The sequence below is a fragment of the Phascolarctos cinereus genome, unplaced genomic scaffold (assembly GCF_003287225.1).
Source record: "Phascolarctos cinereus isolate Bilbo 61053 unplaced genomic scaffold, phaCin_HiC Scaffold_726;HRSCAF=1367, whole genome shotgun sequence".
NCBI lineage: Eukaryota > Metazoa > Chordata > Mammalia > Diprotodontia > Phascolarctidae > Phascolarctos > Phascolarctos cinereus.
In genome coordinates, this window is record NW_027556098.1 from 306,908,470 (window position 1) to 306,961,934 (window position 53,465).

General features: G+C 39.6%; 1 protein-coding gene across 1 annotated transcript; it reads right to left on the reverse strand.

Annotated features, from left to right (window-relative positions):
* Window positions 1-9,067: 9,067 nt before the first annotated feature.
* ZW10 (zw10 kinetochore protein) lies at window positions 9,068-50,383 on the reverse strand. The gene is given in 18 exon segments (XM_020989743.2): window positions 9,068-9,668; window positions 11,458-11,590; window positions 11,593-11,659; window positions 12,282-12,413; window positions 13,080-13,210; window positions 14,066-14,235; window positions 18,950-19,021; window positions 20,980-21,218; window positions 22,934-23,116; window positions 23,657-23,820; window positions 31,423-31,614; window positions 32,523-32,672; window positions 35,543-35,702; window positions 35,824-35,846; window positions 35,849-35,900; window positions 36,059-36,160; window positions 43,127-43,261; window positions 50,174-50,383. Coding segments are annotated over 18 exon segments (2,331 nt in total). The 5' UTR covers window positions 50,279-50,383; the 3' UTR covers window positions 9,068-9,547.
* Between the last annotated feature and the right edge of the window lie 3,082 nt (window positions 50,384-53,465).

Here is a 53,465-nt window from a genome sequence, read left to right on the forward strand (position 1 = left end):
GATAATGAGTTTAGTTTTGGACATGTTGAGTTAAGATGCCTACTGGACATCCAGTTTGAGGCATATGAAAGGTAACTGGAGATATGAGACTGGAGGTCCATAGAGAGTTTGGGGCAGGATAGGAATATTTAAGAATCATTAGCACAAAGATATTAATTAAATTCATGGGAGCTCATGAGATCACTGAATGGAGTAGTATAGAGAGAGAAGAGGACCCAGGACAGAACTCTGAGGGACACCCACAGTTAGAGGGAATGACCCAGAGGAGGATCCAGCAAAGGAGACAGAGAAGGAAGGAACAGTCAGATAGGTAGGAGGAAAACAAGGAGAGACTGGTGTTCTGAAAACCTAGAGAGAATATCAAGGAGGTGAGAATGATCAATAGCGTCAAAGGCTGAAGAGAGGTCAAGGAGAATGAGGATTGAGAAAAGACCATTGGATTTGGCAATTAAGAGATCATTAGTCATTTTAAAGAGGGTAGTTTAAAATGAACAATAAGGTCAGAAGCTGGATTATTGGTGGTTAAGAAGAGATTGGGAGAAGAAAAACTAGAGGCATCTATTGTAGATGGCCTTTTCAAGTTTAGCTACAAAGGGCAGAAGAGATATAGGGTTATAATTACAGGGATGGGAGGATCAAGTGAGGGTTTTGAAGAAAAAGGAGACATGGACATGTGTATAGGCAGTAGGAAATGAGTCAGTGAGAGGAAGAGATTGAAAATAAGTGACAAAGTAGGAATAACAGAGGGGGCAATCTGTTGAAGGAGACAGGATGGAATAGGATTGCTTGAACAAGCAGAGAGCATTAGCCTTGGTAAGCAGTAAGACCACTTCACATGAAACAAGGGTGAAGGAGGTAAGAGGGTCAGAAGGCGCCTGAGTGATAGAAGATGAGAAGAAGGGGAGAAGAGAGAGTTCATGGCAAATTACCTCAATTTTTTTTTTTTAATATGAGGCAAGGTTGTCAGCTGAGGGTGGAGTGAGAGGGAGCCAGGGGATGTTTGAGGAGGGATGAAAAGGAAGGAATTCTATGGAGAGTGAGTTGATGAGGGAGGTATAGTAAGATTGCCTAGCCCAGTTGAAGTTATATAACATAAATGTGTAGTGGACTCAGTCAGAAAGGTTGTGTCATTTCCCCCCATGTTTGTTCAGTAGCACATATGTAGGAAGGGAGGCAGCAAATGGTGCGAGTGGTACGAGACTGAGGCTTGGCTGAAACTGGAGATGTGAGAAAGAACAGTTTTCACTGGCTACAAGCCACAGAATGAAATTAAAGTATCTCCAAATTAGAACTGGAATATTCAATATTACTCTATTGCCAATTCAAGCCCTCTAGGAAGACACATTTTAGTGAAAATCAGAAGAGATGCTATTGTTTTGTTTCAACAAAGAACAACATGATCCCTTTCCAAGAGGCTATGGCCATCTGCATTAAAAAAAAGCTGTCAAAATGGTTTGCTGTGGGGCATCTATGCTACATTCTTTTTAAAAATCTGCTTTACTAGCAGAAAATAAAAACTAAAATTTCCTTATCAAATTCTCAATGACCCAAAATTGAATGCTTAAAAATAGGAGTGGGGGAGGGAGGGAGGGAGAGAAACAGAGAAACATTGTGGTACGGTAGAAAGAGCTTGGACCCAAAGTCAGAGAAATTCTGGTTTTGATTCCTAGTTGGATGACCTTACAAAGTCAGGTAATCTCTCAGTTTCTATGAAGATCAAATTAAATCATGTGTGTGTATATAGATATAGATATAGATATAGATATAGATATAGATATAGATATAGATATAGATATAGATATAGATATAGATATAGATATAGATATAGATATAGATATAGAGATAGATATAGATATAGAGATATATACATATATATCAAGTATCATATAAATGTTATCTATTACTATCATAAAAAGAGACACAAAAGTGATATTGTTGGGTAAAAATACTAGAGACAACCAGGCCAGAAGGAGGATATGGACAGTATCTTCTGAAACAGATTATAAAACTGGCACACTAGCAAGACACAGCAAAGAAATAATCTTGAGATTATCTGTTGGAAATTTCATTCCAAAAAAATTTAGAAACCCTGATAATTTTTTTTTCACTTGCCCTACTGACAATTTCAAACCTCAGGTTAAAAAAAACACAATAGCAGCAACAGGCACTTCAGACAGTTCTGACCCAAAAGGAAGAATTATTTGGTATATGGAAGTAACAGCAACCTTGACTGGAAGGAACCATGTTATTTTAAAGCTTCTAATAACCAAAGAAATGAAAAATTGAGTACAGACAGATATATACCCTAGACCTCAGGAAAAAAGATTTCAAAACATTCAGGGGCTAACAAGTGGATGATCCTATGGCCTAGACTCTTAAAGGGCCAGTCATAATTTTTAAAGCCTACCATCCTTGGCTTTCTGAGAATAGAATGGCAAATGATCAAATCAAAATCAACCAATCAAAATCGATAAGCATTTATTAAGTGACTACTCTATGTCAACCGCTGGGCTAAGCCTTGGGAATACAGACAAAAATGGAGCCATGGTGGCAGAGCAGTACAATGGAAAGAAGGCTGAATTTGGAATCGATCTTTAATCCATCATCCTTGCTCTATTTCCTGCATGTCACTTAACTGTTTTGGCCTCAGTTTCCTCACCTAGAAAATGAGGGGGTGGATTTGATGACCATGAAAGACCTTTCCATCTTTAAATCTTTGATCCTATGATCAAAAGATGCTAATTTATCTGCACAGAAAACCCTGATGAGATTATTTATTTTAAAGGGCTGGTGCAGAGGATAAGAGGGTTCCTAACAAAGGGTGAGTATGAAAGAGTAGAACAGATGTGTAACAATAATAGAGGCGCTAAAGCCCAGCACAAATAAAAACAAAGAAGGGACAGCTCTGCTATGTGAAACGCTCCTGGCATAAGATTAACCAACCACAAAGAACCATTAGACTTGAGTTTGGCTTCCTACCTCTCTACCTAAGGGAATGATATTCAAATTATGAAGGTTAGGGAAACAGGTGAAGAGGAAACCAAACCTGAAGGTGAGTGAGGAAATAGTAAGAGACTAAGCCCCAGCTCCATTGCATGAGTTTAAGTCTCCAAACTGAAATGAATCACATTCCCGTGTTCCTGAAGAACGTGCAGGCGTGACTGCTGAGCCACTGACAGTGATTTTTGAGAAACTGTAGAAAAGAGGAGAGGTAAGAAAAGTTTGGGGAAGATTGGAGACAAGGAAATGTCCTGATCTTCACAAAGGAGAAAAAGGTACATATGTGGAAATGACAGACCAACAAGCTTGATGTCAATCCCCAGCAAAATTCTAGAAAAGGATTAATAAACAGATGGCTTCTGAACAGTGTTCACTCTCATTTTCAAAAATTGTAAATAAACCCTGTAGCATGGAAACAAAAATCATAAGACGTGTGGTATAGTAGGGAAAGTACTAGATGTGTTGTTACAGGATATGAGTTCAAATTCCTTTGCTTATGACCCATGTGTGACCTTGGCAAAGTCACTTAGTGTCCCTGGGGATGTTTCCTTACGTGTAAAATCAGAGTATTGGCCTCAGTAGACTCCAACATCCCTTCCTGATCTAGATCTATGATCCTAGGTTAGTACCAGAATCTCTATCCCAAGGCCACTGGGCCTGCTCTTTAGCCAATGGTCTCAGATGCTCAAAGAAGTAAGACAAATATTCACCTAGCTCCTTTTCCTAAACATTTACCAAGATAGCCAGGCTTCAGATTCCTATAAATGAGTCAAAAGCTCACATCCAACTAATCAACTGACAAGCACTGAGTAAGCATCTACTATGTTCTAGGTACTGTGCTAGGTTGATGGGGGTGCAAAGTCAAAAAGGAAGAGTCTCTGTCCCCAAAGAAACTTACATTCTGCCGGGTAAACATGTCAGTCATTCATGATTTCTATTCCAGTCTGTCTTTGCACATGCTTTCCTCTCATACTTTGAATGTGCTTCCTCTTCATCTTCACTTCATAAAATCTCTGGTTCCCTTCAAAGCTCAGTTCAGGTTCCACTTCCTACATGAGGCATTTCCTGATACCCCCCCACCTTCCTAGTACCCCCCCATTCCCTAAACAACTTTGTATTTACTTGGTATATTCCTGATGTTTACTTTAGATGTATGTGGTCATTTGCATGTTGTCTCCCCCATTAGGCTGTGAGCACCTGAGGGCAGGCCCTTTTACCTCTCTTTGGGTCCTCAGCACTTAGCACAGTGCCTTTGACAGAAATAAGTAAGTTAGGAACAGGAATGGTTGTTTTTGTTGTTGTTTTGGGAGGTGGGGAGATAATGAGTTTGTTTGGGATATATTGTGTTTGAGATACCTAGAACACATGCATCTGGAAATGTGGTACATGATTGTATGTGTACACATATAGGCATACACACATATATTTAAAAAATGTGTCTATGTATGAGGGTGTTCTAATATATATTTGGGAGTCATCTGCATAGAGATGATAACTGAATCCATGATAGCTATTAACCTATGACAGGATACAAAGAGGATATACAGAGCAAAGAGAACTTAGGATAGACACTTGAGGCACTCCTACTTAGGGGGTGGGACGTGAATGACGATCCAAAAAAGAGTGAGGAGCTTCCAGGCAGAGAAGAGCAGTGCAGGAAAACACAAAGAGGAGAATATCTAGGAGTGATGGCCAGCAGTGCCAAACGCTGCAGATAGATTGAGAAGGATGGGAACTGTGGGAAAAGGCCATTAGAAGTGGCAAGTAAGAGAACACTGGCAAATTTGGAGAGAGCAGAGAGTGCTGGGGTCTGAAGTCAAGAGGCTGAAAAGCGAGAGGAGAGGAAAGAGAGTCAAAAGCGTTGACACTCTAGGATGTTTTTATCTAGTTTGGCTGTAAAGGGGAGGAGAGATTTAGGGCACAATCATTTCTTTTTCCTGACATCTTATAGAATAAGTCTCTTTGCAATACTCAGGAGCCAACGGATGTCATAAAATTCTCACTGCCCCACCCCGGAAAAAAACCATTCCGCCTCAGATTAATTTTACCTAAATAAAGTAGCTAAAGCTAGGCTTCTGCCAAACAACCGCTTTAGAAAAGAATTTTGATAAGGAATGTTTTAGAAGGTATCAAAAAGTAATTTTTGAGAAACTAATTCTATAAGGAGAACCTGAGCTTTAAAATCCAATTTAGAAAACGACTTTATGCCTTGACACTTCCAACAGGCTTCTTCCTACATTTCTTAATCCTAACTAGGGATAGTTAGCAGTCATGTAGTTACCTGTGATGTGTCTGCTAACTCTTCGCACTTTAGGTAAGTAATTCTCATAGCCACTTTTTTTCTTATTCGTGCCACTAACTTTACTTCTGTGACTTTGGGAAAGTCACTTACCCAATCTGGGCCTGTTTTCTCATCTATAAAATGAGTCTGGATCAATGGTCTCTAAGGGCCTTCCAGTTCTAACCATGGCATTACACATAGCACTTAGATAAGCAGGGAGTCAGTAAACCAAAATCCTTCCATTAGGACAAAGGACCACTTCTGCCCTAAGGCCCACCAGCCTCACCATCCGCCCTGCCTCAATGCCTCATAGATCCCCAGGACTGTCATGTGCCCAACGGATGCACTCTAAGGACCTTTGGGCCTTTTCATCTACCCTTTTGTTGGACCCTTAAACCTATCATTGTGCTCTGCAACTGAACCTTCCTATATGTGTTGTTTCTCCCAATTAGAATGAGTTCCTTGAGAATACGGTCTCACTTTTCTATTTGCATCTCTAGCACTTAACATAGTGATGGCACACATAGCAAGTGCTTAATATAAACACTTTTTATTCTGTTCACATGTTTCAAAAGCTGTGATTTCATAGGGGTATACAATCTCTCCACTGATGTAGACTGTAAACCTTCAATGCCTCGGCAAAGTTTCATGAGTTGCTATAACCAAAATTCACCTTCGGAGAGCCACACATCAGCTGACAGGCCTCTTAACTAGGTCAGTCTTTTGACAATAAAGACATCTTGTCACCAGGCCTACATACAAACTGGCCTTATAGACTGGTTTTCTGGCTTCTAGACTGTCAGAACCTTCAAGGACCCAGTCACAGTTGTACCACAGTGATACAACTGAATTGGACGTCAGTAGAGGCTAATTAGACAGATACAAATCTACACATACACAACACAACATACGTTCACATATGTCAATCAGATGGGCTAACAATGTTATCAATATGAAAATTATTCCACAAAGGAGCTGGGAGAACTATCTAAGTAAGTTTCCAAAAACAACTGAACAGCATTCAGTTAGCCAAGCAGCCTCTTCTTGGGGCTGCTTCCAAAGTCTGTGTGTACAGGGAAAATACATTCGAGTTGGGGGTAAAAGAAAGCTTGGGGTCCAGCTCCACGACCCAGAGCCAGGCCTGATGTATCCATAGACCTGGAGGTGGGGAGGCGGGGTGTTTGCAGAGGGCTTAGAGATCTGAGGAAACAGTGCCACCTGGAGGCTGCCACTTGGGCACCCAAACTCTCCTCAATTTCTGAGTGGTGTCTCCTAGAAATCTAGGAGTATTCAGATTTGACTGGGCCTTGCTACTCTGCAATGACAGTGTACCTCCAACCCAGGGGGTGCATTCAGAGCTCAAGAGCGACACTGATAAGATCTTTCTTCAAAAGTTATTTTATTGATTTGTATTACAGGCCTGTCACGTTGTTAAATCAAAGCATAAGTGCCTCATTTCTGGGGATCCCAGTCTCAAAATTAAGAGCTAGAAAGAACCCCAAAATGCCATCTCATCCAATCTCTTCATTTTACAGATGAACGAACCAAGATACAGAGAAGTCAAATGAATAGGTTTGTTCAACGTAACACAGTAAGCTAAAAGTAGGCCTGGAAGCCAGGTCTGATTCCCAACTCCATATTAATTTTACTATAATCCTTTTCAATTTTTCCTTCTTTCCTTGTATACCCTTTCTCAAACTCTCCAATCAAGTTCACTCTCTGCATAGAGTCTGACTTCTTCTCAAAGCACTGCTTAACTCAAACCTGTTTTCAAGATTTTTTTCCCTTTAGTAATCCTGTTAACAGATCTGGGTTCCAATCCTTTCCTCAATGAGGTTCCTAATCACAAGAGTCCCTCAGGGTGGGTCCCTCTTCTGGCTGCTAGTAGAATAAAACTTCTATTTGTTCTATCAAGCAATTCACAGGCTACCTCATCAAGATTAATAGACATCTTACCAGCTGTCAAATCACTACCTTAGCCAAGAAAACAGAGGAGACAGAGTGTAAGCCTTTCCTATCCTATGCACCATAAGATACAAAAATATTCACTGGGGAATAACAGACTGAAGGGGCCAAGTCCTGTTGAGAACAAGAAACACGATCTTGTCAGTTCCTGCGTTAATGGAGGTAGAGTGTGCTTTTCAGCTTTAAGGGATTCCTCCTCCAAAGCACTGTACCTGTCAGATAACAGAAATGACTTCTGAACAAAATAAATCACTGTGCAATAGTCCTGAGAGACATTTATTTTCTGCCCTTGGTAACCCATTCTTTCAGTCTTTTAAAAACAATGCTTCCTGAAATGATGTTTAATTAAAAAAAAAAAGGCATTTTCCCAAAATGTGAAACTGACCTTTTCTTTCTCTTTAAGAAGATAGCTAGAATGCTTGTGACATACTAAGTTAGTTCAGAAAATTTTTTTTCTCTTTGAGTTGCAACAGTCCCACAATAAGTAATCCTTAGTTAATTACAATTGGCTGCTTTTCCAATAGAAACCAGATCATCTCAGGTTCCTCTCTGACCCCTGAGTAAGAAAAGAAAGCAAGGAAAGTAGTCACAATGACTGAGTGAAAAGGGCTGAGCCAGCCCTGTGAATTAGGAGGGCCAACCTAAGAGGGAAGGCTGGCCCCACCTAGGACAGTGCAGGAGGAAGAGAAAGGAATACTTCTAAGAACTCAGAGAATAGTTGTGGGACAATGTGAGAAAGAGGTGATTACAGCAATAAATACCCAAGTAGCAGCAAATAGAAGAAATCAAACCCACAAGCATTTATTAAGCTTCTACCATGTGCTGGGCACCATGTACTAAGTAAACACTAAGTGGAAGAAAGAAAATTTTAAATTTTCTGTATATCTCAGTTTCAAGATGAGAAATGAAAGCCAATTTTACTTCTGACACTACATCAGAGGAGAGAGGGAGCAAAATTACAACGTAGAGAAGTTTGTTAATATCTCTTACTAACAAATTCTTGGTCATGAAATAAACAAAAACTTCTGGACTACAAAGGTTCAACTTTGACACTGATGAAGCAATCACAGAATTTCAGAGTTGGAAAGTATCTTAAAGGTCACCTAATCGTATGTCCCACCCAGGGAAGGAATCTCTACATCTCCAGAAGTGGTCACCCAGCCCCTACTTGAACACCTCACTGCCTCACAAGGCAGGCCATTCCAAGCCCAGTAGGCTTTAACAATTGTTACAATTTTCCTTTTGGAGTCTTGCTGTGTTTAATCCTTCTTTCACATGAAAACTCTTCAGATATATGAAGACAGTTACTGTGTCCTCACTAAGACCTTTCTGACAGTGTTAAAGTTCCCTAGTTCTTTCAGCTGATTCTCCTAAGTCCTTCATCCCCTCAACATTCTGGCTGTCTTCTGGATAGATGCCAATGCCCTCCCTAAAACATGACACAGGATAAAATGAGATGAAATAGGAACATGGGTCAAGTCCTAAAGTCCAACTTTCTTAGGCTCCCACTGTATAAACATTCAGAACTCAACCAAAATTCCTAGGACAGGATGAAATGCTTCTAAAAATGCAGTGGCTAATGATGCTTAAGAGGGGAAAAAACAAAATAAAGAAACGCATAATTCTCAACGTGCACTGTTGGAGAGCTTAAAGGACAACAGGATCCCCAATCAGCATAAGTAAAGAGAAGGTAACAGATCACCAAGTACCCTAATGTGGCTCCTCTACTTTAATGAAGGATTTCCTTTGCATAGTGCCTCAGAAAGCCTGTTGGCCCTTCTCCTCACAGGCTCCCTTGCAACAAACACAACAGTCCCATGATTCTGAAAAGTGTCATTTATTGGAAAGGTGATATACAGGAAGTCCACCTAATAACTGTTAGGCCAACCAAGGTGCTGTGAACGCCCTTCAAAAAACAGCCTTCCCACAGGGAAGTGGATGCCAGTTCCCCACTAAGTCAGTGTCCCTGATTTCTTGGTCTGGCATCAGGGGCCACTTCCTTCCAGGACACAGCTCCCAAAGGGCCCTGGAAGCAGAAGAAAATAATATTTTCCCACAGATAACAGAAAGTCCCCTGAGGCGCCCTGCTCCACTCCTCTCTTGTCCTGCTGATGTGGCACATTTTCTGCCAAATCTCATTCAGGCCACAGAGGTAAGACAGTCTTTATATAAAGTCAAACTCCATGATATTCTGGCAGGAAGTTCATCAAAATTAATAGGCGTTTCCAGAGAATGGCATAAGTAACGATGCCAGAAGAAGATTCCTTACAAGGATGGTGTGGCTTCCACGGGAAGACAGGGCTATTTAATTTTAGCAAGGGCAGCTGCTCTTCTTTCTGTGTTCTGGAACAAGGCCCGGATTAAAGCCTTCACCTCACCAGAGGAGAAGGCAGTTGCCAAGGGACCCTTCCCATCAGCCCACCTGGAAAAAACAAAAGATACAACAGATGATTTCCCACTGGATGCGCAAGATAGGAATAATTGGAAAGGGTTTCTTCATTTTGCTTTGAGCATGTTTTAACCAGAAACAAAGGCATTTATTGATCTTCCTAATCATTTCTAAGGAGGGTCAAAAGCAAAGAGGGATAAAGCAAATAAGGTTGTCACTAGAGAAAGAGAACAGAGGCTGACAAATAACATAGCCGAGGCAGTCTGTTTTCCTTCACTCTGAAATCACTCAGTCTGTCTGAACTTGTTTATGACGACTCAACTCTCGTGGCTAGGAGTCTACTATTTTTCAAAAGCAAACCAGCAACAGGTAAAAACCCAGAAGCAAATGAATGCAGTAATTCAGTGTTTAATAAGTTCAAGAAGAGACTGCTCAGAGAAGGACTATTTGACAAGAATTACTGAAAGTGTAAAACAGTATGGCAGAAAGTAGACTTAGACCAGCAGTATATACCATATACCACAATAAATTCTAAATGGATAATCACCTACAAGTAAAAGGTCACATCAGAAAAAAAATTAAAAGAATAGGAGGAGATAAACTTTTAATAACTATGGTCAGAAGAAGAATGCATAACTAAAGGACAGAGGAGACTGCAAAAACAAAACAATTTTGATTATATGATAAAAATTTTGCACAAACAAAACAAATATAGTAAGAATAAGGAGAAATGCTGTCAAGAGGAGAAGTGTTTAATCAGAAGTACTTTAACACAGTGTAGGAATATCATTTACATGTTTCTATGACGGGGAATCTAAGGAAATCAGTTCCGATACAACTAACCTCACTGGTTTACCACAGCCATATCAAAGGAGATGAGTCAAGGGGGCAGCTAGGTGGCGCAGTGGATGAGCACCGGCCCTGAAGTCAGGAGTACCTGAGTTCAAATCCGACCTCAGACTAAACACCTGACACTTACTTAACCCCAACTGCCTAAAAAAGTTAAAAAAAAAAAGATGAGTCACCAAGGTGGTTACAAAGAGAGAAGAATCTAAGACCAACTCAAATCACAAGCCACATCCCACTAAACCAACAGAGAAGTCGACTCTGAAGATCATCAAAATGATGTCTAGTAGTAGAGGTATGTAACACACATACACATCTAGAGAGAGACTGCCAAGAGGACAGCAAAGGCATTTGCAGTTATGTAATTGAACCATAACTACTGTATAACACCACACGCTACAATCTATGCGCTCAGCGGACATAACCAAGACTAAACGACGGTGGTGAAAAGGAAACAGCAGAGGAAGTTGTCTTTTGCTAATGCCTTCCTCAGTATTAAATAAACAGTGAATCCTCTTCTAGAAGGGTATCTATATAGTGCTTAAATTTTGAAAGCTACTGAACCTCATGCAGAAAAACTGTCCAGCAGCTATTGGAGGCAGCATGCACACTGCACACACATTAACTCATATTCATTATAGTGAGAAGTCCTTGTAATTAATTCAAAGTTGTCATCATGTTCATTCAAGTTTCAGAAGACTAGTCAATATCTTGCTCATTGCCTACACCTGTCAGATCCCCAAATATTTAGCAGAGACCAAAAAAATATTAAAGAGGGGTTTGCATGTTACCTAATCTAAAAATGTGGCTACAACGGTAAGGAGCTATCAGACACAACTTATCAAAGGAAAGAACTCAACTATTATTTAAAAAGAAAAGCTTTCAAGTTTTGATAAAGTCAAGCAGCAAAGCAAAGCACTCTGGCTTAATGGTTAATACAAAGGGGTGCGTGCCTCCAGAAAAAAGTTACACGTACCGATCTCCAATTTCTTGCAAGCTTGCCTGTAGCAGCAGCATCAACTCTTTGAATGACATCCATTTTGGCACATAGACAGGAACCTCTTCTTGAAATTTCTTGTTTTCACTTTCTTCAGGTAACGGTGTAAACACTGGGGTCCTTCTTCCACTATTGTTCTGCACAAAGAGTATAATCTGTCGCCATCTTGGGTAGAGATGTCCTGGCATTGAACAAAAAGGGAATAGAAAGGGAAAGGAAAGAAGTGGGTCATGTTGAAGGTGGAGAAAAAGGTTTAATGAATCTTTGCTGCGCGCTATCTCAAATGTTAGCTGAAACAATACATCATTCCCAACCAATTTTAGCACACCACGTCACACACTAGGTTTCATCAGCTTCCTGACACCATTCCTAAGTTAGAATGACATGTAAATACTTTTCAACAGATTGTCAGCAATTTATTTTGCCTGCCTGAAAAAACCTATTTCTTCAGTAGAACGTGGCGCAGCTTGCTGCAGAGCAGGGAACATTATTACAAATAAGGGTTTGGGCAATTGATGCTTCAGTGGCATCAGCCGGCAGAGCCAAAGCAATTTTCCTGTAGACACACACACATGATTCAAACTGGTACATGGTATGGAATGGGCATCTTTGGGGGGCTGAGGGTCAAATCTAAAACTAAAACAAAGGAAAAGATCACCTATGTGGGCAGATACAAGACATGCAGTCGTTTTTACTGACTGAGTGATGCAACCTGGAAATGTTGCTCATTATCCTTGGCAAAATGAGTGGGAGAAAGAGCTCACTTCAGCTAGATGCCTGGCGAGCCACAGCATGGCACTTACCTCCAGGGCAGTGATTCTGCCGATGATCTCAGCAATGGCCGTGTTAAGTAAGGTCCCCATAGCTTTGCAGTATATATTTACTGGAAGCACATCTTGCCACACAACTCCAAGTCTTTTTAACTGATGTAGTACCTGGTAGCAGGACACATTTATTTACTCTGGAGTTCAGTTTTGCTTTTTTTCAGATCCAAATTTAAAATACTTTCTAAGGCCATACTTTCACATAGCTAGAGGAAGAAGTAATCAAGGACACATGTTTCTTAAATACTTAACCTTCATGCACTTCTGCCCCATATCACAGATGGGAAAACTACAAAAGAAACCTTAAGTCCCTGGAGTAGGGTAGTGGGTAGAAAAGGATGGATCAGGGGGCAGCTAGGTGGTGCAGTGGATAGAGCACCGGCCCTGGATTCAGGAGGACCTGAGTTCAAATCCGGACTCAGACACATAACACTTACTAGCTGTGTGACCCTGGGCAAGTCACTTAACCCCACTGCCTAGACCAAAAAAAAAAAAAGATGGATCAGAATTGGAAGCTATTGACTCTGGTTTCCCCAAACCTTGATCCAACCTTCAATTACTCACAGTTTCCAACTTATACATATTAATCACCCTCCTGGATAAAATGAAATTATCCCATCCCATTGGCCCTTTGGAACAAGAAGATAAAGGGAGAGGCCTTAAACATGGTCACAAAGGACATGAAGATTCACCAACGAACCTGGTTTTCCTATCTTCTCTGTTACATAAAAAAGGCCCTCTGAGGGCAAGAAAGCAGCTAGCTACAGAGTCTCCCACCTGCCGAACTGCTCTGCTTGCTGCAGAATAATTCTCTTCGTCATCCACATTTGAAAAGTTCCTTGCACTTGACAGTCGTTCCAGAAGCTCTCCCTTTTGTGCCCTCATCTGGGCCAGAAAACATTCTGTCCCTGTGACAAGAAAGAAGACACAAAGGAGGACAGTGGCAGCTGCTTAATGGCACGTTGCAAAACAAAGGGGGAGGGAAGAAAAGCTAAGGACCTGTCCTGTGTATCTGGAGACAAACGCTAGACAGCATCATAAATCTACCAAGAAGTTCACCAAAAATTAACTTCTAATACATTAGCTACTTTCTCCCAGTACGATAAAGAATCCATCTGCAGTGGTTTGCCCAGAGACAGAATCAGCAAAGAAAAATCACTACTCAAGTCCCCCCTTCTACAGCAGGGGAGGCTATGTATTATTCTGATATCTCTACACCACCTAAGGGAAAAGTCAGGAATTGAAAGACTAAGTGATCTGTATCGATTTTCTGCTTTTGTCAGGCTATCATTACAGCAAATATATTAGTTTATGCCACATTTCATTTCCTTTGATTTTTAATAATCTCAAGAACAGCTTAGGGGGTGGAGGGAAAGCTCTCCTGGGTTTTGCAGTAGAACAAGCTCTGACATTAGAGTGCCATTACCAACAATGCTAACGGAATTGTCACAATACAAATCTCATTACATGTCATTCTGCTGACATAACTCTGATGTGGTATATTCACTGCACGCCTGCAACGCAGTTGGGAACTCTAATGTACCATGAAATCATGTCATGAAAAGTACGCTGATACAAAGGCTGCCTTCACTTTGTAAAATTAAATAACCACTCACACTTGCAAATTAAATCACCATACACTCTCTAATCTAGCTCAGGACCACCACCCCATTTCCAACCCTCTCATTCATAATTTACAAAGATGGTGAGCTGAGGTTCTATGCCATCAATCATGCCTTCATGATATTAAAGGCTTAAATTACCAAGTCTCCTAAAGCCTGGTACGAGATCCACAAAAGTAGTGGTGCCATCACAAAGAACAGGGGCAAGGCGTAACTTGAATTGATGCCCAAGGGTCAATAAGTGATGAGCAATGTACATGCAGTTGTTGTGATGAATGGCAGCCAGCTGGGGAAGTTTTTGAAGGTTCTCCCTGAGCGAAAGGAAATGGAGAGAGGGAAGAAACCAACCATTAGTCACATAAGGGTAAATGATCAGGAGAACAAATCCCTTGACTGCTCTGCATAAAGAGTGCAGTGAGTTTTCAACTGACAAATGGTCAAAGGACACGAACAGGACGTTTAAATGCTCTAAATCACTAATAATTAGAGAAATGCAAATTAAAGCAACTCTGAAATTCGATCTCACACCCATCAGACTGGCAGTTGATTGAAAAAAATGGAAAAATGATAAATGCTAGAGGATCTGGGGGGAAACAGGTACTTTAAGCAATTTGGAACCAAGTCCCAAAATACTAAGCTGTGCATACCCTTTGAGATCAAAGAAAGGACCCATATGTAAAATATTTATTTATTCATTCACTTATCTGCAGCAGCCCTTTGTGTAGTGGCAAAGAACTGGAAACTAAGGGGATCCGTCCATCAACTGGGGAATGGCTGGACAAGTTGTGGTATATGAACGTAATGGAATACCACTGTGCTGTAAAAAATGATGAATGGATCAGAGAAACCTAGGAAGATCTGTAGGCACTGAGATAAAATGGGCAGAACCAGGAGAACAGAGTTATTTATATAATAACAATACCATAAAAGTAAACAACTTTGAAAGACTTAACAACTCTGATCAATACAATTATCAACCACAATTTCAGAGGAATCCTAATATGCTACCCACCTCCTGAAAGAGAAGGGATGGACTCAAGATATACACTGAGACATAAATTTTTTGGACACAGACAATATAGGAATATTTTATTGCTTATATTTGCTATTTCTATTTGCTACAAGATTTTATTTTTCTTTTTTTTTCAACGGGGAAGGGAAAGATAGGAAGGAAAAGCAGATCTGTGTTCATCGAAAAAAGTAAAATTTAAATTAAAATGAATGCAGTGAAGTTGTACATGATGGCCTTTACAATTTAATAGTGTGAATGCAGTTCTCAACATAAGCTGACTTCTCTCTTCTCTAAACTCTTTTTCAATTATAGTCAATTTAACAGGGCTTAACACTTAATTGGTCAATAATTGTTTCTTGTCTCTTCAATTAAATTTTTGGCTTCCTGAGGGCAGGAACTGATATTAAACTTTTACTGCATTTCCCACAATAGCAAATACTCAATGAATTTATTCTCAGTTGACTATAAGTCTAGAGTACAAAAAAGCTTAAGAGTCAATAGTCAACCATCTAGGAAATATTCCCAATATCATAAAGCCAGAAGAGAGAGAGAGAGAGAGAGAGGGAAATTTGATGCATCTAAAGAGTGAAGAATATTCCTGGCCACAGAAATACCACCAAGATCAAAAGTCTGGATAAAATCACCTGGAGATGTGATTTTTAGCTCAGCCAAGGGCTTTCTTATCTTTTCATTCAAATGATTAAGTGGCTAACACAACACGAACTTCAAACTCAAGCCAACAAGTGTGTCAAAAATTAAAAGTAATCAGACTTCTCCTCTGCAGTAAGATGACAACAGGTATGCCTGCTTTTTAGAACAATCCCTTTTAGTGAAATATAAGCTTACAAATCCTTTATATTACAAAATGATTCTTCTTTCTAAGGAGCAATTAATTTTATCCACATGTCATTAAAAACATATAGCTGACAAATCTTTAGAATCTTTGAGACTTAAGTGTGTAGTGATTTTTAAATCACAAATCATTAAATCTGGAAGACTGAAAGCTAGAACATTTTCGGTTTGTCTGTTTTTTTAATTTATGCTGACAGAAACTTTACTAAAGGGTCAATCTTTAAACAGATAAACAGAATGGTTTGTTTACACAAACAGTTAAATACATACTGAGACAACTGTGAAGAGTGGAGGCCAAATCTGGCAAGTTTCCAAGAAAGGTCTTAAAATAGTGAATCTGCAAGACAGTGGGAAAAAAAATCCTCAAAGGGAAAATGCAATGCATTTACTGGGCAGCATTCAACCCAATGAGCAGTTTTTAAGCACCTACTTACAAGACACAGCAATGTGATGGGTGTCTTACTGGGGGCACAAAGACAATAAAAGGCCCTGTCCTCAGGGAGCTTACATTCTCCTGGAAGGATACAACATGTACACAAGTGGATAAACTCAACACGTATAGATATGGTCTTCCTGCCCCCTGTCAAACTGCAGCAAGTTCCTCCCCACAGGTTCTGAGATTAAAGCACCAGCTCCCTGCTCCTCCAGCAACTTGGCCAAGATTAAAGCTGAGACCTGAGGCTGTCCCCCATGGCTGAATAAAGGATGAAAGGAATCACTATTTATATAGTCAGACAACTGGAGACTCAAACCCACTGCTGATTACTTCCTGTAAACCTTGGACAAGTCTCTTAACTTATGGGGCCTCAGTTTCATCTGTAAATTGGGAGGACGTTGTTCTAAATGGCCTCCACAGTCCCTTCCAGCTCTACATCTCTTTGTGTGTATAAATGTAAAGTAACTCAGGGAGGAGGGAATACTAACAATTGGGAACAAGAGCAGAGACTTGATGTAAGAAGTGGCACCTGAGCTGAGCCTTGAAGGCAGCTAAGGATCACAAGAGGTGGATACTGAGAGATAGAAACTGAGGCATGGGAGGCAGGTGTGTGCACAGAGAGAAGATGGAATGGCATCAAGCAACATTAAGTATGCCAGGACAGGAGGAACAGTCAGATCGGTCTGAAAAGGTGAAGCCTGACTGTGAAGGGCTTTAAACGCCAAACAGAGGAATTTGTATTTATGAAGCTATTTAATTGGGGAAAGTGACGCAATCAGGCCTGTGTGGAAAGCTGAAAGCTACGTGGAAGACAGACTGGAGAAGGGGAAGACGGGAGGTGGGGATCACAAGAGGGGACAAGAGGCAACAAGGACCTGAATTATGGGGACAGCTGTGTAACTGGAATGAAAGGCATCAATGGGAGAGGCCCTGTGGAGGAAGAGTCGACAAGATCTGGCACGTGATTAGAGATAGAGGGCTGAAGGAGGAAGAGAAGGTAAAGAAGTAAGAAGGTAAAGAGGTAAGGAGGAATCTAAGATTGGGAATATTTGAACTGGAAAGAAAGTGGTGCCCTCTACAGACTGAGAGAAGAAAAAATGAAGGATGCAATGAGAGTAATAAGACATCAAAAAACCCTCCAAATTATTATTACTGTTGACAATAACAAGAGTCCCCACTTATACCAGAGCTTGGAGGTTTACAAAGTGCCTTACCTACAACAAATCTGTTAGCTAGGTCATGCCAGCAATTCCATTTTACAGATGAGGAAACTGAGGCTCAGTAAAGTTAAATGCTTTCCCTGCAGCTTCAAAGTGAAGAAGTGTCAGAATTGGGGCTGAATCCCAGTTTCCCGGCTCCACAGCTAGTGTTCTTTTCCCTTTTCCCCCTACCATCCAGACATCCTAACTTGTGTTTACTGAGAAACTTCAAGCCAACAAGTGCTTTCATAGACATTATCCTTTGGCCTCTTCAAGCTGCTTCACCCCAATGGACTAAAAAGATTTTAGAACTGTACTATCTTATTTTTTATTGAATCACAAAATTTTTTTTTAAAGGCAATCGGGGTTAAGTGACTTGCCCAGGGTCACACAGCTAGTAGGTGTCAAGTGTTTGGTCTGAGGCCGAATTTGAACTCAGGTCCTCCTGACTTCAGGGCCAGTGCTCTATCCACTGTGCCACTTAGCTGCCTCAGAACCAGAGAATTTTAAAAGACATTAAAGGATTTCACAGGTCATCTAGTTCACCTTGTACCAAAATCATGAATCTAGCTAACAACATTCCTAAAAAGTGGTTACCCAGCCTCACTCAACTGGTACATCTCCCATACACAGATTTAGAACTAGAAAGGACCTTGAAAACCATTTAGTCCAACCCCCACATTTTACAGATAAGGAAACTGAAGCTCAGAGTAAAACTTAATTGGCAGGATATAACCTGCCAGTGTTCCTCAAAGTCTGAATACATTCTGAAATATTACTTCTTATTCATAGCAATAAATGAGAATGAGTATTTATATAATGTTCCTCTCTCCAAGTAGTTAGCACTTTCTCAGGCGCAAACAGAAAATACTTTGAACTTCATAGAAAATGACACTAGAGGAATACAAAGAGCTATATGTGAGGATGATCTCCCTCTTCCCAAAAGACAAGGCTGGGCTCATCCAAGAGGACCCTCAGAAGTGAAACAGCATCATGGCCAAAGGAGACTGCTGCTATACATCAGAAACAAAAGTTTCAGCAGGACCAAATGACTAACTAAGAATTCTTCCTCTATTCCTCTCAATCACATGCCCAAGTCCATTGCCAAAGGTGCAAAACAAGCAGTATTTGAGACCTGTGTTTTCCCTTTTCTCCCTACATCCACCCATTGATGGAAGTGCATGCAGTAGGAGCCAAGAAACGGCCGTGAAGTGAGCACAGCACAAATGGAAGAAGAGGTACGGAGCCTGATTTAGGATGCCTGAAACTATCAGGCATGTACTGGGGTTGAGCACTTTTCCTTTAAGTGTGTGCTTTCAAAGGTTTGCTGAATTCTTAAGTGTGATTTTTTTTAAATAAAGCCTTAGAACCAAAATCTTGTCTGTGAGAACACAGACCTGAAATGATGTGTATCAAGGAGAAGAGAGAAAACATGACCTGCCAAAAAGTGATTTACAGCAAACTTTCCAGATGTACACTTGGGGTGCAGCATGAGGCTTATCCTCCTCTTCCTGTTCAGTACTTACTTGTGATATGTTGGCACGACGTCGTGAAACAAATGAAAGATATTCCTCACTGAGTAGAAAAGCTGAACAGCACTGGAGAGAGAAAAGACTGATTTAAATGAAAGGTAGCTTTTCCAAATGCAATCATTTCAGGGAAAATGGAATCTGTTCATTGCTAATGATGTGTTGGAAATAACAGTCATCAGCCCTGGGGAAACTCTGATTGCAAAGAACCGTTGACTCAATACTGCTGGGAAGCACAGCTAACCTAGCTGGATATAAATTGCCAGCCATAATTTGCTAACTAACCTCAACTGGCTAACAACTGCAATGGATGCATTAAAGATCCAAAGCTTCCTTTCTCTCCATCATTCTGTGTCCTCCAGCACCCAGGGTATCTCTTCAGTAAGAAATGGAGCTAAGCCTCAAGCAAATGTCACCTTCCCACTGATGCTAACCGGAAAGGGCAAGGCATCAATAAAGGCATTCATTTGGCTCTTTCAGTAACAGTCTGACTTTCAGCATCCATCTTCCCCCTCTTCCCACAATGCAAAAGAATGAACTAATATTTCCAATATGGGATCTGAATCATCCTCTCTCTTTCAATTTCAAGCTACTATTAAAATTCATAAAAAGAGCAATGTTCAGCTTTGTGTATGTTACCAGATCAGAACACAAACTTCCACACCTCCCTCCTTTCCAACGAGCCAGATACCTTGGATTCTAGAGACGTCTAAGGATATCACAGCCATGATTAAGCTAAAGAAATGTTAATAAATATGCTTTGATGTGTAGACAGAACAGCCGTCCCTTCCCTACCTACCAAACTGGAGCAGAACAGACAGAGTGCATTAACAAATAATTGCCTACACCTTGGTGTGAGTGTGCATTCTCGAGAAGTACAAGATGAAGAATGCCAATGTACAAAGGAATCTGATATAGAAGCCCAGGCACAGCAACAAACTGATAAAGCCAAACCCTAATCAAAACTGAGCCTTAATCAAAATAGATTTTTACTATTTGTATAGAAAACAACAATAACTAGGACACATGGATTAAAGCTTTTGCAAACTTGACCTATAATTCAATCTGGTCTAAGGGGCACCATTTCTTTTCCTTAGCTAGGAGTGTTGAAAAGAACTAAGAAATTCTGTGGTAAATGTGGAACACACTTTGGGATGCTTTGAATAGAGAATAATGGGCCCTAGACAACAAAGTTTATGTCTCTCCTGCTCTTTAACCTGATCACTCAATATTTACTGCTTTTAAAAATATACTTTTAAAAGTGAACAAATAGAAATAACTATAGTTGCATTTATGTGCCAAAACAACCTTGTGTCTCCAGAGTTAGGATATAAATGGAAATAAATGGACTCATCCCAATTCAATTCAATAAACATTTCTTAAGCATCTATTATGTGCCAGGCACTGCACTGAGAAATTTTACAAATATGTTTCATTTGATCCTCACAAAAACCCTGCAAGTTATGTGCTATTAATATCGCCACTTTACAGTTGAGGATACTGAGGCAAAGAGAGGTTAAGTGACTTGCCCAAAGCCACAAAGCTATTAATAAGTATCTCAGGTCACATTTGAACTCAGGTCTTCCTGATTCTGGGCCCAGCACTATATCCAACTGTGCCATCAATTGCTTGGTAAGTAGCTACACAGAAGTGGACACCCTAGCCAGTGTGGGGTCACTTCCTAGTCATGACTAGGTTGAGGTCACCACCATCTTTCTTCTCTCCTAGACGCTCTGGGATGTAGGGGGCAAAAGAAAAAAGACAGACGGGAGATTGGGAATACTGACAGGCCTTGAGTGGGGGCAAGTAAAACTTTCCCTCAGGGTAGAAATCCTAAGCAATGGCAAAGAGAAGGAAGTTCATGTGGTCACTGGCTGGGGGCCTAGGAAACTAACCTTAAGTAAGGGAGAGACTTCTGTCTGGCCCCAAGAACAAAACTCTGACTGACTTTCTCTTTAATATACTTCTGATTTAGATATCAATTTCGAACAAGTCAAAAACTTCTACAAAAAATTCAGAATTCTTACCACTGATCACTGCTAGTTGTTGCTTCCAGTAAAGTCTGATAGGCCAGCTCCATCAGTTTCTCAACAGATTCACTGATCCGGCATGTTGGCAAAGAGAAAGAATGCTCACCCAGTTTATTTTCAGTGTCTAAGTTCATCATTTCATTGTGCAGACTTCTGGCTGCTTTTTGCATTTTGAGCTTGTTACCTTCATCAGGGGCTGGTAACTCTGGCAGAGCTATCTTAGACTCTGGACTGATCTAAGATTGAAATATAAAATATTCAGTGTCTATAAAGTGATTCAGAAACATGCATATAATGTGGCAGGGTTCCATACAGGTTATCTCTATCAAAAAAGTCATGGTTCCCACACGGTAATTTTCAGATCGAGTAAGTACAGTTGGGCCTTACTGAGTATCAATCATAGGGCAGAAGGTGTCATTAAAAAACAAGCAAACCCACTTACAGTATAGAATACAGACATTCTCATCTGTAATGAGTTAGGAATGTAAAGCTATGAGACTGACCAAGCTTTTACATGAAGGATAGTTTATCCCTACATGAGAAAGAATCTTCAGAAATCATCTTGCTCAATCATTAAAGCTACAGTTGGCCTAACGTTTCATTCATTATTATCTTATAATATCACATTAATTGTCCAAAATATTTACATGCACTATTCCTCAACACTATGCTAGTTCCATCTGAGAAATTACTTATTTGCACTATTCCATCCTCAAATAAAGGTAGTCTGAGAAACTCAAGTACAATCAGAGCTACAGTAAATGAAATACGATTAAGTTGTAAAAATTCTTGTCTGAAAAGAGAAACTAGATTAGAAGACATGCAGCTGAAAAATATGAGTCTGAGGAAGATAGAGGGGGATTCATGAAGGGATTTGAGAATGGAAACTCTAGGAGGTGATGAGCATGTGGCTGAGCCCCAAACAAATTTTTCAGGGAAATTGGAGATAGAAACAGTAAAGCATTTTACAGCAAGGTCGTGAAAGACAGAAACACTGAAGAAGTTTATAGAAAAGGGATGGAGAGTTATTGCAATGGAAGCAACTCTGGGGATCTAAAATTATGGGCTTTGTCCCCAGAGAAAAGACAACCTCGTTCAATGTGAGCAAGATTCAGAGGAGCTCAGAGGACCTTTCCAGGACAGTAGTTTTGACCTAGGATGGAAGGCTAGACCTAAGGTTCAGAAAAGAAAGGATTTTATTTTTTGTGACCAAGTGAATCAACTTTAAAAACCTGACCTACATGAATCCATGTGTCAAACTAAAGTGAATAACACAATTTCATACCTGCAACCTAGCCTGTTCTTCCTATGATTCATGCCCTTCAAACTGTAGTAAAATAATTTTAATAGTTCACTGAATATTTTATGCTAGAGTGGACACAGTGGGACAGTGGTAACAAAAAAGTGGGTAAGAAAAAGTGAAGCACCAGAGACATGTAGAAGACCTCAATCACATGTATAGTGGAAACAAAAACTAACCAAATGGAAACGAATCTAACTAAAGAAACTCCTCTTTATGCTAAGCTGGGTTTTATCTAAACTGACTTCAAGAAGCCTGGGACATAATAGGCATTCAACAGATATCTGATTAAGAAATTAAAACTTAAGGAAAAAAATGTGCAGGATATAAAGGAGCTAAGTGATCTGGAATATAAGTTACATTCTTTAGGACTCTTTCAGGGTCATTTTTAGTACCTTACATACAAGAACCACAAAAATTTCCTTTCAAACAGTCATAAACCTGAGCGCTGACAGAGCTTGTTTATTTCAAAGTGCTGCAATCATGGGACTTCATAACTGTGTGAGGCTTCTGCACATCTGTCACATGTGTATACTGAAATAAATTTCTAAACATCACACCAGCCTGAGCAAAAACTTAAAAACTATAAACTGACTTCTTTCACCAATTAGCTGCTTCCCAAATATGCCATAAAAACTCTAACACTGGCACCTTTACAGTGTTGTGAATCTCTGAAGTCATTAGGTTTCTGGCTGCCACAATCACATCTTGGCACTTCTTGTTAGCAAAATGAGAATTGATATTCCGGGCATATTTCAGCAAGTCAGTAGTATCTCCTTTTAAAAATCTCATGCTCTTAAGAGCATTTTCAAATTCTTCAGTGGACTGTATCACCTAAGAAAAAGAAAGACAAACAGAGACAGGCTGAGAAATTAAAAAGTAAAACAAAGAAAAATTTCATTCAAAACAAAAACAGCAAAAAGGAATGACCAGCATGGTGGAGAGGATGTGTGAACTCATAGGCCTGGTCATTTTAGAGCCTTTTTCCCAGAATTAAACTATTTGTAAACATCCTCGATTAAAATGTCTAAGTAATTTCAAGGTTGCAAAGATCTTTTAAAATGCATGGGTGCATTTTGGCATTCCAGGAAACAATGAAAAAAAAATCAATAGGCATTTCACAACTGGCAGACATTACAAATGATCAGTATTTAAAAGGCTTTGATTAATAACTCTGTAACTAGGAAAATATATGTCCAAAAGGGATAGGAAAAACCAGGGGGAAAAATATCATAAGGAATTTCACTCTGCTCATAATTAATAATTTAATTCATTTGAAGATCCTCTTAATTTACAGCAAATTATAAAGAAAAAAGAAAATACAGCTAGAGCAAATAACAGTCTACTGCAACCTCTTGGCATCTCTGTTCTTACCTCTTCATACTGTTCTAACTTGCTGCTGTTTGTTGGAATGGAATAAACCAAACAATCTTTAATGAGACACTCAGACATATCTTCCCAGATCATATCACCCACAATCTCTGCCAATACAATCTTAGATACTTTCTCATCTTCCAAATCATCACCAAGAGGCAAGTCTAAATTCAAAAGAAAAAGATATATCTTTACAAGCAAACTTCAAGGCAAGAAATTATATCATATTCCTGTGTTGTTGGGGGTTTTTTCCCCCTACATACCCTCTCCTTCAGTCTTCTAGAATTTTCTGAGTTAAGATGGTGGGAGGGCGAATGCAGAAGGAAACAGTTCAGACAATTCTACCACCATCTAGACCAACTGCGACGGACAATGTATTCTCCACAATTACTATTATTACATTTTTGCTGCTCAGAGAAATCTGTTCTTGAAACAGCATAACTAAAAATAAGGCATTAGCCAGCTACATTATAATCATCTACTACTGAACTGTAATTTGGTTCCACAAGTGTATATAAGTGCTGCTATTTAAGCTGACACGCAGGTACTTGATGACATTTGCTCTCCAGTTGCTAAGATGATAAATTTTACTTACCAAAATGTCCCTCAATTTCCACACCCATTTCAGCAACTCTGCCAAAGCTGTTGCTCATCTACCCCTCTAAATAGCTTTTTGGAGTTATCGACAAGCACTGCATTTTTGTTAATTTGTCAAAAGCAAATATTATGTTTATTGAACAGAATCCGTTCACCCATTCTATTTTAACTCTATCCCAATAATTCTTTTAATGGCTATTTTCCAATATTCTTACATGCATTAGTGTTAATCTTTTAATCTACATTTGGGAGCTAAATGGCTCATGTATAACATACAATCTTTATAGCATTACTGGGCTTGGCAGTAACGAGTGTATCCTCAAATTTCATGAGTACCAGGGTACTTTGTAATATCTAAAAGAATTATCAATAAAGTTTTTCAACTCTACACCAAATGTACCTATTTCTTTTCTGTCTTTTTCCTCTACTCTGCTCGTTCCCATATTTTTATTCATCCTGCCAAGAGTCTCCTACATGTCCCTACTCAGAACTTTAAAACAAACAACAACAAAAAAAAAAAACCCTGATTCTACATCTATTGTTTCACTAGATGCCACACATCACCTGTAAAGGTAAATCAAGCTCTCATAGCGTATATTGTGATAATGAATCAACAAGGATTTTAAGAGTAATCTTCTATGTGGTAGGCATTGTGCCAGAGATAGAAATATAAAAATGAGATAATCCCTGCCTTTAAGAGGTTTATATTCTATCAAGGGAGAAAATATATACATATGAAGAAGTACATAGAGAACATATTCAAAATAAATTGAAAACTGTTTGGTGAGAGAGGGCACTAGCAGTTGGGCAGATCAGGAAGGGTACTGTATAAAAGGTAGGGTATATAACCATCGTCTTGAAAGAAACAAGAGATTCTATGAAAGGGAAATGAAAAAGAAGTAGATTAAAGGCACTTGGGGCACTCACAGTAAAGGTACAGAAATGTAACATGGGATGTCACGTACAAGACATGAAGTGGAAGGCTAGCTTGACTGAACATTGGCATGTAGGAAGGGGGCTAACAGTATACTGCAAACTCTTTGGCATCTCTGTTCTTATCACTTCATATCGTTCTATTTGTTGCAATGAAATAAACCAAACAGTCTTTAATGAGATACTCACACATACGTTCCCGGATCATGTCACTTGTGAAGGGGAATAGTAAACAAAGAAGTTGAAAAAGATTGAGGTCAGGTGGTGACGGGCTTTAAAGCCCAGAGAAGCTTCTATTTTATCCTAATGGCAACAGAGGGCTACAGACGTTTACTGAGTAGGGGAGTGATAAATGACTTTAGCAACTACATGGAGGCAGGCTCGAGCAGGAAGAGATTTGAGGCAAGGAGACCAAATAGGTTACTACTGCAATGGTCCAGGTGAGAGCTGACAAGATTTAATCACTCAATTTTAAACTGCTACAACAAACAGGCAAAAAAAAATCCTTATTAGCCATCCATTAGACAATATATTTGGTTAAAATGATGTGATGTGGATGGATACCACATGACCTGTTTGCCAGTCTGAATTTTATTTTTTTGTTCACAAGTACCTTTTCTATTGGATTACACACTACAATATCCCAAGTTTATATGCTACCGCTTATACACTATCCCAAGCTACTATTTTACAACAGCAAAATAAAAGTTTGTTTTTAATGATTAATTTATAAACCTTGCAACCTGATATACTGTAGAAGTAATCCTCTGGGAGTTTGAAAATCCCCAATGAAAATTATTGGTATGCATTTTATCACTTATTCACATAATTTTCTCCAATACTAAGTAAGAGAGAGGGAAAAGGAGAATGTCATTATGTGAGCAACTAGGTCCCAATTTTGTAATATCTTTGTCAATCCTCACTATTCTTTGAGATTCTCACTCTCATTTACTAAAGAATACCAGATCCACATTAATAGGAGAAAAAATAACCTAAATCTCCTAACATTTCTCCCCTCGTACAACAATTCTTCATTTTAGAGCAAAACATTGTTTTATATGAAGTTGTGCATGACAGAAAGAAGGATGGAGCAATGTGGTACAGTGGAAAGTGCTAAATTTGAAATCTGAGGACCTAGGTTCAAATTCCAGCTCTCCCACTTGCTACTTGTGATCGTAGGCAGGTTTATAATAAACATCAGTTTCTTCTGTAAAATGAGAGGGCTATGATCTTATGAATCATTCCATAATCTGTGTATGAGAGCAGGGAGTCAGAGTCAGAAATAACCTTGGAAGTTAAGTCTAACCTCTTATCCAATATCCAATGTTGTCTACAACATCCCTAGCACATAGCTAAGTAGGTTTTGAATGCCTCTAGAGATGGGAAGCAATTAGAAATTTAAGAGAATCCTCAATGAACATTTGTTTAGCACTTACTATACACAGTGCAAAGAGGTATAAGATTTGAACATAAAAAGGGCTGAAATCATACATCAGAATTGGAAGGAGCCTCAGGACTCTAAGCCCTACAAAAAGCATGCAATCTCCTCTACAACATTCATGACAAGCCACCATCCAGTTTGAAGGCATCCAATCACAGGTGGCTCACCCCCTCATAAGGAGGCCAATCCACTTTTTAACAAGATGTTTTTCATTATATTGTACAGAAATCTGTCTCCTGCTAACTTCCATTAACCAGCTAAGCTACCTTCCAGAACCAAACAAATCTAATCCTTCTTCCACATGACAACCTTCCATAACATCTACGCTTGCCCCACCCATCCCACTCCACTTTTCAGCTTTCTTGTGTGCTGGCTTCCCCCACCAGATTATAACCTGAGGGAAGGGACCATCTTTCTTTTTTGTATTTGTATGCCCTGAGCTCAGCACAGTGCCTGGCTCAGTAGGTATTTATGTTTATTGACTACTGACTATGTTTAAGTTGTTCTTTCCTTTAGAATTTATATGTTACAAGAGCAGAATTATCAGAAGATTTGCAGGAGATGTAATAGAGAAGGGCCAAGGTCCTACATTCCTAGCCCTGGTAAGATTCTAACGTGACAAAGATAAACAAGGAGGTGATGAAAAGAATACATACTGAATACCTTTACCATTCTTCTAACCACAGTAGCCTCCTTTCTTTTAATCCTGCCCAGGCAACAACAAAGTTCTTTTTGCTTAAAGGAGCCTACTCTGAAGTAGGAGCTGCTCTTTAGAAGCAGAATAAAAGGTATGTGGTACCAAGAGGGGGTGAGCATACACAGGATATTAATTTTTTTTATTTTCTATTCAAAACTGGGAGGGGGCGGAGGAGGATGTACAAAGAAACCAATTCCCTTTTTATTGCACCTAACAGTACTTGGTCATTAACACTCTGGTGTTACATGCTTTTAGGTTTACATAATTTCATAATAGCAAGAAACTAAAAGCTGGAACTACAAATACATTCCTTGTCTTAATCTTGTTGTAGCTACTTATTTTTTATTATTCCATTCATGCCAAAACTGAGTGGTTTTATAAGCTTTCCTTTAACTTTTGTGTGATTAATCCTTCTTAATCACAGTAAACCTAGATATTTCTGTTCCACCTCCTGCATTACATCTCCAATAATTTTGTCTTTTCTGAGCCTGTACCTATCGATCACACGGACATGTCCTTTCACTAGATGTATTGACCTGCATTTGTTCAGTAATTCTTATGATGATCCTCTAGGCTAAATTTTGGATCTCACCTAGTAACTAGCACAGTGTTCTACATAAGTAGCAATAATAACAAGAACAAATGCAATTTCTATTAATCTCTGAAATGTTTTTGTAGAAAGCACTTAATAAATATTTGCTGAGTGAATTAATCCATTCAGATATCCATTTAAATATCACTCTTAATAGTTCCAGTAATTTTCAACAGCTTATGGAACTGTGTTTTAAATAGTGAAAATTTACAAAGAGCTTCAAAATAACAATGTGGAGCTGATACGGTATTCATCCTCATGTTTCACCACAAGACCATATGCAGTTTTATTTGGTTTTATATTTACTTCAGTTATTTAGAATCAGTCTCAATAATGAGTGAGGATTAAATGATATTCATTGAAATACTAGACCAAAGACACCAAAGAAAGAGGAAAAGGACTTATATGTACAAAAATTTTTATAGCAGCTATTTTTGTGGTGGCAAAGAGTTAGAAATTGAGAGGGTGCCCATCAACTGGAGAATGGCTGAATAAGATATGGTATATGAATGTGACAGTATATTAATGTGCTTTAATTAATTATGTGAAGGACAGTTTCAGAAAAATCTGGAAACACTTTATATAAACTGATGCAGAGTGAGGTGGGTAGAACCAAGAAAACAATTTATACAGTAACAATAAAACTGTAAAGACAATTAAGAGATGTGAGGGGGAGAAGATGGACCTTTGTTTGAAAACAAATTAAAAATTAATTAAAAACAAAAAAACAATAATAATGGCGCCTCATTCTCTGAAACAGATGTGTTGCTGAAGAGCTGTACATAAATACAGCAGTGATGTGATGTAGTGGAAAGAACTCTTATGTACTATCGAGTCCTCCTCTGGAAAGACACTGTAGTGTAATGGAGAGGGAGTTCAAGTCAAGAAGACTTAGGTCTGAATACTGCCTCTGAAGCCTGCTAGCTGCCTGACTAGTCATGTTACTCCAGCTTCTCTGAAGCTCCATTTCCTCATCTGCAAAAATGGAGATAATAGTATTTCTAGTATCTAGCTCACAAGGTTGTGGTGAAAGATGTATGTAAAATGCTATCAAACTTTAAAGGACTCTGTAAATATCTGCTGTTATTATTATTAGGATTGAGCTCAAATTCTAGCTTTACCATTTACTAAGTACACTTACTAGCTGCATAACCACTGAAAAATCACTTAACTTTCCTGAGCCTCAGTTTCCTTACTGGTAAAATGGTGATGATAATATAAATGGGAAAGAGTTCTTGACCAAACAAAATGATTACAAGATAAAATACACAGTTGGGATTACATAAAATTGAAAAATGTTTGTACAAATAAATCAATGTAATTAAAACTAGAAGGGAAACAATTAACTGGGGGGAAAAAATCTTTGCAGCAAATTTCTCTGAAAACGGTCTGAGATCCATGCTATATGGGCAATAGATACAAATACATTAGAAAAAGTTCCATTCCTCAGTAGAAACTAGATCAACAGATATGAATAGGCATTCTCAAAAGGCAAGCTATCAAAAATCACACAGAAAAAAATGCTGGATTTGAGAGTCATCTGCAGCTGAATCCATGGGAACTGATGAGAATGAAGAGAGAGAAGAATGTCTAGGACGTAGCCATGGGACACACTCTCAGTTAGGGAAGGGGATCTGGATGACAGAACAGCAAAGAGACTGAGGTAAAATAGACAAATTGGAGTAAATCCAAGAAACAGCAATGTGACAAAAAATCCAGCAAGGAGAAAATCACATGGGAAGAGAGTGGTCCACATTTTAAAAGACAAAGGCATGCTCTTCTCTTTTTAAGAGTCAACAATGAAGACAAGGAAACCTCACAGAGAGACTGACTTGCAATTTCTCAAAGTCTTGGCCTTTTTTCTTTTCCCTTTAGCACACTTGCAAAACTGTAGGACAGGCTCTTTGTAGACACTGTTTTCACAAGAACTCACAGTTTATGACTTCCAAGAAGGCAAATTCTAAGAACATCACCTGTTTTTTAATTCTTTCCAATCCATAGCTAAAAGTGTTTGATTATTCAACAATACGCACAAAGAAAAGTTAAAAAAAAAAAGACAAAAGCAAGGTAAGAAAGAAGGCAAGATAAGAGCAAGAAAGCAAGACCTCCCAAACAAAGATTATTTTTGGCAGCACAGTGACCAGAACACACAACAAGCTGCAGGAGATGTTTCAAGTGTGCTACTGAATCACACCAGGTGAAATCAGGGTTATAGACATAATTAGAGTGTTAAAGCAATGTTGCTAATGTGAAACACAAGCTTACAAGACTGACTGGCTTTCTGTGCTCTAGGCACACAGCTCTTAGTGGGATAGTGCTTTCCCTCACTGAAACATTCCATTTATTTATCCCATTCTCCATCACCATTATTATTATGGACACTTCATCTCCTGTTTTCCCTGTAGTTAAAACAGGAGTCTCTGACTATGATAAACTACTAAGAGACTTACGGTGTTCAATGTTCCCTAATACCCAAGGATAACAGCAAATATAACAGTATTTTCCACATAACATTACTCCAACCAATGTGGTTTAGAAATAACATCATGAATATATTATAATCAAACCCTGCCATGATAACTAACTAATCTTCAGGAGTTAATAATCAAAGAACAATGCTAGCTCAATAAAGAGGTAAAAAAATTCAAGGCAATTCTACTTGGATGATTTTGGCAGGGCCAAACCCTAAGAACCAGAATGAAGAGTTACCATAGAGAATCTTATTCTCTATTTAGTCCCCTTTTCCTCCCTATTTCAATTATTTTCATACATTTATTATCAGACATACCCACTTCCCCTCCCCTAAACGGCACAATAAACTAAAAATATAACAAATACACATAATGCTGCAAACAAATTCGCACATTTGCACTGACCATTTATAACATCTTTCATACAAAACAATGACTTACTTTGTAATCAGAGTGACTAAAACAGGGTAGGCACTTAATGTCTATTGATTGATAATGCTATTTCACCTAATTTCATGTTTACCTAGAACCAATAAATGTCATTAAGTAGATTATGATTATATCATACAACTAAGACACTGCTAGAGACCTACAATTTTAGGCACTGATAATTCAGGAAGAGAAACAGAGGTTGTACTACTCCAGGGGCACAATTCCCATCCTCCTCTCCACTACCCTTTCACCCCTCCACTTCCCCACACACATTGTTAGTCCCTATGTACATTCAGGCTTTTGGTATGTGTCCAACTTTGGAGATTAGGAATCTTTTAAAAATAATAATAAAAATGATACCTAGCATTTATATAATGCAAAGTGCTATATAATCCTGGGGAGGTAATTTCTGTTATTATCCTCATGTTATAGATGAGAAACTGAGGCAAACAGGTTTAGTGACTTGCCCAGTGTCAGAAAGCCAGTAAGTGTCTGAGGCCAGGTTTAAACTCAGGTCTTCTTGACTCCAGGTCTGGCGCTCGACCCACTGACCCAACACCTCACTGTTCCAAAGAAAAGAAATAATGTTTAAAGGCTACATACCCAGCAGGTGCTTCTGAAGAACTTCCAGCACCAGCCTGATCTTTGTAAAAACCTCAGGTGGAGATGAATGCTCCAAGTCTGTTGCCACAGATTCAAACTGAAAGACAACTGTATCAGGACGGGTGTCAATCAGTGCATGGAGTGATGGATACAATACCAGAGGCCTGATGATGTATCTCAGCAGCAACTGGCCTAAGAGAAACACACACAAAAAAGTTTTAAAAGTCATTTAAAATTTTTAGATTACTGAAAAAGATTTATGAAAATCAGCATTTCACCAAAGGTGGATCTAAAGTTATATTAAGACACATACGCTATAATCCCCTATTATTACAGGGTGCTGCCCAGTGGAGTTTCCTAGGCTATCTACTGATTTTTATTTCGTAATAATAATAGCTAGCATTTATATAGTACTTTAAGGTATGAAAAGCACTGTATATGTTATCTCATTTGTTTCTCACAACCACCCTTTGAGGAAGGTGCCATTTTAGAGATGAAAAAACAGGGGGGGACACCAAAGTCACACAGCTAGTGAGTGTCTGAGGCCATATTTGAACTCAGATCTTCCTGACTCCAGGTCCAATGTTTCATTGTGACCTGGAGGTGACCAGGTTTTCACAAAGGCTATATTAATAAAGCACAAGCTCTGAGAGATCCCATATTCACCTGGCCTCATGATAAACTGTACATCGGCATCTAAGGGGTACCCTAGTTAGGTTCAGAGAAGCTCACCACCAGATAGATACTTGGTGATGAACTGTTTTTGTTCCTACAACTCACTTAACAGTCCACAAAAGCATGGCAGGCTGTATCAGTGGAGGGCTTACCCACACTGATGAAATCACGGACACAAAGTATTAAAGTATAACTCTTTGATATCCAACTAAACCAATCTGCAGGAAAGACAAAAGAACGAGGCTGCCTCAATGAAAGAGATGATCAATACAAGGCCATTCTAAAGGGATGAACCCCAGGGCCAAACCCTATCATCCACATATGGCAGTCCCATCACAGAGAATTTCTTTCAGTTTCTACCATCTTCTTTCTTCTGTTAAGGCTTTCTGAAATTTCATTCACACGGAACAAGGTAGCCCACTTACTGAAGGACTTAAGTTTGGTGTGCAGCTCGCCAACAAGAGCAAATGCCAAGAGTACAGAACTGATAGGTGGAGAAGGGGCCTCATCTTCTTTCTGGGATGGTTCCATACACAAGTGAAGCTCTGTCTGGAGGGCAGATTCCAAGCTGCTAACTTCAAAGAAAAAAGCAAAACATTATCAGCTGTCACACAGATGCAACTACCAAATATTTCCAGTCCACGTTTCGCAGAGGGGAAGAGTAAGACATACCAACGTGGCTCCTTCTTGCCATGTAAATATGAGACTGAGTTGCAGCAGAACTTGTACCACAACAAGGCAGAAAGGAGAACAACATAATGGAAAGAGCACTGGAAAGGGATCAAGGTCCTAGCTTTGCCACTGACTAGCTGTATGACCAAGGCAAGGTATTTAGCTTCGAGGGGCTTCAATATCCTTCTCTATAACAACTGATCATACTGGACTAACTGATCTCCGAGCACCTTTCTAGCAGCAGAATGGCAACAAGATGCTAAGTTACACACTCAGAGAGCCACTAGTGATGCTCACTTTTTCGATCGGTACTGATTTGTCAGGAATAGGGGCCACGAAATAGAGTAAGAAAGACAAGGTTGATCATTCTGTTCTTGTGATGTCAGAATGCCTCAAATTTTTGACATCATTTCAGAGTGAGGTTATGACATTAACTGAGAGCTCAAAGATGAAGCCATGTATACAACAGATACTTTTAAATGTTGTTGAATGTATGAAGAAAATGGAACTCTAAGCCTCAATTTTTCTTTGATATCAACTTCCTGGTGTCCCCTACCATGTATTGAGGGCCTATAAAACAATATTGTACTGGTAAGGTGGGTAACTCCAAAGAACTCAATCCAGCTGTCATCTCATCTTTAGATGAGCTGGGCCTGCTCAGCAAACAAGACCTAAAAACCTACAAGGTACTGTTCCTTCAAAATATCTGATATAAACTAAATGGGAAACATTTTGGAATGAGTAATGTTATGAAAAACAGTGATATTTCCTCTAAAAAATGATGATTTAATTTAATATAAATAACTTAAATGCAAGAAAATGTTGCAGTAGAATGAAATGTCCTTTCATAATGCCTCATTTATGTAAAGGGCTTTTTACATAAAGGCTCAAGTACTATTTAAAAAGCTGTGAACTGAAAATACTTTACCATCTGACTCCATTCCCTACTTACCTTTGACAAACGATAAAGATCTGGCACTGTTATTTACTACCTGATTCTGGGTAAGCCACTGAGAATCTCTGGGACTCAGTTTTCTCTTCTATAAAAGGTGTTGGACAAGATCTTTAAGGCTCCTTCCAACTCTAAATCCTATGACCTGCTATGAACCTAATATCTACTGAATTGCTGTCAGTCTCTTTGTCTCTAGTATTCCTTTCCTTAAATCAAAGGATAATAGACCTCTAGCTGAAGAGAACTCACAGTACATCTAGTCCAAGCCTGTTATTTTACAGAGCAGCAAACTGAGAACCAAGGAAGTTTGGTGACTTGTCCAAGGTCACACCTGTTGTATCAACAGAGGTGACCAACCTCGTGCCTCTTCTACCATACCATGTTATCTCTTCCTCCAGTTTCCTAAAATGTCAATTTCACTGCCATTCTCCAGTTCAAAACCCTTCTCTGCCTGGCATCCTAAATTCCCTATAATTTACCACGATTCTCTCTATCCAACCTATTTCTTACTATTCTGTTCATGATCCCTCTACCACAACCAGGACTGTCTCTAAACACCTCAAGAGACAGCACACTGCAAAGCAAAGTGAGGAAGACTTTATTATTATCACAGGAGTTCAATCCCAGCTCCCCCACTAACTACTCATAAGACCTTGACATCTAAATTCCTTCCAGCTCCAGTCAAATGATCCTATGCTTATCCCTGAGTAAGCATTTGTTTATACTATTACCCCCAGAAGGTTTATCATTCCATCCACTCTGCCCATATGCGCCCCATTCTTCAAAGGCCAGCTCAAGGTCAACCTCCTCCAGGATACATTCCATTAACTACTCCAACCTATAATGATAATAGCAATTGATATCCACATAGTACTTTTAAGGTTTTAAATGCACTTTACATACATGATCTCTCCCTCCTCTGGACTCTTACTGTCCTCACTTTCTGTACTTCCCATTCAGGCTCTTAAACTGTGTATTGGATTATCTCCCAAACTATACAGTAAGCTTCTCACCAGCAGGGATCTTTACTTGCGTCTATTCTGTCTAAACCAATGCCTTGTTCACTAAACACTTGCTGACTAATTTGTTGACTGGGAAGTTAGGTGGCACAGTGGATAGTGTCAGGCCTAGAGTCAAGAAGACCTGAGTTCAAATCTGGCCTCAGACACTTACTAGCTGTCCCAAGTGAATCCCTTAATCCTGTATGGCTCAGTTTCCTCATCTGTAAAATGAGCTGGAGAAGGACATGGCAAACCACTCCAATATCTTTGCCAAGAAAATCCCAAATGACTAAAATGACTGAACAACAACAAAAATTCCTCTGCATTATCACTTAACCCTTTCTTACAGTTTTTCCTGGTCTGCTCAGTTCCACAGTAAGCTTCTTTTGAGGGTGAGGGAGAGGAGTGGATAGAGGACGGAGGGTTACAATTTCTTCCACACAATAACAACTCACATTATAGGGTGCTTTATAGTCCAAAGCTCTTCCACCTATCTTATCTCCTTTGATCCCAAAGATAACCAAGAGGGAGCAGTCTATGCATCCTCTGCAGAGCAGCACCCTGAGGCTCAGAGAGGAGGGATGACTTGCCTGTGGGCACACAGTCAGCAAATGGCAGAGCTGGGACTGTAACCCAAACTGTCCAAATCGAATCCAGAACTCTCTGGCCTCCTCCTCAATATCAGGGGCTAAACAGACTACGCATTCAATCAACACCTTGGATGAGGGAGCAAACAATTCTCTGCCTTTCATATAAAAAACACAGAGCACACTTTCCACGGCAAATGGGAAACAAAGCCAGCTGGGAAGCGGAGCATCACCTTTGGAGGTAGGAAGTTTCCATGAAGCCAGCTTCTGCCACTCTTCCCCAAGGTGGTAGAGTATGTTCTGCTTCTGGATCGTGAGCTCCACACTGAGGGATCTGAAAATCTGTAATTCAAAGCCTTTCCTGGATTTCAACAACTTCAAGCAGTTCTGTGCCTGGTGGCGAAATGGACACTGTGGTCAAACAGAAGTTAAAACATTCTTTCTATGCTGACAAAACAAAGCAAAATTAAAAGAACAACATTACTACCCATTTTAGGGAGCAACCCTTTAGTACCTTTTTCAGGTGCTGAGCAGCGTAACATACTTCTTCTCTGACAAGGCACAATTATATTCCTCAATGGCAGTGGAAAACTGAGAGAAGAAAAGACTTATATGAGTGACTAGGTATTTAGGACCGTGGCTTTGCAGGAAAGGATTCAAAACACTAAAAAGGCTCCCTCAACAATGAGGCTCACTGACTGAATGAAAGCCCTTGCTCTCCCCCAAATTCACAGTACAACTGCACTGACCTCTTGAAGCTGTTTAAGCATGCTCAGGATGACCGTGTCTCTTTCCAGTTGCTGCTTCAGTTGGGTAAATTCCGAAATGGATACGTGAAGGTCCTGCTGTACCTAATTAGCATATCAAAAATATACGTCCTTTTACAGGGAGCCACTGCCAGTGCAACATAACGCACAAGAAACGTTTTGAAGCAGCTTACCTAATCTGTAATGCAAATATTATTAATGCTGATCCTTTTGATAAAGCAGGTATCGGGAAATGCGCTTCAATAACATTACTTGAATTGTCCCAGGATTACAGAAAAGTCTACATTTTATTAAAAATTTATTTTAACTAGTAAATCTAATGCTGATACTTTATGATGGCACAGTGGCAGATGTGAGCTCTTGGAGGTATGCCAGCTGAGCAGGAGCCCCTCAAGGAGCCCAGAGGATTGCATGTCCATAGGCTAGAGGACTTGCCCAGCTATCTCTGGAGCGACTAATCATCAGAAACTCAGCCAACAGCCAGGTCCTATTTTTAGTCACAGCAATTCATGAAACTGTCTATTAAAGAACGGAAAACTGGTAGATCACATTGAAAATATTCACATCAATGAATTCACAGATCTTTTGGAAGCACTGATGAAAGTTTGCTGAATAAGGTATTACGAAGTCAATTTTCTGATTAGCCGAGTTACCAAAATATAGATTTGTTTCCAATATTGCTGAAAATCTTTATAAAATTTATTAGTCCCATTTCCTGCTATGCAAAACATAGAATAATATAACTAATCTCTTAAAGGATTAAATATTCTTTAGTATCTCAAGGTCATAATTTTCATCATCAATGATTTTTACATAATAAATACAGAATTATAGAATATTAGAGCTCGAAAAGGACCTCGGAGGTCATCTAATCCAAGGTCTATTTGAAGCACGAATCCCCTCTACAACAGCCCTGACAAGTGACTAATCTAGCTTCCTCTTAACCATCTTCAGGGATGAGGAAATCCCAGGGGGCAGCCCATTCCATTTTGGGCAACTCTAACTGTCAGGAAGTCCTACCTCATACTGAGCCAAAACTCATTTTTTAGTAATCCCCACCACTGGTCCTAGTTCTTCTCTCTGCTTTCAAATAAAAAAAATTCTCTCTTTTATAATGGTAACTTTTCAAAAACATGAAGATGGCTATCATGCCTCTCCACCCCAACCCCCAATAACTCTCTTCTTCCCCAGGTACTTCAATGAACGCCCTTATAACATCATTTTGAGTCCTATTCCAAGCTGCATGCCCTTGTCTAGCCACCCTCCAACTTACCAACGTACTTTTAAAATGTGCTGTCTCGACAGACAGGTGATAGACTCAAGATGCAAAAAAGCCACACATTTTTAGACAGAATGTGGGATTGTTCTGCTTGACTATCAATATTTGTTTCAAGGGCTTTGGTTTGGTTTTGCCAAAAGAAGTGGGGGTAGGAGGGAAAGGGGAGATAAGGACAGGGTAGCAAAGAAGGAAAAATGATTAAGGCGTGTTTTTTAAAAAACACAGAGAAAAGAACAAAAGGAAAGGCAGAAAGAGGCCCAGACAAGCAGGACAGTTTTGAAAGCTGTAAGATGAATTTATTATACACTTAAAAAGAAAGCAAGCTATACTTAATAGACATATGCAGCTTCCTGCACATTCTTCATTTTCTGTTCTACTATGCAAATGGAAATGCCCATTTTATTTGATGTTTGCTAAGTTCAGAATAAAAACAAAATTTATTTAAATTTTTTTTTACCTAGAACAATACTGGTTGCAGCAGCATCACACTATACAGAGGGACAATATATTGCCTTCCTCACTCTGGATACTATGCTTCTATTAAAGTAGTCTAATATGCCATTAATTTCGATCTAGCCTCATCTCTCCAATCTGATCCTTGTACTACTGTTTTCAGGCAGCTAAAGTGTAGAGTGGCACAATGATAGAATGGTGGGCCTGGAGGCAGGAAGACCAGAGTTCTGACTCCAGCTTCAGGCATTTCCTAGCTGTGTGACCCTGGACAAGTCACTCAAGCTCTGTCTGCCTCATTTTCCTCAAATGAGGATAATAACAACACCTACCTCCCAGAGTTGTTGTGAGGATCTAATGAGATAATAATTGTGAAGCACTTATCATAGTATCTGACACATAGTAAGCACTATGAAATGTGAGCTATTATTTTGACCATTATTATATTTAAGTGTTCCACATAAAGGCCATTGTTATTATTATTAATCCAAAGTAAAGGACTTCATATTGAAGCTATTAAATTTCACCAAATATAAAAGGACTGGAAAAGGATGTGAGTTGAAGAAGAGAGAAGAACTCAAGCAGAAGACCCGTTGCTGTTGTTTTCAATCGTGTCTGACTCTTAGTGACCCCATTTGGGGTTTTCTTGGCAGAGAAAATGGAGTGGTCTCCCATTTCCCTCTCCAGTTCATTTTACAGAGGAGGAAACTGAGGCAAACAAAGTTAAGTGACTTGCCCAGGGTCACACAGCTAGTGAGTGTCTGAGGCTAGATCTGAACTCAGGAAGATAAGCCTTCCTGATTGTAGGCCCAGGACTCTATTCACTTCACCATCTAACTGCCCAGAAGACCTGATGGGCAGCCAAAGAAAAGGATTCATGATAAAAGGAAAAGAAAAGAGGATTCGAGGAGGAAGAATAGAAGGAAACTTAGAGGAGGCTAAAAAAAGACAAGGGAAAGGAAGTTAAGTTTGGCTGTCCAGGTGTCAACAAGGTTAGAATGGAAGAAACAACTTAAGACCTTCACAAGAGATTTGTCACAGATCTTTCAGCAGAGCGACTAGCTAGAACAACAAAGGGCTGAAGACTTTATTTATGGAGAACAAGGATGGAGAAGAGGGAGAATTTTTGAACAACCTGAATAGAGTTTACAGTGTTTGTATGTCTACCACAATCAAATGACTAATCAAAACTCAGAATGCAGCTGGGTCTCCTTCCTAGGAAAACAAGGTAAAGGAGCTCAAGAAACACCTACCATCCACTCTTTGGGTTTTCAAGGAAAATGATATTTTTTAATGAAATGAGGACATCAGTATCAAAATTAAAAAAAAAAGGTATCTGAAGAGGCTAGGCAGGATTCTGACCTGTGTCAGGAGGATGGAGGGTGGGAAAATGTCACACAGAAAAAAAAGAGAAAAATGAGCACTGAACTCTTGCAGCTAAGTAATAGCTCTAAGGACGTTCCTGAAGAGGAAGAAAGCACATCTTTGTCTTCTGAGGAATAATAATACAGATCCATGGATGAGGTCAAGTGAGACGTAATACAGAAAGTGTCAGAAGAAAAACAAATGAGTTCTGGTGGTTGGAGTCTCCCAGCTGAGAGCTATGAAGGCAGCTGCTTGTCAAGCTGTTAAAAAAAAAAAAGGGCCTCTTGTCTTCCCAGGGCATACATCTAAGATGTGACAAAGAATCCCCCAAGACTTGTCAAACTAGATGACTACTTACTACCCACTTCTGGTAATTCACTAGGGGAAAAAATGATATTATATCATAAAGAATCTAGAAAGCACTGCTAAAGATTATAAAGTCTGGGGCAAGAAACTAAAGACCTTAGGGGCACAGATGAGGCTTCTGGTCACTACTGACAACTGAAGGCAAAAGCTACAAATGAGAAAAGCACTGTCCTGTAGGAAAATTGTCAGGAGTGCGAAAGTACAGAAGGAAGGAAGGCTGTCAGAGAATGTTAAAGGTCAAAAAGAGTATAGGGAAGGAATACTGGGAAAAGGGGAGGATCAAAGGAGGGATAGGACTGAGGAAAGGAGGGGAGGATTAAGGGAGGGACAGGACTACAGCTTGGAGAGGAGTGATCACCCAGTAATCATGGATGAGAGTGAAGGCAATGCCACTCAATTCTTTGCTTCTGTTTTTTCTTCCAAAGAAAATGTTTGCATTGGAAATTATAGTTAAACTTTTATGTTCTAAAAGAGAATGGAAAACCCTACTCTCCCCTGACATCAGCACTATCCCTCTGCACAAGTTCTCTCTGCCAGGCCTGGGTTCCTCTCCTTTCTTTCACTTGGAAATCCGGAGCTTCCCTTCAAGAGTCAACTCAGGTACCACTTCCTACACAAGACCTCCCTCGATCTCCTAATCATAAGTGCTCTCTCCCTTCTCAGATCATCTTACACTTCAATGTTTTTGCACTCTGTCTCTCACTTTAGGATATAAGCTCTTGAAGGCAGGGACTATGTTTTCCTTCTATCTCTGTATCCCCAGAGCCAGGCTCAGAGCCTTGCACAACAGAGACACTTAATAAATGTTTGCTAACTGCATAATGATAAAGTACCTAGCTGCTCTTAATAAGTTCAAGTCTCTGGTCCCAGAAAAATCACCTCCTAGGGTACTTTAAAAAAATGGCAAATGTGATTGCTTAGAGGCTAAGCCTTAACCACTGCTAATAGTCTCTGAAAGATGATGAAGAATAGAAGCAGTTCAAATAATGGAAGACTAATGTCCCAATTTTCAAAAAAAGTAGAGAAGAGAAACTGCAAACTATAGGCAAATAAACTTGATTGTGATTCCTGGTTAAAAAAAATAGTAAATAATACTATTAAAAGTATCATTAGTGAACCAAAAAAAAAAAAGAAGTACTTATCATAAGGAGCCACACAGCTCCATCAAGAACAGGTCATGCCAGACTAACCTCATTTCCTTCTTAGAAATTGTTACTTAACTGGTTAAGGGAACACAGAAAATACTGTTCACCTAAATTTCAGCTAACTATTTGACAAAGTGTTTCATGTTATTCCTGTTGACCAAAAAGGTAGCTGTCAGGCAGACAACAGTATAGTTAAGGGGATTCAGAACTGACTGACTGTGCCCCGTAGGTCTTCAGTTTCTTGCCCCAGACTTCACAAGGATCTAACTGAACTGACCTTCGAAGCACCCAAATCTGTATCGTTAGTCAACCTGGAAGGGGGTCTCTGGATAAATATCCCAGGGATCTATGCTTGGCCTTGTCCAGTGCCAATTTAACACTTATCAATTTCTTGGATAAAGACATAAGTGGGTATGTTTATCAAATTTGTACATAACATTAAATTTGGAGGCATAGCAAACATGTTGGATGGGAGAATCAGAATCCCACAAGATCTAGCGAGTTAGGACACTAAGCCAAGTCTGATGAAACGAAATGTAAAAGAACGAACGTAAAATCTTATCCTTAGGTTCCAAAAACAAATAAATTCCACAAATACAAAATGCCCACAGCTACAAAGCAATTTGTCTGCAAAAGACTTGGAGTTTTCATAGACTGTAAGCTCAGTGTGCAATGTGCTATGGCAGCCCAAAAAGCTACTAAGATCTTAGGCTACATTAAAAGAGGAAGAGGGTCCAGGACTTGAGAGGTGACGGTCCTGCTGTATTCTGCCCAGATCAGATGGCAGCTAGGACACACTGCCTGATTGAAAAGCTAAAGAATATCCAGAAGGCAACCAGCATGGTAAAGGACCTAAAGATCATACTATGAGCACTAGCTGGAAGGAAATGAGGTTGGAGAAGATGAGCTTTCGTGGAGAATATAATAGCTGCCTTAAAGTACTAGACTGGATCAGGCTTGTTTTGCTTACCCTAACAGGGCAGAACTAGGAATGAAGCATGAAGGTGTGGAAGGAAAACTTGCTCATCCTCACAACTATCCAAAAGTAAAATGGACTGCCTTAGAAAGTAGTGGGCACCTTCTCGAAAGGGGCCTTCAAGCAAATGCTGCGCACTTATTAGATACGCTACTCTTCAACACTATGTGAGTTTGTCTAAGGTCCCTTCCAATTCAGAGAGCAGTGCTTCCATGAATCTGCACTGACCACAGAAAACATATCAACATCTGAGAGATTCTTTATTTAGTTTCTTGTTTTTTGCCTAATTCTTCTTGAAACCAAGATAATTCACATAAACATGTTTTGAAAAGTAAAAGCACCACATAAGGACAAAATTTTATTATTTATTCCACTTTCAAACTGGTTTTGAGAATACATCAGAAGAGCACTTTTATCCTTAAATTAAGGAAGAAGCATTTAAGCACCTACTATGTGTGCCAGACACTGTGCTGAGGGCTATTATCTAATTTGATCTTCACAACAATCCTGGGAGGTAGGTGCTATTATTATCCCCATTTTAGAGTTCAGGAAACTGAGGCAGACCAAGGAGACTTGCCCAAGGTCATACAGCTCAGAAGTGCCTGAGCTTGATCTGAACTCGTCTTTCCGACTAGAGTAATGGCCTGTGTACAGTACTTTATCCACTGCCACTGCTCTAAGAGAAAGAGATAAAACTAGCCTTTCCTTGGCCCAATGGAACAAGTTTTTTTCTGCATACCACTTGAGGATTTTTAGCAGAGTACCCTGAAAGACAGAAAAGAAGCAACGAGCATCACCACCTTAACAGTTATCTCCCTCCAACTCTGAGCCTTGGGAATAGCAATGCCTCCAGCCTGGTGCCATCAGCCAACATCCTGGGAAGCAGGCCCTTGCAGAAATGCTGCCTGGCCACTGTTCCTACAGGTGCTGCAGTCCCAGCTACTGAAGACCCAGGAAAGAAGGGTCTTGCCACCAAAGTACTCGGTCCCATCAAATGGTTCAACATCGAAAACTGAAGTGATTTTATCAGTGAAAACGATAATTAAAGAAGAGGTGTTATCATCTACTTTGCTGCTGTACCCCAAGGACCATGGGACTTTTCTGTCAGACTTGCAGCTAAAACCTTCCATATGTGTTGCTTCCATTAGAATGCGAGCTCCTTGAGAGCAGGGACTGTCTGACTTTTCTTTTTATGTCTCCTACACTTAGCACATGGTAAGCACTTAATAAGTGCTTTTTTTCATTCATTCACTGATTTTTCACTTTTGACAAGGATTTCACAGAACAGTAAGAGAAGTTTAGAGTTGGAAGGGATCATTTGTTGCAAATCTTTCATGTTACAGATTAAGAAACTGAGGCACAGAGTGCCCACAACTTGGTGAATTATATTGCTACAATAAACCTTAAGTGAGGATAATTTGCCTTTCCCAAATAACCAAGTGTCAGGTTGGTGCACTTACTGTTCTTACCTCACTCTCCACCCTGGATTTCAGCAGATCGATGTCACCACATAGCTCATCCACCTGGGTTACCAGGTCCTGGGCACTCTGCATGCTAGGCAAGAATTCATTGTACTTCTTATTAATCATGCTGCAGACCTCGCCCTGCAATTCAAAATGAGAAGATCATGTGGATTACTGTGGATTTAGGATTTCTATAAGAATTATCTTCTGTCAAGGCCTCTCTTAGCCTGGAGACTTCCAGACAAACAATTATACATTTCTTTTTCAGGCCAAGGTCTTTTAATTCTCTCAAACTTAAAGTCTCCAGGACAAACTAACAGGATAGATGGAACCACTGAACCTCATTACTGCCCAAAAGGGTCCCTGACCCCTAATGTTGCCCAGAAGTTACCTAAATACTTGGAGAAAGGGTAAAATAGAGAACTCATTTTAAATGGCCTCATTTTAAATTAAACAAGCTCAGATTAAAATCAATTTTCAAGTTATGCATGTGTTCAGGTAAAAGGGAACACACAAATAATTTTCTTATGTTTGCCACTTAGAAAGTGTTTGCCTCACAACCCCATGAAATAAATAACACAAGTATTGTTATTCCCATTTCACAGCTTAAGAAACTGAGGTTCAGAAGGGTAAAAGGTATATCTCATTTCAAAGGAAAAGACCAGATAAAAGGGGTAGTAGAGTAGAAGTTCCCAAAGAATTCAATTCACCATTCCCAGTTGTCTATGTCCTAGCATACTGAGAAAACTTATAGATGAAATTGCTAAGCTGTTATCAAGGATCTTTAAAATACTGTGGGGAGGGGCAGCTAGGTGGTGCAGTGGATAGAGCTCCAGCCTTGGGTTCAGGAGGACCTGAGTTCAAATCTGGCCTCAGACACATGACACTAGCTGTGTGACCCTGGGCAAGTCACTTAACCCCAACTGCCTCACCAAAAGGCAAAAAACAAAAACAAAAAAATACTGTGGGGGAAAAAAGAGGGGACACCAGACTGGATAAGAGCAAATGTCTCAACTTAAAAACAAAAAAAGAGAGTAGAATCTGCATACCACATGCTAGTGAGTGTAACTTCAGTTCCATGAAAATTTCTGGAATGCATCACTATAGAAATGGTTTCTGATCATGTAGAAAATGACATGATGCATCAAGATGCATTTATCAAGAACATGTTATATCTGACTAACCTCATTTCCTTTTCTGACAAGGCTACTGGACTGAAAAATGAAAGGAATGCAGTAGACCAAGTATACCCAGATTTCAGCACAGCATTTGACAAAATTTCTTTATATATTTCTGTACAAGATGGAAAGATGTGGACTGGGAGATAGAAAATGGTTAGGTGGATTTAGAGCTGTTTGAAAAACTAGACCCAGAGCGCTGATTGATGGATCAGGGCCAGCTTGAAGTCACAGGGCTCTGTCCCTAGGTCTATTCTGTTCAATACTTTTTATCAACAACTTAGACAAAAGTATAGATGTCGTACTTATCAACTAACTACCCAAATGATGCTAGGTTGGAAGGATAACTAACATGCTGATGATAGATTTGAGATCCAAAAAGATCTCAAAAAGCTAGAACTAGGATAAATCTAATAAAATGACATGCAAAAAGGAAATATGTAAAGTATTATACTAGTTCAAAAATCAACTGCATAAGTAAGAGAGATATGGCTAAACAGTTTTTTTTAAGGTTTTAAAGTTTTCTCTTTGAAACAATGGTATCTTATAGTACACACAAGAAAAATATTCTGAAATGTATAAAGCTTTATTTACGAAACACAAACATACAAGAAGAAATACATAGTTAAAAGGCTTTTTTCTTTTCTTTTTTTAAATGTTCAATTTATGAAATAAAACAAGCTTTCATAACACAGTACAATAAAAAATATGATTGTACATGAAACTGCAAATCTACTACGCACAACTCACTATTCCTTTCAAATATACAACAAAATTATCATGTAAATTTCTTTTTTTTTCTTCCTCTCAGCCCCACCCTAGAGATGACTACCATTAGACAAAAATAGGTATATATGTAAAATTATTCTACATATCCTTCTATTTATCAGCTCTTTCTCTGGATGCAGATAGCATCTTTCTTCGTATGTCCTCTATAGTTAATTTGGGTATTTACAATAGACAAAATGACTTATTCACTCAAAGTCATTCTTAAAACAATATTGCCATTATTGTATACAGTGTTTTCTTGGTTCTGCTCATTTCACTCTTCATTATTTTGTGCAAGTCTTTCCATGTTTTTATAAAATCCTGGAGCTCATTACTTCTTATAGCACAGTAGTAAGGCTTTTAAAAAATTATAAATTGTACATACTTTCATCTAACTTAAAATATTACTCTAAGAAATGCACAGGAAAAAAAGACAATTTATATGGTCTGTTAAACGAACATTACAAAGGCCCTGGGACAATTATTGACCAGTTGTAAAGGTCATTCAAAAATGCCACACTTCAATGTGCCTGATCAATGGGAAAAAAAAAACCTTTTAAGGTGGTTGTATAAGTGATGGTAAAGTACTGTCATGTCCAGTTAACTTCACACCACAAAGACATATATTAATATTATGGTATTAATGTGCATCAACAGTACTATGAGTTCTGTTCCTCCATAAAAGCTCTGCAAAAGCAGGAAGTTTTTAGAGGCATATTTTATTTCTATACAAGGAAAAATTTACTAATAACTAAAGCTATCCCAAATTCAAGCTGCCCAAAAATGGAGTGGTCACAGGACACAATAAGTCCTTATTACTAGAGGTCATCAAAAGGTAGTAAAATTCATAAATCACTCTACCCAGTGCCTGGCACACAGGAAGAGCTACAGAAATAGTTCTCCATTTGATGACTGCTCCTGGTTGACATTCTAAAGAGGAATTCCTAGTCTACTGCAGGTTGGATTAAATGACTTCTGAGTGCCTCTCCAATTCCAAGAGTCTTCCTGACTCTAATTTCAGTTTTCTTCAATTCTAACAAATACTTATTTAGTACCTAACATAAGCAAAGTACTAGGCACTAGGGATAAAAAGACAAAAACACAAACCATTCCTCTAAGTAACTTAAATTTAATCGAAGGAGAAATGATACATACACAAACATGTAAGATACAAGGAAAACCAAGGGTAAGCAGTAAAGATAAGAGTGAGCAGGAAAAGCTTCACAACAGAATACTAAAATACAAAATGAACCATGCCTAAAGATAAATGCTAAAGACGATAAAAAGGGCTTTTTTAGCTATGTTGAAGACGAGAAAAATCAGAGGACAGAAAGTCTGTTCAACCAATGGGATAATAATAACAGACGGAACTATTTAACTCTTGCTTCCTTTATTTGTTTTCTGGATCAAGAATAACCTTCGAGAACAAAAGGTCCAGAATATCAAAGGAATGAATGAAAACATATGTAAGGGAAGGTGGCCTAGCCATTCCAGATCTTAAATTGTATCATAAAGCAGCAATCATCAAAACTGCTTGGTACTGGCTAAGAAACAGAGCGGTGGATCAGTGGAATAGGTTAAATATGCAAGACACAGTAGTCAATGACTATAGTCATCTACTGTTTCATAAACCATTACACACCAGCTTCTGTGATAAGAACTCAATATTTAACAAAAATTCCTGGGAAAACTAGAAAACAGTATGGCAGAAACTAGAGACAGACCAACATCTTACACCATGTACCAAGATAAAGTCAAAATGGGCACATGATTTAGATAGAAAGGCTGATACTATAAGCAAACTAGGAGAGCAAGGAATAGTATACCTGTCAGACTTCTGGAGAACGGAGGAATTTATGACCAAACAAGAGACAGAGAATATTATAAAATGCAAAATGGAGAATTTTGATTACATTAAATTGAAAAGTTTCTACACAAACAAAGCCAATGGCAACCAAGATTAGAAGGGAAACAGAAAGCTGGGAAACAATTTTTACCGCCCAGTGTCTCTGATAAAGGACTTATTTTTCAGAATATATAGAGAACTGAGTCAAATATAAGAATACAAGTCATTCCCCAATTGATAAATGGTCAAAGGATATGAACAGGCAGTTTTCAGATGAAGAAATTAAAGCTATCTATAATCATATGAAAAAATGCTCTACATCACTATTGATTAGAGAAATGCAAATCAAAACAACTCTGAGGTACCACATCACACCTATCAGATTGGCCAACAGGACAAAACAGGAAAATGATAAATGCTGGAGAAGATATGAGAAAATTGGAACACTAATACATTGTTGGTGGAGTTGTAAACTGATCCAACCATTCTGGAGAGCAATTTGGAACTATGCCCAAAGGGCTATAAAACTGTGCATACCCTTTGACCCAGCAATACCATTTCTATGTTTGTATCCTAAAGAGATCATACAAATGGGCAAAGGGCCTACATGTACAAAAATACCTTTTTGTGGTGGCAAAGAATTGGAAATTGAGGGCATCCCCCATCAACTGGGGATTGGCTGAACAAGTTGTGGTATATGAATGTAATGTAATACTACTGTGCTATAAGAAATGATGAGCAGTCAGACTTCAGAAAAACCTGGAAAGACTTCTATGGACTGATGCTGACTGAAGTGAGCAGAACCAGAACACTTTACACAGTAACAGCAACACTGTGCAATGACTAACTTTGATAGACTTAGCTTTTCTCAGTAATGCAAGCATCTCTAAAAGTCTCATGATGGAAAATGCTATCCACATCCTGAGAAAGAACTATGGAGTTTGAATGCAGATTGAAGCATATTATTTGCTCTTTTTTTTCTTGTTTTGTTTTGTTTCTTCTTTCTTGTAGTTCCTCTTATTGGTTCTAATTCTTCTTTACAACATGACTAATGTGAAAATATGTTTAATAGGAATGTATATGTGGAGCCTATATTAGATTGCAAGCAGATTTGGGGAGGAAGGGGGAGAAAATTTAAAACTCAAAAACTGATGGAAGTGATTGTTGAAAACTAAAAATAAATTAATTTTTAAAAAGAAATTATTTCATGTGATTGCTGAGCCTGTCATTGATTTTTCTTTTTTTTTTTTAATATCAGAGCAAACAGTAGAGGTAGCAAAAGACTGGAGATAATTAAATGTCCCATTTTTTTTTAAACACAAGAGAGGGTAGAATCTTCAAAATATAGGCTAGTGAGCTTGTCTTCAATTCCTGACAAAACTCTTGAATATATTATTAAAGGGGTGACTAGTGAGCATTTACAATGGGAAGCAGTGATCATAAAGATGTAGTATGGTTTCATTAAGTACCAGTCATGCTAAATTAACCTCATTTCCTTTTTTGATTGGGTTACTAAGCTGGTAGGTAGATAATAGGTATGGGCACAGCATGTAACAATACCTCACATTCCAACCTTATAGGCAAATGAAGAGATATGTGGTCTAGTCCAGAAGTGGTAAAATAACTGGAATAGTTATTAAAGAGTTAATGTCGACTTGGGCAGAAGTTTCTAGTAGAACTTAAAAGAGATCTGTTTAGTTTGATGTTGTTATGAATGACTCAGACGATGGCATGGGTGGCTCTACGTAAAATTTGCAGATGACACAAAGTTGGGAGGGATAACTGACAGTCAGAATCTAAAAAAAAAAATCTCCAGCATGCTAAAATGATAGGCCAGATCTAATAAAGTTAAAGTTAAGAGAAAGAATGTGCTGGAGTTGATACACAGCTGGCCCCTGAGTGAAGAAGGCATGGGATCAAATCCCACCTCCGCCACATACTGGCTGTGTGACTCTGGGCCAATCACTTAACTTCTCAGTGCTTTGGGCAACTCTCTGACTAGAAGTTGGGGAAAGCTATTTATAATCACTGGTAGAAGTTTCCTATACCAATGAAATCATAAGTCCAGTAAAACAGAGATAAGATAAAGTTCTACACTTTGATTCAAAACACCAGTACAAGATGGGAGCTGCACAGCTGGACACAAGAAGAACATCTGGGTATTTAAGTGGCCATTAGATTCAGTATGAGCCGACACCCAGCGTGACAGCCTCCAAAAGCTGATACAAATTTAGGCTGCATCTTGGGGGGTGGGGGAGGGGGAGAAAGGTGCACTGACAAGAATGAGGAAGAATGACATTCCTGTTATACACTACCCTGATCAAACCAAAACTAGAGCAAAGGTTCAGAGAAAGGAAACTAGAAGGATGAGGAGACTGGATAGAAAGGCCATGCCATACAAAGACCCACTGAAAGAACAGAGAACGTTTAGCCTAAAAAAAAGGAGAAAAGGGGTGGAGGCTGAGATAGCCGTCTCCAAATAACTGAGGGGCTGTAGTGTGAAAGGGGAATGAGGTTTATTCTGATTGGCTCCAGAAGGCAAGATTAGAAGAAGTGAGTAGAAGGTGCAGAGAAGCATGCTTTATCTGACTATAAGGAAAACCTATTTTTAGAAACCTCCAATCAGTCAATAAATATCTGTTTAAAGTGCCTATTAGGGCGGCTGAGTGGCGCAATGGACAGAGTGCCACGCCTAGAGTCGGGAAAACTCATCTCCCTGAGTTCGAATCCAGCCTCAGACACTTACCAGCTGTGTGACCCTGGACAAGTCACTTAACCCCATTTGCCTCAGTTCCCTCATCCATAAAATGAGCTGGAGAAGGAAATGGTAAACCACTACAGTATCTTTGCCAAGAAAACCCCAAATGGGGTCAGGAAGAGTCTGAAAAGACTGCCAAGTCCAACATGTGCCAGGCACTGCGCTAAGTGCTGGGAATACAAGAAGAGGCCAAAAAAGTCCCTGTCGTCCTAGTGACCTAATGGGGAACACACCATGCAAACAGATACATACGAAGCACGCTGTCTACAGGCCAAGGATAGTAAGTGCTTAATAAATGCTTATTAGGTTGACTTGGCATTTGCTGAGTTCCCCTCCCCCTTCACCTACTTCCAGTCTTATATTACATTCCCCGCCTAATCCCCACTCTCCCCCTTCCGTACCCCTCAAGTGCTGCCCCCTCCCACCTGGTCAGGCCTCACCACCCCCAGCCCCAGCCTGGCCAGGCGTCCGTCCCGCCCCCGCCCCGCACGGTCGGTCCTCACCTTGATCTCCTCCACCCTCCGGGTCAAGCGACCGATCCGGGTACCCAGATCCTCCTTCTCCAGTCGTCCGGAGTGCGCCAACACTTCGGTCACAAACGAAGACATCGTTTCACTCGGGATGCCAGACCCCAATTCCCAGGCAAATCCACAGCGACCGCCACCGCCTCCCGCGCCAGCGCAACAGCCCCGGTCCCGCCGCTTGGCCGTCGCGCACGGCCTACTGGGAAAGTGAGTCTCCCCCGCCCAAAGCGCGCTGAGCCCAGGTACAGCGCTGCACTACAACTCCCGAGAAGCAACGCGCCACCAGGCTCTTTCAGGGCTTCACGGTGTCCTGTTGCAGTCAAATGGCAGAGCGACGCGTTGCGTTTACTTTTTCTCCTGTCAATTCCTTTTAAATCTCTGAGCGGTTTCTGTCTTTTCTATTAGTACAAAAAAAGAATTGTGATTTAGCTAATACCAAACCCAAATGCGATTGTTTCCTAAAACCCTAAGCAAACCGTCTACCTTGGAAGACACATACACCTCCTCGATTTTCATTAAATATTCATTTTTTCACAAAATCTGAGAGTTGACAAGTACCTCGGAAGTTGTTTGGCACAACTCATAAACAATTATCTCTTTGACAGTTGAGAGCATCCTACTCAGTGGTCATCCAGCCTCTTCTTTAACAATTCCAGTGATGGGAAACTTATTACCTGTTGAAGGTCCGTTCCAGTCTTTTTACGTTTTATTCTCTTCCATGAGTTCTATTGTTTTCAGTCATGTCCGATACTTTGTGATCCTATTTGGGAGTTTTCATGGCAAAAAAAAAAAACAAAACTGGAGTGGTTTGCTATTTCTTTCTCCAGCTCATTTTACAGATGAGAAAACTGAGGCAAATGGGGTTAAGTGCCTTGCCCAGGGTCACACTGCTAGTACGTGTCTAAGGCCAGATTTGAACTCAGGAAGAGGAGTCTTCCCAAATACAGACCCAGCACTCTGTCCACTGCCCCGTGAGCTCTACACTGGACACAATCCTAGCTGTGCACTCCAGCTTCTTGTCCTTTCCTTGGCTGTGACTTGTACCTGGAAGGCTCTCCACCTGAACTTTCTGCCTTCCTTTAAGTCTGAGCTAAAATCCTTCTGCAAGGGGCTTCTCTGTCCCCACTCTCACCTTCAGTGACTTCCTTCTGGGGTTATGTCCCATTTTCACTATATTTCTCCTCTATTTCCCTATGTTGTCTCCCCCATATGGGGTCTTGGAGGGCAGGGACTGTTTTTGTCTTATCTTTGTTTGCTCAGCACTCAGCACAGTGCACGTAGTAGACACATGGTAAACGAATATTGATTGTCCAGACCTTGGCAACTCTACTATTGCCAGGAGTTAGTTGGTTAGAGTGTACAGGTGTGAGGTGAAAGGAGAGTATTTATTCAGCAGTCTCCAAAATATCCTACCTTTGCGGGTAGTCTAAGGGGCTGAGTGCTTTATGGTTCACAATTGCCCCCACTGATCCCTCTGTCTTACCCACTTTCTGTAGTAGATAAAATAAGGCTGAATCCATGCCCAATTTTAAGATGATACCAACAACTGCAGAATCGGGTTCCTTTGGGCACAATGAAATGAAAGAGCAGAGTGAAGAAGAGACAGTTGGGATAGAGAAGATATGGATGGGTGTGAGGGAACGGGGCATAGCGGATCCAGAAAGCAGCGTCTGCCTCGGCAGTCTATTACCGTTAACTCTTTGTGATTCTTGTCATCCCTGTCGTACCATAAATTCACCATAGGGAGTCTGCCCAATATGCAGGAGACCTTCCTCAAGTTTGCTTGACGCTGAGAGAACACCAATAGAATACACAGGCAGACTGTCAATTGGTCGTCCTTCACTCTAATCAAGCGTCCGGCCCATCTTTCTTAATCATGCACTTATTTGATGAAATCTACGCCACTTCAAATACCTCGTTTGCAATGTGCTGCAGGCTGTTCATACCCTCTGTGTACCTCTCCATTAACCCCTGGATAATGCTTATCTTCAGCTTTAAAGACTGTAGTGTTTTAGGGGCAGCTAGGTAGCGCAGTGGATAGAGCTCCTGTCTTGGAGTCAGGAGAACCTGAGTTTAAATCCGGTCTCAGACACACAACACACGATACTTACTAGCTGTATGACCCTGGGCAAGTCACTTTACCCCAATTGCCAAGCAAAACAGAAAAAGAAAAAAAAGACTGTAGTGTTTTATGACTCACCATCATACAGCATCACAAGTAGAATAATCGTGGCACACACCTGGAGAGAATGTTGTTGTTCAGTCATTTCAGTCCTGTCCAACTCCTCCAGCCCCTGTTTGCAGTTTTCTTGGCAAATATACTGGAGTGGTTTGCCATTTCCTTCTCCAGCTCTTTTTACAGATGAGTTTGGAAAATATACATCTCTCCCTTTTATGTCTCTCCTGATATTAATAATCAGGAGGTTGTCAAATGAAGTTATTTTATTCTATATCTTTCAAAGAATCTTGTATGATACTGACGTGCGTAGGAGACCATTTGTTGCAAGAGAGGCTTTGAGAGCATTTTGCTTTTATTAAATAAAAGTTTTAAAATGTCAACAATCAGCATGGTGGGTTATTGTATTCTCTATACTCTTTAATGGATGCATAACTATAATATGGGAGTAGTCTGCTGGGAAACTTGTTTTGTGTTTTCCTGTGAGGCAATTTGGGGATAAGTGACTTGCCCAGAATCATACAACTAATGAGTGTTGTATGTCTGAGGCTGTATTTGAACTCAAGCCCTCCTGACTCCAGGGCTGGTGCTCTATCCATTGTGCCACCTAGTTGCCCTTGGGAAACATTGTTTAGAAGAGTCCTTGAGTTCATGTCAGTAAGGATCAAATAAAAGGAACGAGGATGGTTAGCCTGGAGGAGAGAAGAAATAGGCCAGACGGAAAATCTATTGATTTATTTGATTTGGTCCCAGAGGGCAGCAATAGGAGCAACAGATAAAATTTTTAGAGAGGCAAATTTAGTCTTAGGGGAAGGAAAAACTTTCTAACAGATCAATCCTAAAGTGCAAGAGGCTGCCTTGGGAGATAATTTGTTGCCCTTCATTGGAGGTCTTTAAGCAAAAGCTAAATGACCACTTGTTGGGTATGATATAGAGGAAGGAAGGAAGGTGGTGCTGTGGTTAGAGTGCCAGGCCTGAAGTCAAGAAGACCTGAGTTCAAATCCAGCTTCATACATTGTGATCCTGGGCAAGTCACTTAACCTCATTTACCTCAGTTTCCTCATCTGTAAAATGAGCTGAAGGACACGGCAAACC